The sequence below is a fragment of the Adiantum capillus-veneris genome, chromosome 30 (assembly GCF_014529385.1).
Source record: "Adiantum capillus-veneris isolate H3 chromosome 30, ASM1452938v2, whole genome shotgun sequence".
Lineage (NCBI taxonomy): Eukaryota > Viridiplantae > Streptophyta > Polypodiopsida > Polypodiales > Pteridaceae > Adiantum > Adiantum capillus-veneris.
Window position 1 is genome coordinate 59599073 of NC_140960.1, and position 72089 is coordinate 59671161.

Sequence of the window (72089 nt, forward strand, 5' to 3'; positions counted from 1 at the left end):
GTGAAACCATGACAAGAACTTTCAAAAATATTGAGCCTCTATCATGGTATGTACAAAAAGGTGTGCACTTTCAAATTCAATTTCGAGCCTCTAGATGCACTTGGCTAAAACTTGATTCCGAACCTCTACCATAGCTAGGTACAAAAATGATAGAAGCTAAACCCCTACAAAATAGAAGAAGGCATGGAGGCTCAAACTTAAGTTCTAGCCTCTACCGTTGCTAGATACAAAAATGGTAGACACTAAACCTCTACCCAAATAAAATAATTCATGGAGGCTCGACTAAAGTTTGAGCCTCTTCCTTTGCTAGATACAAATTGGTAGAGACTAAACCCCTACCAAATAGAAGAAGGTTTGAGCCTCTGTCACTAGATATAGAATTAGTAATATGAAATAGATGATTAGTTTCTTGGGTAATTTGCTAAATCAAACAAGGTCTCTCACCCAATATGAGTGTCGGCGTGTGAGAAGCTCAAGACAAGAAGTGGTAGTTGAGATTCTTTCCAATTGTGCATGCTATCTAAGAAGCAAGGCGAGAGCATGTGATACAAACCCTTAGACAAAGGGCATGGAATGCATGACAAGCATTGGAAGCAAAACCAAACCCTTGGTGTGATCATTCACAAAGATTCCATAAAGTGGCCTTCATATTGTGATTGTCTTGAAGCTAGTGTGCCTTAGACCTATGAACAACTTTCGATGCAAGCTCTTGTGTTCTATAATGTGACTGGATTTTAGTATAGTATAGGCTATAATAATAGAAATGGTAGTATACGTAGAAGAAGAATAAGAGAGGAAGATAATTTTTAACGTCTGAGGAAACTATCCCAAGAGACCTTACAGATCTAGCTGATGAGGAGATTTGATTGGATCATAATATGTATAGTGTATAGTATAATAGAAATGGAAGTAGATCATGGTGAGGGGTTGCAGTAGGCTTGCTTTGCATTGAATGTCGTGGAAGACGAGATCAATGGCTCTCACAGGCATCTCGTGTTGCTTTCATGCAAATGCTTGCCAACATGCAAGGCCTTGTCACACCAGTCCTAATATCCTAGTGTGATGCTTTCAAGAACCATGCCAACTACAGCCGCAGACTCCTACGCACGGCTAACTGGCTTGAAATGTCCTCATGCGCCATGTTCAGGTTCCTTTGCATAAGGTTTCACCTTTGTGAGATCTCTCAGCATGGCAGGCTTCTTTGTGACAAGATCTATGAAAGAGCTTGCAGATGATCCAACCTTCACATCCAAGATCTTGTAAGCCCTCTCAACATACTAAGAGGCTTCTCTCAGCATTTGACACAAGGGTGAACGATAAAAAATACCTTCATTCCCAAAGCCAATCAGCAAAGTGGAATAGGTTGTGGCATTGCACACAAGTAGGATCAACTAGTACATAAAAAGGACGAGAAAATTGAGCAGAAAGGAACAAAACAAACGATCAAATGAAGCCTAAGACTAAAACACCATTGGACACAAGGGTAGTGGCTAATACCACAAATGATTCCAAGTCACACAAGTGATGATGCAAATTCCAAAAGTGGATGAGCCGTGGCCACAAGCCTTATGGGAAACAATGCAAAATAGAAAGGATAGTAGTGTAACTTTCAAGTTTGCACTTATCATTGAGATCAATATAGATCACGATCTTTACCCTAGACATATACAATCTCTATATGGTGATGCAAGAACAGAAGTATCTGCTGAGAGTAAGACTGAAACATTGAAGACGTTGGAGAGGGGGAATAGGGAACACACCCAGAACACAAAATGTTTGCCTCTCTATAGTCCAGGGGTTCCACAACACCCCTAACCTCTCTAATAACACCTTCAATTGGCTAATTTGCACTAATAACTCCACTTTAGCATACAGAACAATTGTCTCACACCTTGCAAAAAACACCTTACAACACAAACATACCCACACTGCTCAACCCACCCTTCCAACTCACAAGACACCCCAATTCTACCCTCTTGGTAACACCCTTCACCCTCTGCAAGGACTGGCAAGTACACAAAGAGCAAGAGAAAAGGAGGGGGATGGGGAGAAGCAACACAAGAAATAGGGGCAAAGGTTTGGTAGTGTTGCATAGGGAGATAGTACAATCAAGTATGCAGTTCCAATGGCAAGCTTGCAATACACAGGCTTGAAAACCTCCAATAACTCTCTCTGGCCAAAAAGCCACCTTGGTCCAAAAGACCCCAAAAAATGAATGTCTACCTCCTTTTATAGGGGTGTGTCTAGGAGATCTAAAAAAGAAATAATGGGGAAGCTCCCATCTCGTGCACTTCACTTGCAGCTGCATTTGGAATTTCCTTCCATTGCTTGCACCTGGCATAGTCTATTTTAGCAACCTTTGCATGGCACCTCTATGCTTTGTCTGCTCAATTTGGCGAACCTTGCATTTGGACTTTTGGATACCTCTTGGATAGTCTCTCTCTCTCTCTCTCTCTCTCTCTCTCTCTCTCTCTCTCTCTCTCTCTCTCTCTCTCTCTCTCTCTCTCTCTCTCTCTCTCTCTCTCTCTCTCTCTCTCTCTCTCTTCATTTGCTCCCTTTTGGTCTAGCCTTTGGGCTCTTTCTCTCTCTTTCCTGCTCACTGCCCGTGGGATCCTCCTCTTGACCGGTCTCGAGCTCACCTTCTCTTTCTTCCTCTCACCTCTTGCACTACCGCGGGACCCATCCCCTCCACTAGCAATAGCGACATCGCTATTGGGGGGGGCACCTCGCCCTCAAAAGATCTTGCCTCATTATGCGCGGGCACAAGCCCTTAAGGGCCTCCACATCACTGCCTTGTCGAGCCTCCATCCACTGGCATCGCGCCACTGGTGGCGCAGGGCCCAACGCCCTCATTCTCCAAAAGCCTCCGCCTACAATGCAACACCACCGACGGACCACACACGCAGCGCCCACGGACGAGCGGTCATAGCCAAGGCACCACGGAGCTCACGCTCGCCTCACCACACCCAATATGGGCGCCACATTGCAGCTCATATACCCCCTCATTCCATTTGGCCTGTTGCACGTATGGGATTGCTACCTACCATGTGGCAGCCGCTTGTCAAAAAGCCTACAAGGCCCTTGCAAAATTTCAAAAACACCCTTTGTAAAAACCCCATGCTATTCAACTTTCCCCCCCACTTGTACTGCCTGCCAATTGGCCGCTGGTGATCCATCTATCAAGCCGCAAAGCCTGGCCAAAAAGTCACTGAGCCGACTCCAACTACCGCCAACCTTGCCGCACTTCACAATTCTCCAAGGCCGCAAAAATCGATCAAAACATCTGCAATCAACCCCGAACAAGTGCACCCAATCTTCCGGCTTCTATATCTTTTCGCTCTGGGCTTCGTTTGACGTGCAGTAAATTCCTGCGGCTCCGTTTGACGTGCAGTAAATTCCTGCTAGCTCTGTATGATGCACACCCTGCTGTAGAACCTTGCCGCAACTCAAAAGACGCCAGATTGCATGATTCCCCATGTGGTCAGGTGGGCACCCACGAGCCCCCGGAAAAACTTCAGTTGGCAATAAAATGCAATCCGTAGCTCCTATCTACAACCTGAAAAGACGAGTAGGCCCCATAAATTGAGCACTACACACCTCTACCTTGACTTCCACTTGGACCACCTATCCTCAACTGCCCTGTCCGGGAAGAATCTACAACACACTGAACCTTCATCCTTCCATAACTTGGGCTCCGTAGCTCCATTTGATGAGTCGTCTAGACCTGCACCTTCAGCACTTCAAGCTCTACATTCCTGGACCCAAAAGGTGCACCCTACATCTCCTTCACCTGTTCCCCAAATTAGCCCTGTATGGAGCCTTCCTTGGCCTATAAACCGCATTAGTCATACACCTCCGCTACTGCCTATCAGCCCATGATCTTCCTAGCTGCTCCAACCTTTTGCCAAGCTTCTGCTAACCTGCACATATCTACCCATGCCACCTTCTAGGGTCGACACACTTTGGCTGTACCATCATTGCCCACCCCCTAGTTGAGCATTTATGCTCAACCCCATAAGAGCTTTATTCCACTTTTAACTGCAAAACCTGGCACACACTATGAGAAAACCGAAACCATATGTACATTTTGCCTGTTGTGAAACCTTCAAGTGGTTGTCCCACCCCCTGCATCATATAGCTTCCACCTGAATCAAACACCTGCCTTTGATATCTTCCACCTATCTGTAATTTCTCACCATAGTGCCGTACCGCAGCACCTAGATCACCATGTGTGTACGCTACCTTCAGCACTCCTTGCATCTCTCAGCAAATTGTCTACTCCACACCAAGCATCATCAAGCATATCACCATCCAAAAAACATGTACCTGACACCGAGCTCCAACACATGTCTGACCCTCCCTCCCAACCAAATAAAGTGGAGGCCTTGAGCATAGACCCCTGTACTTAGTGAACCATATTCCACATAGTTGTATCTACCACCATACGCATCAACCATAGCTTACATACCTTCAATGGAAGAAAAGTCACTGTTTGGGATTCTTCTTTCTCCACCATTGGACATGTCTGCTGCATCGGAATCTCCTTGGTCTTCATCAAGAATCTGGGCTTGCTTTGTTCCCTACTCTTCTTGCACACGGGCTACTACCATATCATCAAACACATAAGAGGGCAACTTTACCTTTACCAGTTCAAGTTCCTCATACTCTGTCATAGGATGTGGACTCATCCGCTCCATTCTCCTCGCTTGTCTCCCAGCTACTCGAGCTTGTATCTTCATCATCATCGGCATTATATATCAACTCCGTATCAGCATCTGCATCCACTTGCTACTCCACAAAAGCTTGACCATCATCCTAACTTCACTCACTTTCTTCATCAGCTTTTGAACCCTCGGTATCTGCAACTTGATTGCATGCTGTTATCTTTTCATGCAATCTTTTCACAAGAACAAGCTTTACCTTTTCAAGCTGCACCGGAACCTCCACATCTGCTACCAGTTTCGCATCTCTGTTCACCTCAACATGGAGCTTCTCCTCGTTGACAAGCTCGTCCATCCTCAGCATAGGCACTTCACATGCTGGAAATCTCCAAGGAACGTAACCAATAGTAGGTCTTACCTCAACAGGCTCTACACTTCAAACAATCGTAATCACCTTTGGTTGGACCAAAAGCACTTTGCTATCTCCACATCAGGCGTATAATCTGTTGGTTTCAACATGCCCAGCTCCAACTTCCGCTTTACCTTTTTGCTCTTTATCTTTGCCAGATAGACTATGTCTTCGTATGTATCTACACCGTCTTCGACCTTTTCTCTAAGCCTCGGATGTAAACACTCCAGCAGCTTTGACAGCTTCAAATACTGGTTGCTTTTGACCCCAGTAGCAACCTCTAATTGCTTCCAACAAGCTTCAAAATGGAGAAATATTTACTTACATCCTGGTGTATCGCCTTCCGCCTTGTACCAGCTTCTTCTGCTGTAATCACTTTCCAAAACTGCTCCAAAAACTGACTTTGCAATCTTTGCCAACATTCTCGATCATTGCTCTATAAACCATCGAACCACACCTTGGCTTGTCCTCGCATCAACAGCAGCACCGTCTGCAATCGTTTTGCATCCGTCGATATATGCATTGACAACAGCCATTACTCAAAATCTGCTAACCAATCCTCGGGATCTTCAACACCCATAAATATGGGGCCGAAACCTGGCTCCACCATCTCTCTCAGCTTCAAACTCGACCATCAAACACCTCCACCATCAGCCAACCACTTTGCTGGTTAAAAAACACCACTTTAACCCGCAAATTGGAGCATCAAATAGCTCCTCAGTGGGGGCACCAGAAGATGGAGAGGGGGAATAGGGAACGCACCCAGAACACAAAACGTTTGCCTCTCTGTAGCCCAGGGATTCCACAGCACCCCTAACCTCTCTAATAACACCTTCAAATTGGCTAATTTGCACTAACAACTCCACTTTAACATACAGAACAACTTTCTCACACCTTGCAAAAAACACTTTACAACACAAACGCACCCACACTGCTCAACCCACCCTTCCGACTCACAAGACACCCCGATTCTGCCCTCTTGGTAACACGTTTCAAGCTGCAGGCAAACCCTCTGCACAAGCACTGGCAAGTACACAAAGAGCGAGAGAAAAGGAGGGGGATGGGGAGAAGCAACACAAGAAATAGAGGCAAAGGTTTGGTAGTATTGCATAGGGAGATAGTACAATCAAGTATGCAATTCCAATGGCAAGCTTGCAATACACAGGCTTGAAAACCTCCAATAACTCTCTTTGGCAAAAAAGCCACCTTCGTCCAAAGACCCCAAGAAATGAACGTCTACCTCCTTTTATAGGGGTGTGTCTAGGAGATCTAAAAAAGAAATAATAGGGAAGTTCCCATCTCGTGCACTTCACTTGCAGTTGCATTTGGAATTTCCTTGCATTGCTGGCACCTGGCATAGTCTATTTTGGCAACCTTTGCATGGCATCTCTATGCTTTTTCCGCTCAATTTGGCCAACCTTGCATTTGCACTTTTGGACTTTTGGATACCTCTTGGATAGGCTCTCTCTCTCTCTCTCTCTTCATTTGCTCCCTTTTGGTCCGGCCTTTGGGCTCTTTCTCTCTCTTTCCTGCTCACTGCCCGTGGGATCATCCCCTTGACCAGTCTCAAGCTCACCTTCTCTTTCTTCCTCTCACCTCTTGCACTACCGCAGGACCCCTCCCCTCCATTAGCAATAGCGATATCGCTATTGGGGGGGGTACCTCGCCCTCAAAAGATCTTGCCTCATTAGGCGTGGGCACAAGCCCTTAAGGGCCTCCACATCACTGTCTTGCCGAGCCGCCATCCACTGGCGCAGGGCGCCAATGCTTTCATTCTCCAAAAGTCGTTGCCTACAACACAATGCCACCGACAAACCAGACACGCAGCGCCCACGGGCGAGCGGCCATAGCCAAGGCACCACGGAGCTCACACTCGTCTCACCACACCCAATATGGGCGCCACACTGCAGCTCATATACCCCCTCATTCCATTTGGCCTGTTGCGCGTATGGGATTGCTACATGTCACATGGTAGCCACTTGTCAAAAAGCCTCCGAGGCCTTTGCAAAATTTCAAAAACACCCTTGGTAAAAACCCCATGCTATTCAACTTTTCCCCCCACTTGTACTGCCTGCCAATTGGCCACTGGTGATCCATCTGTCAAGCCGCAAAGCCTGGCCAAAAAGTCACTAAGCTGACTCCGACTACCACCAACCTCGCCGCACTTCACAATTCTCTGAGCCCCCGAACCGAGGTCGCAAAAATCGATCAAAACGTCTGCAATTAATCCCGAACAAGTGCACCCAATCTTCCAGCTTCTATATCTTTTCGCTCCGGGCTCCGTTTGACGTGCAGTAAATTCTTGCTAGCTCCGTATGATGCATACCCTGCTATAGAACCTTGCCGCAACTCAAAAGGCGCCATATTGCATGATTCCCCATGTGGTCAAGTGGGCACCAACCTAACCCCCGGCAAAACTTCAGCCGGCAATAAAATGCAATCCGTAGCTCCTATCTGCAACCTGAAAAGACGCTTAGGCCCCATAAATTGAGCACTACATACCTCTACCTTGACTTCCACTTGGACCACGTGTCCTCAGCTTCCGTGTCCGAGAAGAATCTGCAACACATTGAACCTTCACCCTTCCATAACTTGGGCTACGTAGCTCTGTTTGACGAGCCGTCTAGACCTGCTTCTTCAGCACTTCAAGCTCTACATTCTTGGACCCAAAAGTTGCACCTTACATCTCCTTCACCTGTTCCCCAAATTAGCCCCGTATGGAGCCTTCCTTGGCCTATAAACCGCATTAGTGGTACACCTCCGCTGCTGCCTGTCAGCCCATGATCTTCCTAGCTACTCCGGCCTTTTGCCAAGCTTCTGTTAACCTGCACATATCTACCCATGCCACCTTCTAGGGTCGACACACTTTGGCTGTACCAACGTTGCCATCTTTTATAGAAGAGCATGAGACAAAATCAGAGTTCAAGGTAGTGCCTTCTCAATGGAAGCCAATTCCAAAGATGATGGACACCAAGAGCTTAATGAATTGATGTCAACTCCTATAGAATGTACGATAACTCTTTCAGAGCTGTTACAAATTAGATTGCATCTATGGGGAGAAGTGGGTAGAAACTTGGACAAGATGGGGCTAAAATTTCATCATTAAGACATCCCCTTGGATGACCAAACAGGTAAAACAATTATGAACAAGATGGATGATTATTGTGAAGGGGAAGAAGGGAATTCCACCTTGCCAATGGAGCACAAAGGGGTCAAGATTATTAGTATACTTGATAGCGGGGCCAAGGTTGCCATTGCCACAAAAGAGATATGAAAAAAATGGGGGAGACTAGCTCTCAAAAAAACAAGAATAAGACTATAGCTTGCAGATGGATATGTAGAGAGACCAGTGGATATGTTGGAATAGATCATAGTACCTTCATGTGGAATAGAGTATGAGCATACATTTGTATTAGTGGATTTTTGCAAGAGCGACAACTTTGCTGTCATTTTAGGAAAACCATTCATGTTTCAACTCAAAATGGTACAAGATTAGGGCTACAACCATATCTACTTGTGACACAAGGAGGTTGCGACAAGAATCAACATCAAGGACCATAGCTATAGAGATGTTAGTTGAACTCTTGTAGAGGAGCTTGATTCAACAAAAGTCAACAAGAAGGAAATACCAGCAATGTTATAGACCAAAGCACAACTTGAAATGTGTGGAGCCTCTGAATGTGAGACATTAGAAAGAGGATGGGGTCTAGGAGGGCCTCTTATGCCATGAGCTTATGGAGGTGACTAATATTTTGACAAATAGGTGTACTCCATGTGTGCAAGAATGGTGGGTATGTAAGAGATGTGTAAGAGTGGTCAAAGAATGCACTTTTTCCCTCAAAAAGGAGGTGGCCAATTTTATGATTTTTGGCCTTCCATAACTCCCACATATGATTTCCAATTTGAGTGGAGATCATAGATGTGCAAATTACGCATTGAGATCTTCCCATAGATATGCTACATGATATGGTTTTACCTGTGATTATAAATTCCATTTTGGGGGGGAAATTTGAGTACAAATAAACTAGTTGTTTTGCATGTTTGAATTCAAAAGCTATTTGTTGATTACTTTCTTGATACTTAAGGTTTGATATCCTTAAACATCCAAATAAAGAGGCCCTCCTAGACTCCATTCTCTTCCAAATGGCTTGGCAAGAGAGGATTTCATTTTAGATAGACTAATTGAAGATAAAGATAATATCTCAAAGCCATTTTCTGAAGAATTGTTCAAACCTTTTGGCTAGAATCAAATATTGGCTAATCTAAAGATATGTGTGAGCGAAGTAACACCAACGAGATTTTGTGACAAAGAGGGCTATGATATAGCACCCTTCCAAATTGTGAGTGTTAACTTGGAATCATCGAGGACCTAAATGCCCAAAAAATTATTGAGTGCAAACACATAGTTGACAAGATTTCCATCAAAGATCTGAGCAACAAAAATGCAAAAGAACTCCAAGATTCATGAGATGAGGTTCTTCTTGAGATGGAAGCAAAGGATGAGCTATTGAGTAGCTTTGAAAATGAAACAATACCAAACAAAAAGAAGGTAACCTTCCATGACTTCCCAAACCAAAAAACCAAAGGACAAGAAAGGTATCACACAAAACAGATACAAAAGCATATGATCAACAAAGCTATGCCTCCGATGAAGAATAAAACATAATATTTGTTTCTCATAGGAACAAGTGATTGTGTCAAAGAAAAAATTACATGAAAATACACAAAATTTGCTTCAACCAAGACCAATCCAAAGAAATGAAGCAAGCCAAAAACCAAAGACACAATTGAAATGTCATCTAGGATGACCAAAACTGAGTGCAAACAAGAATAGCAAAAACTAAGTTAAACCTTGAAAGAGGTTTGGATGACTAAAATGGAGAGTGAAGAGGGCTCAGACATGGACGAATTTGACGAACCCTCTCACTACAAAAAATACGCAATCCAAGATTAGAAGATCGTAATTCAAAAACCAATGCAAAAACTTAAACAACCAGAAATATCTTACGATGGACCTGAGAAAGCCAAACACATATACTCAGTCAAACTAGGAGAGTAACCAAAGCCATTATACATTGTTATTGACCTCACGAGGAGATAACCGACCAATTTTTTGGTTACAACCAACTTGTTATATAAAACCAAAGGATCAAGATAAGATAGCTTTTGCTATAGAATGGGGTATATTTGCTTAACCAATGCACCTGCCACATTCTAGAGGCTGATGAGTCATGCTTTTAAGGAGTATCAAAGACAATTCTTATAGATCTACATGGACAACTTATACGTGCATTCTCTCCTGAGAAACGAGCATATAGAACAATTGAAGAATATCTTTGAGAAATGTAGAACTTATTGTGCATGCTTAAATCCAAAAAAATGTGTTTTCATGATAAGACAAGAAAAAATTATAGGACACATAATGTCCAAGAACGGCATTTCCATGGATATTGAGAAGATTCAAGTGATTGCAGCTTTACCACAACCTTCACAAGCCATTGTAGATAATAGTATAGAAGGTTCATCTATATGTATGCAATCATAGCCAAACCTCTCTACGCTCTTATCACAAAATTTGATTGGATCGATGAATATGAAGAAGCCTTCCTGTCATTCAAGGAGAAATTGACTTCTACTCCAATTTTGAAAGCATTTGATTGGATGAATATCTTCCATGTCCACATCGATGCATCCGCTTATGCTATAGGATGAATTTTAGCACAACTTGGATAGAACAACATAGATTACCCTATCTGTTACTCTAGCCAACAATTGAATAGTGCAAAAAATAATTGCACAACCACGGAAAGAAAAGGGCTAGGAATGATGTATGTTGTGAAGAAGTTTAGACACTACCTTCTCATGAACAAGTTTTTGTTTTTTGTGGACGATCAAGCACTATTATATTTGGTGAACTAGCCTTGCAATACATGATGACTTGCCATGCTCTTATCTTTTCAACATTGAGATGGTTCCAAAATGGAGTGAACATCTCATACCTTTGCTCACCATTGGATCACTACAAATTGAAAGGCAATCATCAATCATTGAGGAAACTCAAAAATTTGTGCTAATAGCTGGAAGGCTATACAAGCAAGGAAATGACGGTATATTGAGGCTATGTATAGAGCCAAATGAGAGAAACGTGTATTTGAGCCAAGCTCATGTGCAATGGGGAATTCACAATGGAAAATCGCAAACATATCATAGATTAATGAGACTAGGTATATAATGGCCTAGAATGCAACAAAGTGTTCACTACATTTGTGCAACTAAGGCACCTGTAAAACATGCAACACTGTTCAGAGTCACGATAGCACCTAAGTGGAGCTCATACATTGTGGATTATCTGACAAAAGGAACCTTACCACAAGGGTTCATCAAAGCAAGAATAAAATCCATTTACATTGAAGCAAAGAGTTGATTGAGGATCACCTCTACAAGAGAGTAAAGTAAGGTCGATTGCTGGATGTGTGCCACAGAAGGTGAATACATTTCTTTTCTTGACTAAGCTCATGCTTGAAAAGCAGGTGGACATTTTTCTTGCAAACAAAACCACAAAAGTAATTCTTGTTGTAGGAATTTGGTGGCCTACCTTGTTCATGAACATTAAAGCATATGTAAAGAGATGTGATAAATGCCAACAAACAAAGGTACATATGCAGAGAGACAAAATGTATTTATGACCTATATGGGGGGCAAGAGAATTTTCCAAATAGTACATAGACTTTATAGGACCGATAGCACCTCTCATGTATTGTACACATGCGTAGTATATTATAGTGGCCACAGACTCTATGACCAAATGGGTCGAAGCAAAAGCTACACAAAAGAACGATGCAAAAAAGCAGTGTAATTCTTGTATCAAAATATATTTACAAGATATGGGATACCAATAAAAATATATTTACATGATATGGGAATCCGGATTGGTAGGCCTCCCACATATTTGGTGCCTTAGTCTGGCCCATGAGGCCCGCATAGATGCTAGTGTGGCACGCCACCATGTCGATCTCCTCCAAGATAAGCTCACTGGGGAGAACGAGCTAGTTGATTACCCGCCGAATGACCCTCTTAATGTTGCATCTTAGCTTTTCTAGGGTGGCTCCACCAAAGCCGTTCTTTGGCACGAGTCGCGAGTAATTGGGAAGCTCTGCATATGAGGTGGCAAAGAGGTGTTGCACGTGGCATCTACGGTTGAAATAGGGGTTGTCTTCCTTAGTCATCAAGCATGAAAAGCACCTCAAGCACCTTAGTCATCAAGCACGCACCTTAGTCATCAAGCATGACAAGCACCTTAGTCATCAAGCACGCACCTTAGTCATCAAGCACGACCAGCACCTCAAGCTTAGGTCGGGTTCCCACCTCAAGCTCAGCCCTAGCTTACCTAAGGTCAAAGGACTTTTAACACTAACCATTGGAGGTCTTTAATGAAGCTAACCCTAAGGTCTTTTAAGCTCCATTAGTTAACCTTGCTCTTTGATAGACCATCTCTCATTTGGACCCCTATACCATTGGCCCCGTGTTGAGATAGATCCGTAAGCACATGTCCATATTCTAACCCTTGTTCCCGTTTATTATCCCACATTAAATGATTAGTTTAATATGAGAGAATCATTTGGGTTGGTTAGATATTATATTTAATAACATTTTATGTATATTTGATTATTCAAGTGCTCTTTATGAGCTTTGGCCATTAATGTCTGGCCGGTCATTTTGTACTCAATTTGACCATTCAAGAAATCTATAAATGAAATACGTGCAAGAGGGAAATGGTCACTCTTGCACGGGGGGAGATTGCACCCAGTGTTCCTCTCCTCTCTTCTCTCTCGCCATGTCGGGCGTAGCACTCCGCTCTAGGAGGTGCCCCTACGCATGTTATCTTCCTCTCTCTCGCTCGTTGTCTCTCTCTGTTCGCGTACACGTTCATTATGTGCCATGCAAGGCGTCAGGTACGTAGACTCTTTCATTTACGCTTAGCAGTATGTTGTTTTGGGTATTTTGTAGGGCAGCCACGCATCCGTTTGTAGCAATATATCCACAACACAATCTGGATGAGAACTCTGTTGTTGAAATACTTGTCAACAAGTTATGAAGGTTTGGCTAACAGTGGAACCAATAGTGTCTCAAAAAACTATAGCCCACACGATTCGGAGTCGGAATCATCAATTGAAGGGACAAACCATTCAAGGCCCAATGGTACCTTAGATGACAATCTATCCTAGAGAGGAGAAGACACGAGTAGCAATTCATCTAGCGACTCTGCACTAGAGACCGCCCATATTTGAAAACTAGACAAGAGGAGTAAGCGATATAAGAGGCAACGATATCGAGCGAATGTACGTGCTAGGATAAATAAAAGAAATCTACCATAGAAAATGGCTCAGTTATATGGGGGCATGTGATGCTCATTGAAAATTGGTAGATAATTGGGGTGAATACCTTCAAAGCGTCATGTGGTGCAGCCCACAACCCATTGACATTTGCAGAGTTTGAGGCCGCACAGAAGCCAAAGTTGAGCCATATTGTAAGGAGACACCAAAACTGAGAGATAGCTCAATAGCTAAGGAAAGTGGACGCAAAATCACAGTCCACAACACAACAAGATCCCACAGACTTACACCTTGCACTTGATCATTTCAAATCCTACACCACGGAGGAGTGTAAGGTTGTGTATGCAAAGTCCCAAAGAACACCTACAAATGGAAGTAGTGGAGTCTATGATTAAAGAAATAGAGTTAGCATACCCAGGTGAGGACTTCAAACCTGTTTTCATTGCTCAAGACCTGATAGAGACTGAGGAATATGTACTTAAGGGGCTCCTCAAGGAATTCAAGGATATATTTGCTTGGACATATCATGACATGAAGGGCGTTCCACCTTCCGTAGTACAACATACAGTTCCAATGATTAGCACTGCTATACCAGTCCAACAAAGACCCTACCTAATGAATCCTAAGTATGCAAAGATTATTCAAGAAGAACTCAAAAAAGCTTATCAAATGTGGACTCGTATACCCTATTGAGCACTCAGAATGGGTGTCTCCAATAGTTATTGTGCCAAAAAAGAATGGGAAACTCAGAGGATACTCAGAGTGTGTGTAGATCTCAAGAAGGTTAATGCTGCCACTAGAAGAGACCATTACCCCTTGCCATATTTGGAAAATGTGCTTAAGAGAGTCGTAGGAAAGGAAGCTTATAGCTTTTTAGATGGGTACTCTGGTTACAATCAAATCATGATTGCGCTAAAGGGCCAAGCTAAAACGGTGTTTATAACTGAATTTGGAGTGTTTGCATCTTGTGTTATGGCTTTTGGCTTAACTAATGCCCCTGCTAGCGTTGTTGTATCTAGTAAACAAACCATGTTCCACGGGAAGAATTACACGATGGTTATTAATTCTTCTTGAATTTTATTTTACCGTAGTAGTGAGACATGATAAAAGGCATGTCATGGTTTATCATTTGTCTCACATACCCAATGGTGAAGCTCCTACTGGAGTCGATGATGAATTCCCCGATACTTCCCTATTCCTAGTCAAAACCATGCTTGAATGGAGTGAGAAGATTGTAAAATTTTTGGTTAATGGTTTTCCATCCAAGGAGCTTTGTAAGGATATAGCTCAAAAGCTATTACAGGAATGTGAACCTTATTCTCTAATTGCATGTTCTCTCTACAAGTTAGGGAAGGATGATATTCTTAGATGATATGCTCGTGAGGATGAGTATTTGTACATACTGAAAGAAGCACACATGGGCATAGCTGGAGGAATTTTTTTAGGAGAACTAACTATTGGTGGCCCACCTTGTTCAAGGATGCATCACTTTTTGCAAGGGGATGCATGAATGTCAACGTTACAAGACCACACAATGGAAGGATCGGATGCCCTTACATCCTATTAAAGTAACCCAACCATTTGAAATATGGGGTTTAGACTTTATAGGCCCAATTAATCCGGTAGCCCGTAACACCCAATCCCGATATATTATTGTTGCGACTGACTATGTGACAAAGTGGGCAGAAGCTAAGGCAACACGCAAGACTGATGCAAGGTCAACCGCTAAGTTTCTCTTTGAGAACATTATTACACAATTTGGTTGTCCCTTTGAAATTGTGAATGATAATGGCACTCATTTTATAAATGAAGTGATAAAGGAACTCACAACAAGCTTCATGATGTCCCACCATAAGTCGACACCTTATCCACAAGCAAATGGCCAAGCTGAGAGTAGTAACAAGACTTTAATTTCTATCTTGACCAAGACAGTAGAGGCTCATCGCACAGATTGAGATTTGAAGTTAACATCATCTCTATGGGCTTATCGTACTGCGTACAAAGTGGCTATTAATTGTACACCATTCAAGATGGTATATGGCCAAGAAGCAATTATGCCATGGGAGTTTGTCATTCCTAGTCTTTGAGTAGCTTCATCGGAAGGTTGGGGTGGTAACCCTTTAGTTGAGCGTTTATATATCCTTGAGCGATTAGATGAAGAGAGGCAATTGGCTGTGCAAAATGCACTTATGGAGAAGTATAGGCAAAAGAAATGGTTTGATCGTCACTAAAGAACAAGGAGAAAAATTTTGAGGAGTTAGAATGGCTAATACGTCTATGGACTACTAGTGACCTGTACCCAGTAACAAATGTTTCTCCCATGGCACATGCCTATTCTTTTGCACAAGATGAGTATCCACGCATAGCGAGGTTCTTGATTAACATATGTGCACATGAAGATGATGAAGAATCCGAGGAAGACTATGGCATGGCTGAAAATGATTTTGTTTATCTAGATGATGAGTATAGAGGCCTAGCCTTAGGGATGTCACCCGGTCTATATAATATCCCGTATAATATCCTCTTTCCTTGATTCCATAAGTAATAATAGATAGGTTAGTTAGGGGTCTAGATTTTGTTTCAGCTTGTTTTCCAGGAGTTTTGGTCTTTTCACACCGACATGCCTCCTTGAGGTATAGTGCCTTGTTGCTTGATATTGTTGTGTAGGGATTATATGGATCTCCATCGACATGGTTGAGGACATCTGCTTCGACGAAATGAGAAACTCCATACCTCCAGGTGTACTACTTTCCATGATTCATGTTGGTGGATATTTATACTTGCTGATTGTGGTTTTTCATGGTTTGATTAAGTGCAGTTATGTTTTGTTATCTGCCATTATAGATGTATAAATTTTTCTTTGCTTAGGTTGATGAACTAGAGTTTAGCCTTATGGATGAGCCTTAAGGTTAGGAGGCCGTGAATTTAGGTTAACTCATTTACTTGACCACTAGTCCTAGTTGGTAAAATTATTTGGGTGTTTGAGACCTTAGGAGTGTTTTAGGCATAGAGAAGTTTGCTCACTTTAACAACGAAAGACCCTAGTGAGGATACAAAGGACATGGAAGCAAAAAAAAAAGGTACCACAAATGTAAAATCTTAAGCTGGAAGAGAAATCCCGGGTTGGTTTGGTACCTCACTCACATGTATTGTCTATGGTACTAGAGCCCTCAAGGTTCCTAGTGTCGGCGCTTTTCTTTGAAAAGCAAAAAGCCTTGGACATACAAAATAAGCACACACGATAAATAATTTTAAACAAAAAAAATAAAAAAATTGAGGACATGAAAAAGACTTCCATTAAGCTTAAAATAAAAAATTTAAGCTCTTGTTTGAAGTTGTGAGAGTGAGTTGGCTTATCAAAGCTAAAAGGCACAATTATGGAATCTTGCATATGGATAATCTTCCTAACTTCGCTACTACTAGAGTAGTTGTTTTAACCTTAGCCATATCTACTTAATTGATAGATTCATCTCTAAGCCCAAAACTCTTGATTGATTAATTTCATCAAAGGGCAATTTATTCGTCCTTAATGTCAGTGTAGCATTTCATAATTCTTTGCAATTACTCATGTCATCATGAACTTTATATTTCCCTCATGCTTTATTGCCATATAGTTCCGCTTGCATACTCTCACGATGAATTTGTTGTGCAGACAATCTATCCAAGATGCTCTACCACCTTAATGAAGGAGCTTCATCTCACTAGCTTTCGAGGACAAAATCTACATCAAGAAGGGGGGCATGTTAATCCATGATGCTGCCATTATTCTTTAGTGCATATGTGTAGTCATGGATCACGCTTGTCGGTCCAAGAGGTTTATAGTAAAAGGCTGATGATCACCAATGAAAGACGCACCATACCCATTTTGCACTGACTGGCAAAATATGGGCGCCCGTATGTGAAAAGGACGACAAGCCTAGATAAGGATGTAAACTAGGGTTTTCAAACATTCTCAACGTACAAGCTTTGCTCTTGCTTCACCTCTTCTGAGAAGGATGAGCGGTGACGCAGTGGCTTTTCCTCCTCTGTGCGCACACGGAGTCCCTCAGTGGTAGCACCGTAGGAGGCGAGTGACACACCGCCCTGTAGACATAGAGCTAGTTTGCATTTGTCAAGTTGTGTGCTTGTAGCCCTGCGACTCGCACACGGCGTATAGCGAGTTCCTAAGAGTAGACACAATAGAATCGATGATTTTCCTTGGCTGTGTAAAGCTAGATCTAAGATCTATCTTTGAGAAGCCCTCAACTGCTATGCATAAGCAATAAGAGAAAATCAATTTGTGAAACCACAAATAACATACATCAATAAAACTAGGAATGATTTGACAAGCCACTCTCAAGGTAAGCAAGACCTTGGAGTCGAGGATGCCATTTATGTGCCACAAGAATGCTTAAGCAAACAATAAGGTCACCTAAGGCAGTGTGGCCAGGTGTAGTTGCATGGCTAGTAGTGATGTGGGAATGATAGCCTTGATTTACGAGGGACTAATGGTCACAAATGTTGGGCCAAGAAGAAGCACCTCAGGTGCCATGATGGTGCTATGGCATGACATTGATTAGATAATGTATATGATCATATAAACATGCGATAAAAGTCTATTGCAACTATATGAGGTTGGTGAAAAGTTCTCCTAAAGTCAAGGAATAATTCTAGTGACAACCACACTAGGCACTTGATTTACACCAACCGCAATCATATGCGGTTGGTGAAAAGTACTCCTAAATTAAAGGAGTAATTGCCACTGACAGCCACACTAGGCACTTGATTTGCAAGTCATAGCTCTCACTGCAATTGGGATCTCATGCAGTGACACAAAGTATTTATACTTCCCTAATCAACCTCTCCTCGCTGAACATATCGGGGATCAGGAAAGCTGCATGAAAAAAAGGGATTAGAGAGATATGTGGACTTTCACAGAGAAAGCTAAAGTTACCCAGAGTCAAAATGGATTTATTTAATGCTTAGAAAATGTATGTGCTTGATGAGGTAGTTATACATATGCCAAGAATGGATACCAATTGACAAATTCCAAGACTTCCCACATTCTGGCTGAAGAGGTTTACAAAAGTTATCACCAAAGGGAAATACATAAAGATAACCATAAGTGCCTAGTATACCCTAACACAAAGAGAAGATGGAGCACTCAATATCGATTGGATTTGGTAAGGGAAACTATCCAAATTTCTCTCTAGCTAAATCTGGTGAAGGTGGAACTTGGCTACCTATATGCTGCAAATTCTCGCCTGTAATCAGTCACCTACTTTTAGGGTTGATTAAAAGGAGATACCGTCGTTATCTCTTGATGAAGTGTGAAGAAAATTTGTTTCCTACATCTTGAAGAATCTAACTACCATAGGAATCTATGAGTTTCTCTTAGCCAAAGGATAAACAACTTTATATAAAGATGGCTATGGAGAAATTTTTGACAGACAACTAACTGAGAGGCAAGTGAGAGTAGAGACCACAAAGTGTTATTGAGTGGTATTTACTAGGCAATAGTTTCCTGCACATGTGTATTTACTTGAAAGTTCTCACAAGAACTTTCAAGTAGTTTTCTAGAAACCACTTTAAAAGCACTTTTCAAAGTGCTTCACTAGTGCTGCTTCACACTCTTTGCACATTACACCTCACAAAACTTTACCTTATTAGCTAGAGTCAATACACCTTGCAAAAGTTTACTTAATTAGCCAAAGTGCTTAAACGTGATTTTAAGCACTTTTTGAACATATTTTCAAGTGCTTCAAAACCATTTTCAAGCAGTTTGTAGAAGTGCAAAAAAACATTGTCTGGCAGTTGTTGTAAAGGAGTTTCTATGGTGAATAAAATATCTTACTTCCAATGTCTCTCTTGCATATTGTGTTGGTGTCCTACCTCTCGTTCCTCTCTCCCAATCCCAAAATTTTTGACATGGTATTAGAGAAACAGAGATAAAATCCTCAAGAAATCCCCTTTCATTATATCATCCCCTTGAAGTTGAAGATGGCACCATGTCTACACAACCTATGCTTTGAGTGTCCAACCTCGGGGGGTTCACTATATATAGGTATTGTATAACACGTGCATTCAAGAGGTATTTATAAAACCTCTTATTCTACAGCTTTTGATGTATATAAAGGCCTCTTATGTATCAACTTTCTTAATAAAAAGAACCTTTATGTATCAAAATTTTCACGTGCACAATTTAAAACACCCTTATGTATGTGTATTTTGTGTAAGTTCATAAGAGAAATCAACCCCTTTTGTTGGACTCACATGCTATCGTACATAGTGCCCCCCGAAAGTCCAACCACAACAATAATAATGGTAGGGGAGGTCATTCCTCTAGAGGTAGAGGAAGAGGTGGAGGTAGAAGCTATTATAATTGTATCCAATGTTATTACTATTCAAAGTTTGGATATTTTAAGTGGGATTGCAGGAAGAAGCAAACTGTTTTGAAGGGAAAATAAGCTAACTTCATTGATGGAGAAAGAAGTTCTTAAAGCTTTCAAAATGACAACTGGTTACTCTCTTTGGAAGAGATCACACATGCTAATATTGTGACTATGGGCTCAAGTAGGGTTGCAAATTGGCTACAACAAAACGATCTAGAACACTATATTTGTGCTAGGAGTGCCTTTAGGCATGTAAGAGCATCGTGCCAATCTTTATGCATCTAGCTAGAGTAGATGCATATGTAGGTAGAGAGTGGCTACTTAGCTTGGGTCTCTATTTACATATACGATGGAGTTAGAGCACCAAGGCCGAGTTACCAAATTGCAAGGATACTGCATTACCCCTGCAACCCCATTGATTTTCAGTATGGAGTTATATCGTGCATTTGATAGGGGAGACATTCCCCAAATTTATGCTTCTTATTTTATTAAACATCGCATTGGACAAGAGCATTATTTGAGAATCGTGGTTGCTTAGCGTTGAATTAAACAAGAAACAATCCAACGCAAGAGATAGAGATAAAAAGTAAATGTATGAAACATATTTAAAAGCTTATTAGATGAGTTTCTTGACGTTTGTCAGATGATGCTTTTTTTTAAAAAAGTTTGCGATTTGGAGCTGGGCCCCCCTATGCACGAGTGATATAAAAGAGATTAAATACATGCAACTCAATTATGGTCACCCAACATTCCCACAACTTTAGGAGTATTTAGGGGACAACCAGCTTTTACCCGAGCACGTCCGGGCGGACATCTGTTGACCGCCGGTCATGTGCAACGGGCAGCAGCGGCTACTCCGAATAGAACTTCCTTAAACACGAGGAAAGACCTGCGTTGGGCGGGAGCTGGGCGAGGTGGGAGGGTCGGCCATGAGCAGGGTTGAGCAGCGCAACAGGTGATTGATGGAAAACTGGGGACACAGGCCTAACCACGATAGCTATTGACGCCAGGTTTCTTCAAAGAGTTCAAAATGAAATCGACATGGTAACGGCGGAGGAATAATTCGGCATGGCACAATTGATGGGGGTCACAGCAGCAGGGGCCGTTGCAATGGCTCCATCATCTTTGCCAGCGTTCTGCCACACCTCTACGCAAGAGCATCTGACCAACATGCCATCTGCACTGAACCTGTCGCAGAAGAAGGCTTCCTCTGGAGGTATCCCTTCTGTCCTCAATGCAGATGACATGGAATTTTCTTCAGATGAGGATCAGGGAAAACTGTCTTACAATCGCCTCGTATTTGCCACTGCTCCCTCTGAAGAGAAAGTTGAAGAGGCCACCAAAGAGCCACATGCTGCCCTTCATCTGTAAGAATTATTTTCTAGCTCACGAGTTTTTGGTCTGATTGCATTCTTGTTTAAATGAGATTTTTGAAGTTAGTGGAATCTCCAAATTGGGTGTAAATATGTTGGAAAGGCTTCATTTATTAGAGTAAAAAGTTACGTGTGTCTGTGGATGATCAGCCTGATGAGATTTGAAGAAAGGAAATGAGAGAGAGTTACAACGCTAGTAATTAGCATAGAAATTGGTAGTTTAAAGTAATATCTAGATAGAAAGGTAGATGTATTATAAAGCCCATGCCTACCGTCATATTAATGTTACGTGTATAAGGCCCATAATCGACACATTTAAGTGGATTTAATAGATAGGTAGGTGTACTGATGTTGATATTGATGTAGAATAGTCCCCAAGATTGGCCTATGAGACAAATTGATGTTATGTATGTAATGTCCATGTCTCCAAAGTGGCATGGGTATTTTGTAATATGCTTTCTGTTTTGTGTCCATCTATATGCATCTCTGTTATCTTATGAGTGCAATAGCATGTTAAACTTGTAAATAATTCCCATCACAAGTATTTCTCTGAATGTATGGGTGCGTGCACTGTGATGGAGGTGTAACCTTGCTTTTTCTTGGTGTTACATTGATGTTAGAGGTTTCCCTTACTGCAGCTCCAATTTGGCTCCTAGTGCTCTCGAAGAAGAGAGCCCGACCATGTCCTTGATGGAGAATGACGAGAAAGAATTTGTTCCGGCCATTGTGAATCAAAAGAAGGTGGCTGATAGACAGCTGCCCTCTTTGTCTCCAGGCCTGGGTCTGCTTGTTGCAGGAAGCAGTTCTGTTTATCCAGCATTTCAGTCATTGCAGACTAACTCCAAGGTTCAGGTAGAGATTTACCATATTGCTGCTGATTTCTTTGTCATTTTGGCTTTGTAGCACTTGTTGATGAAGGTTGAAAGAACCGTCTTTTCCTTGTGTTTATAATGATTCTTACAACTACAAACTGATGTTTGGAAAGTTTATTTTTCTGGAAAAAACTGAGTTGAAATAAAATAAAGAAGAGAAAGATATGAACACACCTAAGGAAGGAAAGGGTTCATCCTGGCTGTGAGAGTACAGACCATAAGGGGGTGAAAAATAAGAAGGATACATCAAAAGGAAAGATATCTAATAATTAGAAAAATCCTTGAATCTTCTTGCAGGGAGAAGATGAACTGTCTCCATCTTTGCCATCTAAGTATCTTCTGTAGTTCTTTAGACTTCCATGCTTGTTGCATATGAAACCATACCATAGATATCCTTCATAATACCAATGAAACTAATGGACAAGGGTATTGAAGATGAAGAGTGGGTTTGACCATGAAGAGCTTCATTTCTCTCAATCCAGATCTGCCTCCTTCTCAGGCAAGTCCTCAGAGGAACATTCATGAAGCTACATTCCCCAAGTAGGAGGGATCTCCTTTTTCTGACACCATGAAGAACCAGTTTGCAGATTCCGAGTTTGGTATGCAATGGCTGCAGGCTCTTGCTTCCCAAGGGCCAACAACTATCTCTTTCATTAGGGTCTATTGTATTTTTCTCGCCGTCTATGTGTGTTACCTTCTCTTAGGCAAGCCATATTGCACAATACACTTGATCCACTCACGGGTGGGACAGAGGCATGAATACCACTTTAGAAAAAATAGCAAGATTCTTTTATTGGACTAAAATGCGAAACAATGTGTTTAAGTATGTCACACAGTGTTCTATTTGTCAAAAAGTAAAAGCCCCTAGGGGTAAAAAGCAGCAAGGTTTTTTTATGCCGCTGCCCATTCCCAAAGGCCCATTTCAGGACATTTCCATGCATTTTATGACTAATCTTTCACTTAGTTTGCATTCAAGGAAAATACTCAATGTTTAACCATCATTAATCGTTTGAGCATGTTCTGCATGTTAATTCTTTGTGAGGCCACAATCACATCACAAGATGTAGCATATTTGTTCATTAAGCACTGGTATCCCCTTTGTGGTTTGCCAAAGTCGATTGCGTCAGATAGAGATGTCAAGTTTACATCACATTTTTGGCAAGCTCTCTTTGAAAATTTTGTCAGTAAGTTGAATTTTTCATCCGCATTGCATCCACAGTTAGATGGTCAAACTGAGATCTACAATCAGTTGGCTTTTGATGTCTTAAAGTCATATGTGCATGTTCAACAGTCTCATTGGGAGCAGTTTCTCCTGCTAGTCGAAGCAATTTTGAATGATTCCTATTCCAGTGCCATTGGTAGAACTCATGCAGCATTTGACCGTCTGTTCCATTCTTTGCTGACTAGATCGGCTAGTTAGTTGTTTGATGCCAATGCCGAGAGCCAGTCCTTGGACGAGATTACTGAGAGTGTGAAGCTTCGTGTCACAAACTGGTTACGTGGCAGGCTCCCGGACACACACACCCTGCAGACCTCCTTAAAATGCGTTGACAGGCTGATGTGGCAAACTGTACGGATTGTATGGACGCTCGCAATCTGCGCTGACTGCTGACGTGGTAGATTCTCCGCTGGCCTGCTGACGTGGCAGTACGTACGGATCTCCGCAATTAACATTGGCCAGCTTTTGGGAATAATGCTTTTGAGTTTGAGAAGCTTTTGGTTACAATTGCTTTTGAGTAAAAGATTTTGGGGTTCTGCTTTTGGGCATCCCTTGTAAGAATAAATAAGTCCTTTGGGACTCACTCCTCAGAGCATCTGGACGCAGAGTTTGAGACTGAGTATCCACGGACTCTCTTGTACTTTGCACATAGATTAATATTAAAAGAAATACCTAAAGGAGCGCCAGTCTTTGGGGCCAATATCTCTTGGCACAGAGTGGGCCATGTCGTCTTTTGTGAACTGTTTGAAGTGAATCTTTGCTGTGTCGCGGTAGAATCTTGACTTGGGGTATCCAAGTTTGTATTAGTGGTAACAGAGCGCGGCCGATTTCTCTTCTACGGGGAAATCCGATCCTTTTCTCGCGACACTTACCGATTCCAACAAGAATCGGTCGACTTCTTTTGCATCTGTTGATGCGGGAGGAGATCATGAAGAAGATTTTAATGATTTAACAGAGGAAGAGTACGGGCCACCTCGGCCTACTCAATACGAACTTCAAGAGATGGAAGGTCGACAACAGGTTGACGAGTGTACGAAGTAGATGATTAAATTTGCAAAGGACCCTTAGTTTGCAAAATTTTTGTCTCATTAATTTATCGTGGAAGTGCATATCCAGTGGTAAAAAGCCACCGAACTGCCCATCAAACCGGCACTCAAGAAACCCATTTCTCTGAGGATGTTTACAAAACAAGAACTCCAGGAGGTGGTTCAAACTGTCACAAACGGAAGCGCATAGCAAAATAAAATATACTCGGAGAAATAGAAATTATCACTTAATACTAAAGCCAGAGGATATATAGAGAGAAATAGATAGAGAGAGAGAGAGATATAGTGAGAAGATCGACATAGTACTGGGGACCAAAAGATGGGCTGGTCCCCCTTCTTAATAGTATCTTTATTACTGAAGAGAAGTCTATACAAGCACTTGAACCGGACATATTACTACGCTCGTTATAGAATAAGACCTGCTTGTTCTTGGAAGCCTCGGCTTCCTATTCCTAGGGCAAAACCCCATTCCAAGGAACCTTCGTTTCTTATTCCAAATCCTCGATAACCAAGGTTTTCGCCTCTGGATCTCACCTTCCAGACTCAGGGTATAGCATCCTTGCAACTCTCTCTTCCGACTCGGTTTCCAGAGTCCTCTTCCTGCAGAATAACTCTGCTTTTCTCGGACACGAAGTCCTTCCTTGGGAATCTCAACTTGTGGATCCTCAACTCAAGAGTCTACCACTCTTGGATCCGTGGATCTACGTCCCAAACTTGGGTACAAAACCCTTGGGCTGATCTGGCTTTAGTACCTCAGAGCGCTTTTCTCCTTCAGAGGATCGTGCCTTCCTCTGTTCCTACTCCCTCGTGAAGAGGAAGTACACTTGCAAACACACACAAACACGGGACAACAATTCGTATGGCAAATCCACAATTGATACCTCTCGCTCTTTGAGCGGGAAAAGCGACCTCCGTGCTTTGTAGTCTCGCGATCTCTTGCGTTCGGCGGCATAGTCTTCTCTTGCTGACGCTGGTAACTTCTTTTTTGGGAGAGGTGTGTGATGCTTTTATACCTCCTTGGCCATGGCAAGAATAGCTGAGCGCTGGCTGCCCGCATAGAGATTGCGACGGAATTTTTTTTTTCCCTCTTCTGCCGGAAAAAAGGAAAGAGAAAACGCTGGCTGGTTTTGCTGCTTTATTTTCCAGGTGGCTGCCCACTTATTAAGTGGGCGGCCGGCATATTTTAAAAATAGTTTGAATTTGCCCAATAACTCAATAAAACCTTACAAGTTAAAAACAATGCTTTCACAACACTTCCCAGGCGTCCCTAGATGCAATCACATGCACAGTTGCAATGCAGACAGACTTTCTTGCAGGAAAGCAACTGCTTTTCCGAAAAGCAACCCGCTTTCTCAGAAAGCAACTGTATTTTCTCAAAGTTTCCTGTAACAAACTTGGACACTCCAAGTCGAGAATTTACCGCGACACCACAATAAATCACTTCAAAACAGTTTACAGTTAACAATTGATTAGACATTGGCCCGACAGAGTTCCGTGCTTAGAGATGTTGGCCCCAAAGACTGGCGCCCCTTTCGGTATTTCTTTTCTTATTAATCTGTTGCAAAAGTACAAGCGAGTGGGAGGCTCTCACTCTCAGACTCTGCGTCCAGATGCTGTGAGAAGTGGGAGGTGTGCCCACTTATTTAAAGGCTGTACAAGGGATGCCAAAAGCAGAGCCCAAAAGCTGGTAAATCAAAAAGCCTTTTAAAATAAAGCTTTCTCTCTCACAAGCTTTGCAAAAATAAAGCAGCTTAAAAATTCTCTCTTTTCTGTCACGTGACACATCCAACCCTATCTGTCCGTGGACAAGCTACAACATGACCAGGGTTCAATTCAGTCAAGTTAGTCTAGAATAGGAAGTGATTTGGCATTTTTGTGAGTCTGTTCGCAGACCGTGCATGTCCAAACACTTAGATTGGATGCATATCCTCTAGTTGCACACAGCATGATCATTAACATTACCATCAGAATCCATCAGGAGCATTTTTCAGTACACAGAACTTATTTTCCCTATTTTTGACATTTTTCACTTATTATTTTAAGTGATTTTTGTTGGAAACTAGGTAGGGCAATTTTGCTAAGTTTGTATATATCGAAACCTAGCGCTAGCACTTTCTGGCAGAAGAGGCAGCAGGAACAGTTTGTTCAACATGCAACTTCTCAGCAAGACTCCCCCCCCCCCCCCCCCCCGCGTGCGACAACTCTAGCGTTTTCACTCACTAGAAGGCCTAGCGTTTTTGCAAGATCAGCCAGCATTTTTGCACTTGCAGATCCAGGCGACAATACAACCTCATATCAGCCCTAGCGTTAACAGATTCCCCCACATGACAGCACATCAAACCTAGCGTTAGTAGATCCACAGCGACGGCAGAATTCAGCCCTAGTGTGTTTGGAGCAGCAAGACATTCAACGTTTTGCAATTCCATCGTGACAGATTCAGCCCTAAACTCAGCGTTTTCAGTTTTCAGCAGTCAAACATCACAGAAGGAGTCCTGAACCTCGCAGATCTCACCTTCCCGCAGCAGTTCCTCGCCGCACGGTGGGATCCATAGAAGTTTGCAGTTTCAGCCCAGAAAACGCAGATTTCAGCATCTGCGTTTTCAGCGTGTCGTCATCGTACCGTCGTCATCGACATCGTCACCGACATAGAGTCAGAATTTAGCAGATAAAGATTTGCAGATTTCAGCCCTCAGCATTTTCAAGAACCCAAGACCCACAAGAACCCAAGTTCGTGGTGAACTTAAGAACCAAAGATCACAGTGTATGGTCATCACCTGAAGTGGAATGGATACTTCGCATGGAGGTGATGGGCATAGATACTCACCATGGAGGTTTTCCTGACCCTCCCACAAGAACCCAAGTTCCTCGTGAACTTAAGAACCAAAGATCACAGTGTATGGTCATCACCCAAAGCGGAATGGATACTTCGCATGGAGGTGATGGGCATGGATACTCACTATGGAGGTTTTCCTGACCCTCCCCCTTCGCCATCTACGCCAGGGATTGCACCAAATCCTATGGAGGCTTTGGTCACGTCGATGATGGACATGATGGCACGACAAGAAGCGACTCGCGTTGCCTTGGAACGCGAGCACGATGAACGAGAAGAAAGAAAAGCAGCAAGAAAAGCAGAAAAAAAGGCCAACCTGGAACAAGCGCGCTTGGCGGCCAAAAAGAAAAAGGAAGACTTGGATCGTGAATACAAAGATAGAATGGCAGCCTTGGAGCGCGAGCGAGACACACGAAGAAAGAAGAGTGGCCTTGGAGCGCGAGCACGACGCACGCGACGAAAGAAAAGCCACCTTGAAGTTAGAGCGTGAGACCCAGAGAGAACAACGCATGAACGACTTGGTCCTACACATGCTCACCTCAAAATCCGAGCCAGCCAAAGATGTTGGTAGTTCCTCAAGTGGCGCGAGCCGAGATTCGGACTCCAACAACCCAGTTACAGAGAAGATCCAGTTCAGTAAGTATGATGATAAGATGGATGCTACAATTATTCATTCTTGGTTGCATCAATTTTATGCTTATTTTGCGACAACTAAGAAGACATGCAATAGCAAGGTTTTGACGGCAGCCATGTACCTTGCCGGTGATGCCATCAATTGGTACTACGCATGGCAAGAGGCACAGTTGGGCGCATACCTAGAGGAAGCCGAGGATGGCACGCCCCTTTTTTTCAATTTGGCCGACTTCCAAAACAAGCTCAAGACGCGGTTTATGCCCCCACAGTACCTCGTACGATTGAAAGACGATTGGCGTGGTCTCAAGCTAGTGTTTTGCAGCTCAACACTCAATTACGCCAATCGGATGCGGAGCGCAAGGAGGCCTTCCTTTATAGATTGGACGAGTATATCAAGTTTGATGTGGAGGTACTTGATTCAATCGATCTCAACAAGGCGGTAGCGATTGCTCTCGCACAGGAGATGAAGCACAAGGGAAAGCCTAAGGAAAACAAGGCTTCCACAAGTACCTCTCAGACTTCGCAGAACCCTAAGAACGGTAACTCTTCTAACCGATCTTCCAATAGTCTCTCAGAAAAGAACTCTCCAAATGAACCTAAGGGTAAAGCTAACACAATTGCTAAACCTAAGCTCACTCCATATGAAAAGGCAGAACAAGGAATTTTAGGAGGATACATCACATTGGAAGAGCAAAGCACTTTATTCTAAGGAAGGTCATTGTTTTCATTGTCACATCAAGGGTCACATAAAAAGAACATGTCCTAAGCTTGGATTGAATGAATCTAAAGAACCCACAGAATCCACTTTCTGTGTCAATGCAATAAACAAGAACACGAGTGTGACCCAAGTCTCTCATGATCCTCCCATTGATGAGTCTCTCATTAAGTGTTATGGTCATGTGAATGGTCAGTGTTTTGTGGTATTATGACCCAGGCAATATGCATGATTTGATTAGTGACTCTCTTGTCAAAAGAGCCCGCTTGGAAGTTCGTAAGACATCTCCTTTCGAGGTATCTAGCTTCTCTCCTGGTATGGACTCTCTCATCAATGATCACGCAAGAGTACCTTGATGTTTTGTTTACTGTTCAACAAGTGTCCTTCCGCAGAAAGTTTGTTGTCTCTCCTCTTGCAGGATGTGATATGCTTTTGGGCATTCGATGGTTTCGTGAACATAACTCTCATTGATTGGGTGGAAAATACGTTCATTTTCAATGCCAAAAGTGACTCTCTCCTTGTCATGCAAGTTGTTCATTGTTCATCTCTCATTTCTAATGTGCAAGCGAAGATTTAAAGGATTCCAGAGAAGGAGACTCTCTCAGTCTCGTCTTCTCCAAAGCATGACTCACATGATTTGCACGATAATGACAAGCATGATGATGAGCATAATGATGAGCATGATGATTTGCATGATCAAGATGTGATTTCTCACAAGCATGATGATTTGCAGGAAGATGATGTGATTATTCACGAGCATGATGATGTGATTCTTCACAAGAATGATGGGTTAGTTGATACTTTTTCTAGTGACGCTAACCTCATTGCAGATTCGATTTATCACGAAGAACCGATCTCATCTCTCGAGTCAAGGTACAAAGAATCTCCACAGGAAGTATTATGTGTTCGAGTGATTAGTCAACACGCATTGTTCGAGTGTTTTATTCGTGATCGTTTCCTGTATTTTAGTCAGCGTCTTTATGTGATCCCTTTTCCTAGGCATGCCATATTGTACGTTGAGCACGATTCACTCGTGAATGAGCATTGGATGTATGTAGATTTCTCATGAAAAGCTGAAAAGTATGCATTCAATGAAGTCACATTCCATGTCTCTTCCTTGGCAGGACACAGTATCAGAAAGAGCACAAGAAAGATTGAGCATCAAGCATAGGCATTTCCATTGTGTTTTTCCACAGTTGATTGATTTAGATCAGAAAGTCGAGATTCGACCCCATTGTCTACGTGTGTTTGATGAACCGTTTGGCACTCCGTCACTTTGTTCATCTGCATTGCATGCACAGTTTTTTCGAAGGAATAGAATTTTTCCAGTCACTTTACGTGGAATGGGTATGTTCATGTTTTTGTGTTGGAAGTGGTTTCAGGAATTTTCAACCTCGGAGATTCTTGAAGAAGGTAGACGCATGACTATCGACAAGGTTGAAGCATCGAAGGAGCCACAGATGATTTTGTGTCGCTTTCGGCGCGGCCTAAAGAAGCAAGCGTTGCAGACCTTTATGAAGTTCAAGTATTGCAGACCTTTATGAAGTTCAAGTTCAGAGTGGGCCGGCGAAGAGTCCTTTCCAGGATTCCAAACCCTGTTGGCGATCTCCCTCGACGCCATACAGTTTGGTACCAGTACCTCACTTTGAAAAGGAGGGGATGTCATGTGCACATCTAACCCTATGTGTACGTGGACAAGCTACTTCATGGCAAGGGTTCAGTTCAATTCGGTCAGCCTAGATTAGGAAGTGTTCTGGCACTTTTGTGAGTCTGTTGGTAGACCGTGCATGTCCAGACACTTAGATTAGATGCATATCCTCTAGTTGCACACAACATGATCGTCAGATTCCATTCAGAATCTATCAGGAGCATTTTTACAGTGCATAGACCTAATTTCCCTGTTTTTGATATTTTTTTCACTTATTTATTAAGTGACTTTTGTTGGGAACTGGGTAGGGCAATTTGCATAAGTCAATATATAAGCAATCCCTAGCGCTAGCATTTCTGGCAGAAGAGCAAGGAGAACACAGGCACGGGTTGCAGCAGGTTCCTCCCTCTCTCTCTGAAGCAAGATCCCTAAGGAAGGCTGGCGTTTTCCCTTCAAATCAGGCCAGTGTTTTCAGCACTGCATAGTAGCGTTTTCCAGCTTGCCTTGTAGCGATGCCAGCCCATACACCCTGTTTTCCCAGCACCATAGCCAGCGTTTGTGAAGCTGCAGATTCAACGTTTTTGGACGTGGACAGCCAGCGTTTTTCAGCAATAAGGACCAGCAACTAAAGCCAGCAAAATCAGTGATCTATCCACCATCAGATCCAGCGTTTTCCATGACCAGTAAGCCAGGGTTTCCAGCATTCAGTTTTCAGCCTTAGCTTCGTCATCGTTGTCCGCACCGTCGACCTCGGCATAGCAGCATTTAGACTCATTGCATCAGCCCCTTGTGTCAGATTGTGCAATCAATAGCATAGACCTCTCTCGCCATCGAGAGAGGGGCCCTTGGAGGAGGGTTTGACAACTTTTTGGTGTCGTATTCTTTTCTCTCTATCTCTCAGTCTCAGCACCTTCATTCACAGTGTTCATCCACTCTGTTTGTTTCCATTGCACTCTCTCACTAAAGGAACGGAAGGCTCTCCCTTCGGTAAGTATAAAGAACCCTTGAGCACAGTTCAAAGCACTCATCTTGAGCAAAGTTCAACATTCACTTCCGCTGCACCTTACAACTCGTATGCTCCCGGCAAGGTCCGGAGCGGTGCAAAGGGTGTGGGGAGGGCGGGGAATCAATGTAGCAGCCCAAAATGGGCTGAAAACATAAAAAACAGCAATGGTAGGTGCATGAAATCTGATGATTTGAAGAGGAGGAAGACTGGCAAGGCACCGGATGCCGAGCTAGTGTGGAAAGGCAAGAACGGATTAGGCAGAGCTCTCTGTAACAAACTTGGACACCCAAGTCTAGAATCTGTTGCGATCCCAAAGAGAATCACTTAAAATACTTCACAACTTTAAAATCACAGTTCAATCCGAGACGACACGGCCCGGCGTAGTTCCGTGCACGGAGGTATTGGTCCCAAAGATTGGCACCCGTTTCGATATTTCTTTTATATTAATGCTTGATCAAAGTTACAACTCCTGCAGGGTCCTCCGCTTGCGTCTAGATGCTCTGAAGAGTGAGGCCCTTAGGGCTCTTTTATTTTTACAAGGGATGCCCAAAAGCAAAGCCCCAAAAGCAATTAAACTCAAGAGCAAATTGTTTTAAAAGAAACTGGTCGTGAAAAACTGCCAAAAAGCATCAACGCAAACTGTTGAAATCTGTACAGTCTACACGTCAGCATGTCAGCGCAAAATTCGAAAATCTATACTGTTGCCAGCTTGTCCGTATAGCTCTCTGTCACGTCATCTGCTAGTGCGAATCACAGGGTCTGTACTGCTGTCTGCGTGTGTGTTCGGGAAGAACGGTCATGTCATCAATTTGTGACATACCCTCCTCTTGAAAGAATTGTAATCGCCCTCGATTACGCTTGGAAAACTGACAGAGGCCATAAACCAGTTCAATAGACACTTACTCTAAGTACCGACGCAGTAGACACGACACCTCTAGTACTTGTACAAAGACGACAGTCATATCACTGCATATGACATCACATGACATCAGATGACAATCGATCATAGAAACATTCATTTCAAATCTCAGACCATGACTGCGAGCAACTTGTTTAGTAACAACATCTAGATCCATTCCGGACCTCACTGATGTCAGGTTAACTAATCCCATATTGCGATCATGTCTATAGGGATTTTCGACTCAAGCACTGTCGTGTGCAAGTAGTCATTCCCCTCAAGCACTGTCGTGTGCGAGAATCGCTCGCCTCAAGCTCTGTTGTGTGTGAGAATCATTCGCCTCAAGCATTGTTGTGTGCGAGAAATCTTTTCCAGGGATCCCAATTCATCACTAAGTTCATACCGAACAGAGTGGTCCAGTCATTCATTCCATTGAATCAGTTGTGGTTCATGATTTGTAATCAGGTTTATTCGGGAGCTATCACTGCTCCAATGTTATGGTCTCATTTTTAGTTGTATTCTTTGTCCAGAATTAACAGATTCTTTCATAAAACATTGTTCTATTCAAAATTAAAAATCATCTTCCAAAAAGTCTTATTTCATAAAGCAAAATAATGCTAGTTCATCCATCATTTTCTATCTAAAATTTGTTCTGGAAAGAGTATCCCCTTGTCGTGCTGTCCTTTCAATTTGCTAGTCAGTCTGATTCTTGTGCCTTTTTGGGGCACCGTGAAGCGAGATGTCCTTGTTCTCCTTGCCTATCACCTCCGGAGGGTGATAGAAACTCAGCTCGTTGGTGTTGTAGAGTACGTTCAAAGCATGAATGACCTCTATATAAACCTTCACCTACTCTTGGGCACTGACGACGTGAGTAGGGATGTCATAGCTGTTGTCCAAGCTATGCATGATAAAGGTGATAATCTTATTCTTCCTGTTTGGACAAGCAGCGAAGTTGAGATCACATATTGTCAAGTTTGGTTCTTTGCTCTTCGTAGGTTTGTAGTAGTATTCATTTTTCGATTTTGTATTTAGCTTACCTGAGGACTTAAGAATGTGTTCCGTTAGAAGTTGTTGTGTGAAGTTTGATTTTTAGGATTAAGTTTTTAAGATGTCTCATCCTTTTTTACTTAAAGTTGAGTACCTGTTTTAAGCCAAGTAAGTTGCGTCAACTTATTTTACACATACCTTTTCTAAAAACATTTTTAAGTTAATAATGTTTTGTTTTATCTAGTTTTGTTTCGTAGCAAACAAAGTGATTTAGTTTGTTCTGTTTGTTTGTTTTTGTTTTTCTTTTCTTTTCTTGGTTCCTTGCTTTTATAGTTTTATGAGTGCTTTATTCCCTCTTATAATTCGTGAGTTCATACTATTTTGAACTTATGAAGGTATATTTTTCAGTCATCTTGCGGACATGCAAATCTTTTTGATTTTCGTCCGAGTGGTGACCAGCTGTTGAGCTTCATGAAGATATATTGGGAGGGTGTGTATACCCCAACAGCTATCGATCTTATACTCATGTGTCGATGTGATTTTATGTGTGTATTATTTTTATTCCTTGTTTTAAATAAACCATATTTTTTTTATAATAATAAGAAATGTGTCTTTTTGTAATTTTGGTTGTATCTTGATTTATTGTGTAGAGCTTCTTTTCGTCTTGATTTTTGGTTTGTTTGAGTGTCATGTCTTTTATTTTTTAATTTGTCTTGATTTATGTATTTGTTGTTTTTTGCTTTTGATTGTGTGTATGTGGGTTTGGTTATTGTTGTGAGAAAGTTATAAATCTAACTTTGTAGATTGCATGTTTTTAATAAATAATTCTTTTCTCTTAAAACTCTTAAAAAATAAAAATAACATCTTAATTTGGGTCCCTTGGATCAAGGGTTTCTTGTGTGGTTTCATGAAATATCTCTTGTGAGAGGAGAGGTTGAGTAGTGATTCTAGCAAGGGATCACGGGCACTCGATTGCACGCTATTGTCGATGATCTTTTGAGTGTAGCAAGCAGCCTTATTTAAGGACCTCACTGCTTGGCAGCAGCCTTGCTATACAAATGAGGGGTGTGGCTAGCACCAATCTAGCCTTAGGATCTTTAGCCTTGAGGCGGGCGTTGATCTGAAACACTGACCTTACTACAAAAATGAAAAACATTTTTACTTCTTCTTCAGCTTCAACGAGCAATGTTGATGACTCTCAGGTACGTCTTTTCGAACCTTCTTTCTTTTCAGTAGCTAGAAGTAGTCATAATCTGTATCAAGAAAGATTTAAGTTTTTAGCTAAGTCTAATTTGAAGAATTTGCATGTTTTTGGTGATGGTCCTATTCGTTCGGCTTCTTTTAAGAATGTCTTAGTTAGTACTCATTACACAAGTTCTTCCATAAAAGCCCTCAATCGTTTGAGGCGTTTAAGGAAAAAACATCTTGTGGTAGATCGTCCTCTAAGTCCGGTTCATACCTCTCAAGTTATTTATGTTATTTATAGTATTTACGATAGTTCTATGATGTATGTTGGCCAAACCTTTCGAACAGCTTTTGTCCGTTTTCAAGAACATGTAAGAGAAGCCATAAAAGTTCAAAGTAAGAGCACCGTACGTGAAAGTGTGAAACCCTTGTATGCGGCAATAGCAAAACATGGCTTTGAGTCTTTCCGTTGTTTTCCCATTGAGCACATAGAGGGTAATTTTAGAAACTCTAAAGAGTTCTATAAATCAACATGGCCTCGAGAGTTGTTTTGGATGAGAACTTTGCATACTTTTTTCCCTAAAGGTTTCAACTTGGAAGGAAAGTCTTCTTTACGTAAAAATAAGACAATTTACCATAAGAAACCTATGCTTTGGCGAAGGCATCCCAAACCCGAGTTAGTTCTCCCTTCAAGTCAATTTAAAAGAACTTGGATTCCTGAAGGTTCTTCTTTAGATCCGCCTTCTATCCCTGAAATCAATCCAGTTGTCTTGCACAACACTATTTCTAGTAGAGTACAAGGTCTCCCTAGGGCTTCAATCTCTAGAATTGAGAGTGATGACCCTTCAAACCATAGAATTTTTGCCTATAGAGATTTCAAGCGGAGATTGATTTACCTATCTAGAGCCATGGAATTGGGTTCTTTTTCTTATAAATTATTTGAAAGGTATAATATAAGGATCCTATTTAAGCTCTTGTATACCCTTGAGAACTACTCTATGAAGATTTGGAGTTAAGAGAGTCTCATAGTACTCAACTTCGAGTACTGGTAGGGCAAATTTCTGAAGTCCAAATGTCCTAGTATGAAAAATCCCTTTGTTGGAAAGAAAGATTTGTTGATAACTATCTTTACCTCCCCTGACTTAGACAAGATTGGATTAAGCTCTATTTTGAGATCTCAAGAAGCTTTGGATGCTCTCCCTCCTTGTGTGAGAAAGGTATGGAACCATCCTGTCGTAGCTTTCAAATATGTGAAAACTTTAGGACAAAAAGCTTTCAACTATAGTGACATAGGACGTAATCTTAAAAAGAAAAAAAGGCTAGCAATCTCAAGTATTGATTGCCCTTGTAGTAAAACTGTCTTTTCTTCTTACGTAAATGGAGCTTTGGGTCATGTAGTTACTGCCAATTGTTCTATCCTTCCTTCGGATTCTTTGAAAGACCTTTTCTCAAGAGGTACTAAATACAAGCTCCCTTTCTCAAACGACTCTTGTCTTCTCAAAGCCATAGAAAAAGGAATTTCTAGTTTCGTAGTAAAGTTTGAGGAGTCTTTAGGAGTTCAAGGTATTTTTACCCATTGGAAGTCTGTAGTCCTCAAGAAAGCTTCTTTGAAATTAGCATCTTGCTCTCGGAACGTTTCTTTAGGAAGGAATAGCTTATCTTCTTCTGATCGTGATGCTCTTAGGAAATTTCATCATGATTTTGTAATCTCTTATGTAAATAGGTGCCCTAATAACTTCGTTGTTACGTGCAAAAAGTTCTATTTAGAATGCTTGTTAGGTGAAGTAAACTCTCAGACTTACATTGATTGTGATCTTTCAATGCAAGAGGTTATCTTGAAACATCAAGACTTTTGTAAGTCTTTTGGTTTCAAGTGTCAGCCTAAATTACCTTTTTTATATACCGTTTGGAAGTTCCACAAGAACCCTATAAAGCCTAGATTTATAGCTGCTTCTTGTAACACCTCTTTGACTGAGGTTTCCAAATGGCTTAGTTATTGTTTCAAAGCCATTTTACCTAGCGTAAATGAATTGTGGAAAAATATGCTAAAGGTAGCAGACGTACCTACCGATTCAAGTTGGATTTTAAATGATTCAGTAGGTGTGATTTCTGTTTTAAAGTTTTTGAACTCTTCAAGAAGCCTTAAGGAGAAATCTTATCCTTTATGTCTCCAAACTTTTGACTTTACAACGCTATACACGAAGCTAAATTTGGAGGCATAGTCACATGGGGACGTGGCGGGTCCCGGGGACGGGGGACGCGACAGGGGACGCGCTTTAAAAAACACTAATTCTTTGCAAATTTAATACTGAGACAATAGTGAACACTTAGCACAAGATTGCAAAGAAAAAGTGGTTTTTGCATTCATATTACATAACACCAAAATATAACATAGGGCGTGCGGCGCGCGCGAGTACAAGTCTTCAAGGAAGTGGCCTTGAGCCTTGAGGCTTGGGTATGATAGTAGATACTATGAGGGTATGAGCCTTGAGGCTTGGAAGTGGGTGCTCTTAAGTAGAAAGAGCTCGCCCCAAAATGGGGGTTTGAACTTTGAATTTGAAATTTGAAAGGCCCCCCCCAAAGTGAGATTTTGAAATTTGAAATTCCCCCCAAAAGGGTGCTTTTGAATTTGAAACCCCCCCCCCCCCCCCCCCCCCCCCCCCCCAAAAGTAGGCGCTTAAAATTTTTTGAAATTTGAATGGCTGCAGCCCTGTCCCCTGCCCGCGTCCCATCCGAGATGGTCACCGGGGACCCGCGTCCTGGGACCCGTCTCCTGCCCCGTCCCCTGTGAGGGACATCCCCACGTCCCAAAAACGGGTCCCCGTCTGCGTCCCGACGTCCCCCATCCCGTCCCCGCATAAAAGGGCCGCGTCCCCCCGTCCCCTGTTTCTATGTTTGGAGGACCTTAAATTTAGAGTCAAGTCTCTTATTTCAAAAGTTTTTGTGTACAAGCTTGAGAAGGATAGGTACAAGGCATTGCTAGTAGAAAAGTCAGCCTTGAACTTTGACTTCTTATGGCTGAAAAGTAAGAATGTGGATGTAGACAAAGCAAGAAAGAGATTTACGAGGATTGTAGATGACATTGACATCATATCTTGGTTAGATTTTCTTTTGGACAATTTATATATAACCATCGGCGACTCTCTTTTCAAGCAAACAATTGGTATCCGTATGGGCACCAATTGTGCTGTTTTTCTTGCTAATTTCTATCTTTTTACTTATGAGTTTGATTTTATGGAGCGTCTTGTCCTCGCTAACACTTGCCCAATATTTTTGCACAAGTTATGCAATGTAAGACGCTTTGTAGATGATCTTTTTGTCCCCGACGTTCCTTCTTTTCAAGATTTTATGTACTTGAATTCGAGTTTTGTAGGCGGAGGAATTTATCCCAAGGAGTTTTGTGAACTTAACTGTACCACAAATAGTGATTGTTGTGCCTTTTTAGACCTTAAGATTTTTCAGACTCCCTTGGGATTAGAAGTAGATATCTATGATAAGCGCCTTGAACCAGAATATGCCAACCTAAAAATCATCCGTATGCCTCACATTTCTTCGAACATTTCTCTTTTAGCTAAGTACGGTGTCATTTGCTCTCAACTATTTAGATTTTCTCGTCTTTGTTCTAGTAAATTTGCTTTTGTTGTTCAATCTTGCCATCTTATTTCTTTACTAGTTGAAAAAGGATACTCATTCAAAAGAATCATGAAAAACGTTCGTTCATTTTTGCATCGTAGTAAGTTTATTTTTAATGTTTCTTTCTTTGGAATGTTCAAGATAATTAGTAGTAAATTCAATAGAAGTGGGGAGCTAAAAAGCCCACTTATTGTTTGACTTAATAACACCTTATGTTGTTGTTTTGATCTTTAGCGCTTCTAGTATGTTTACTATAGCTTGACAAATTGCTAGCCTTTATTATGGCTGAGTATGCCCATCACCTTCGGAGGGTGATAGAAACTCAGCTTGTTGGTTTTGTAGAGTACGTTCAAAGCATGAATGACCTCTATATAAACCTGCACCTACTCTTGGGCACTGACGACGTGAGTAGGGATGTCATAGCTGTTGTCCAAGCTATGCATGATAAAGGTGATAATCTTATTCTTCCTGTTTGGACAAGCAGCGAAGTTTAGATCACATATTGTCAAGTTTGGTTCTTTGCTCTTCGTAGGTTTGTAGTAGTATTCATTTTTCGATTTTGTATTTAGCTTACCTGAGGACTTAAGAATGTGTTCGGTTAGAAGTTGTTGTGTGAAGTTTGATTTTTAGGATTAAGTTTTTAAGATATCTCATCCTTTTTTGCTTAAAGTTGAGTACCTGTTTTAAGCCAAGTAAGTTGCGTCAACTTATTTTACACATACCTTTTCTAAAAACATTTTTAAGTTAATAATGTTTTGTTTTATCTAGTTTTGTTTCGTAGCAAACAAAGTGATTTAGTTTGTTCTGTTTGTTTGTTTTTGTTTTTCTTTTCTTTTCTTGGTTCCTTGCTTTTATAGTTTTATGAGTGCTTTATTCCCTCTTATAATTCGTGAGTTCAGACTATTCTGAACTTATGAAGGTATACTTCCCTTTTTTGAAATATTCATCTCTCTAGTCTTCTGTCAGTGAAGGTCGTCTATCTCTTCGTTGATTGTTTCTGCTATGACTTGTTGGAGGTTCATCTGATGGGTAAGTCAAGTTACCCGAATGTATAGCAAATCCTCGCTTTGCATGTCCCATCAATTGTTGTATAGACTCGGACTTCTTTTCAAGATAGTAGTCTCGAATTTCTTTGGAAAGTCCTTAAAACTGATCTTCTTAAAGGATGAAACATGCAGAAAAGTTTCCCAAAATCTTTCATAGTAAGAATCCAAAGATTTTGTTTTGATCATCCGAATATGGTTCCAATCAGTAATCACGTCTGGTTCGTATTCTTGTGTGAGCCATGAAGAATAAAGAGTTTCTTAAATTTCAACCACTTTGTTGGCGCTTGTTTCCTTAAGAAGATGAGCTGCCGAAGATGAGGACGAAGTGGACAATCCTTCAAAGCATACACGCTGCTTCTACTGGCGTTTTCAAAAGTGGATTTTGACCCAAGTAACCGGGGAAATTAGTTCCCTTGTTACGTTTCTTTAGTTGCTTTTCCGACGGCTTCTTCGTGTCCAGAAGCTGATTGATTTGGGCCTGGACCGCATCATGGAGTTCTTCTTTAGTAAGCATTCTCGGAGTAGGAGGCTTCTTGATTGCCGGTTTGCTTGGTGGCTCGGTAGCTTTCTGCCACTGAGTATGCACTTCAGCCATCGACTGCTGGGTCAAAATTTTTGCAAATTGGGGATCCTTAGCAAACTGAAGCATTTGGTTTGTGCACTCGTCAACCTGTTGTCGACGTTGCATCTCCAAGTGTTCATACTGTGTGGGCAGAGGTGGCCTGTACTCGTTCGTTGCTAAGTCGCTTGAATTTTCCATATTGCCTCCTCTCGCCTCAGCGGTGGTAGAAGAGGTCGACCAATTCTTTTCGGAATCCATATGTAATGTGGGATTCTTTATGGCTTTATGCCCTGTAAGATAGAGCGATGAAGACGGGAGCGCCCCCAATGCGCGATGTACAAAGGGTGGGAGTGGCTAATAAGTCCGAGTTGGGGGCCGTGCCCCGGAGATTCTTCAATAGCAGTTTCCAAAAGTGATAGGACCTGTATGCTTTGAGAAAAGCACACGCCTGATGCTCTGATACCACTATAACAAACTTGGACACCTCAAGTCTTGAATAGGTCACGACCCCAAAGAGAATCACTTAAAATAGTTCACAACTTTAAAATCACAGTTCAATTCGAGACGACACGGCCCGTCATAGTTCCGTGCCTAGAGGTATTGGCCCCAAAGACTAGCACCCCTTTCGGTATTTCTTTTATATTAATGCTTGATCAAAGTTACAACTCCCGCAGGGTCCTTCGCTCTTAGATTCTGCTTCCAGATGCTCTGAAGAGTGAGGCCCTTAGGGCTCTTTTATTCTTACAAGGGATGCCCAAAAGCAGAGCCCCAAAATCAATTAAACTCAAAAGCAAATTGTTCCAAAAGCAACTAGTCTTGAAAAACTGCCAAAAAGCATCAACACAAATTGCGGAAATCCGTACAGCCCTGCGCGTGAAAACTTGGCCGATTTACAGGGGAACTGTCCCATTGCGAGCGGGAGCACCTGAGACACGCGTAGGCGTGCTCGCTCCGCTCGAAACAGTCCAAAACAGAGAATTACAGCCTGCAGTGTTTTTCTACAGGTTTAGGGTTTTGCACCTAAACTGCAGGGAATCGCCAGGGGAGCTTCAGAAAGGCCTTGGGATGCGTGTACAGGGCAGTAGGCACCTGAAAGGGGCAAAACAGAAAATTACAGCATGCTGAAATTGACTTGCAGCTCACTGGAAAGCTTCCATACCGCAAGGGAAACTGTCCTTGACGTGTACTTTTTGACCTACAGGGATATTTGCATCGTTATGTTGGTGAAATTGGGTCAAAAATCTGCAATTACAGCCATGGACAGGTTGGTGAGGGCTAGGTGCAAGGGTTCGGATCGTTTATTTGCGAGTGGAGCCTCGGGAAAGCATTGGGTGCTTGTACACGCCATTTTGGAGAGATTTCCCACGAGGAATCTCGTCTAATTCAAGGGGAAAGTGACCCTACAGGTGCGAGAGCTCGAGGGCTACCTAGAAAAGTGATCGGCACGCGGATCGGAGCGCAAAACAGAGAATTCAATGAGCTGCAATTTCTCGCCAGGTTTTGCAATGCGCTCTAAAGTGCGTGGAAAGTCTATGTTTGCTTGGGATTTTGTCCGTGGAGACTTCTACTGTGGTTATGTTGCCGAAATTGGGTTGAAGTAGAGGAATTTCAGCCCGAAAAAAGTGGGACATCTTATGGAAGTTTATAGGTTTTTCTCAAGTATAATAAGAATAAAGAAATACCGAAAGGGGCGCCAGTCTTTGTGGCCAACAGGGTGTCGTTGTCTGCTTGGTAGCGTTCTAGTTGCCAGGCCCTGGTTTGTCTTGAAGTGTTGAATTCCAATCACAGGCTTATTCGTGAAGTTTCTTTGTGTGTCTAAAGTAAAGAAAATAATTTCGGGTGAAAGCCAATGCCTACCGCCCCACGGGCCGGTTTCAAGGTTCCATTGCCAACACCTACCGCTCCACGGGCCGGTTTCAAATGCCGTCACAAGCAGTGTTGCAAACTGTTGTACTCCACCAATGCAAGGTGAAGATACTGCGTGAAGGTCTTGAACTGAGTGTGAAAAAAACTTCTTGTCGTAAAAGAAGTGCCAATATACCTACAAGTGTCTTGCCCAATAGAATCTCTGGTGTTTGTAGTCAAACCGTCTAGAGAAAATGGGGAAGCCCAGGAACCGTCATGAGTGACCAGAAGCCTGTCAATGCATGAACCTGCAACCCAGTGTGGCTAGGTGGCTAAGCTATGTAAAACTCCAGGAAGGCCAGATGTAGCAATCTGTGCCGTAAACGTCCTCCGAATCAAGGAAAGCCAGACTAAACAGTCTGCACTGTATAAGCTACCGTAAGCTGCAGCAGTCACCGATAGACCGCACGGACCACCACCGGATGGTGTCCTGTCAGTAGGTAGGGTAATCTAAGATGAGGGGAAAGCCAGACTCAAAAGTTTGCATTGTGAAGGGCCTCTGAGAAGAGTTATGGTCAGAGCAAGCTGTCTGTGCCGTAATCATCCTGTATGAAGTAGAAAAGCCAGACTGAGCAGTTTGTGCTGTGAAGATCCTCTGAAAAGAGGAAAGTCCAGACCAATCTGTCTGCGTTGTCTTGCCTGTATCTCCTACCTCCAATCCTCCGGTCTCGACGGAAACAAAATCCGCGCCAACAACGCCACCAAACCGCGTCTCGGTGTGGCTCTCCATGTAAATGAGCTGGGAGTGGCCTACTGCCCAGGTCGGGGGATAAGTCTGCTGGAAGGTTACCAAGGGTGAGCGTAAGCAACTTTGAAGGTAGCAATCCAAATGATTAGGAGGGTAGAAGAGCAACTGCACTACCATCCAAGCCAAGCTCCGGGTGACTCCGAATGTAGTTGCGTAATGATGCTTGATCTCCCGCATCTTGCGGGTAAACTCTCCAAAAGAGTCCAAAGCACTGAAGTCCCACTCTAGTCTGTAGATCCAAGCAATGAACCTGTCCAAGAAGAGATCTAGGATCCTCTCCTTAAGTCCATGTAGATGCTCCTGTGTAAGCAAGTGATCTGGCATGTCGAGGTCAAGTGGTAAGTGTCTGTCGACCCAAGATGGTGGTGTCTTCCTGGGAATGTCGGAATCCCATATGCCATGAGCATGGCCATATCTCGTGTGAACTCCTCTGATGAGTGCATAGGTGTGTCCATAACAAACCGCAAGTCACCACCCCCTCTGGAGTGCGCAACCGCTGAAGAAAGGCTGGAATGAATGGATCTCCCAAGGATTGTATGCCCGTAGATGATCAAGCCGATGTCGAAGATACTGTGTACTGCAACAGTCACTGAGAGATTGCATGGACCATCACCGGATGGTGTCCTGGCAGGAGGTAACCTTATCCTTTGTAAAAAACACAAGCCAGGAGGTTGCTGTCCACCCAAAAACGCAACTGCGAGGTGATGAAAACGCTGCTGTCCAGCGATTTTCAGCGTGCTCATATGTTCCCGGCAGGGTCTGGAGCGGTGCAGAGGGTGTGGGGAGGACGGGGAATCAATGTAGCAGCCCAATGGGATGAAAACATAGAAAACAGCAATGGTAGGTGGCTGAAATCTGATGATCTGAAGAGGAAGAGGACCGGCAAGTCACCGGATGCCGAGCCGGTGTGGAAAGGCAAGATCGGAATGGGCAGAGCGCTCTCCCCTCATCTGCTGCAAAAACGCTGCAAGCCTGACAAAAAACACCAGATTTGGTTGAAAAACGCAAATAGAACAGAGGGGTTTTCCGTGACGAAAAGGCCCAAATAGGCCAGCAGTTGCAGCTAGAATGCAAAACGCCAGGTATGAATGCAAAAACGCAGGTGGAGGGGGACCTCCGCATGAAAAACGCCTGTTTCTTCGCGTGCCTGGTCATTGCAAAAACACTGGCGTATTTGTGCTCCTTTTTCAGAAACGCGGTCTGTTGAAGCTTGGGGAGAGAACCTTTGCAGAAGCGCTGGTCCCATGGAGAGCCTGAAGCTGCTGCTACCATGTGAGTGCGCGTGTGCAGAAGAGAGAGAGAGAGAGAGAGAGAGAGAGAGAGAGAGAGAGAGAGAGAGAGAGAGAGAGAGAGAGAGAGAGAGAGAGAACACAAACGCAAGAGATAGTGAAGAGGACCACGAGCAGAAGACCCAATACACAATAACTAGATGATGATGTGGAAGTGGGTACCCCCCTGGCCCCATATATAGGTGCCCAAGGGGAGGTAGGGCAAAGTCTGGAAAAAATCCCCCACGACCCAACAGAAAAATGATATATGAGGGCGCCAGGACAAAGTGTGCGACCGGCCCCAAAGTCGGGCGGCCAGGCCAGGTACAACCTAGACTATGGGTGGCCAGCCCGGAGACATACTAGCCGTACAAGTATGCCCTAGACCTGTGAAACAGCAGAGTGGTGTAAGTCTAACACTTGCTAGGTTATCACTTTTTGTGACACCCTTTATGATTGCACTCTTTTCTCAGTTGTTTTCTGAAACTGCTTGGTGGGTGTGTGTTTGAAGTGTTCATTATAACTGATTCTGTGTGTCCAAATGTGCACCCGTCAAAACTGAAGTCTAACTTTTTTAATTTAGGTATTTTGCACACCCACAGGTTCTAAGAAGTATGCCAATTTATTGCGGGAATGTATCTCTCATGAAGCTCTCAAAGAGGGCATGCAAGCTCACAGTTTCCTGCTACGAGACAATATTGATGATGATCGTTTTCTTGGAAATATCTTAGTTGAGATGTATTATAAATGTGGAGCTCTTGAAGAAGCTCGTTGGATGTTCGACAGACTGGATTCACCAAATGTTTACAGTTGGAATAACATTATTGCAGCATATGCTCATCATAGGTGTGAAGAAGAAGCTTTACACCTATTTCACGAGATGCTAAGCTATGTGGAACCCAATAATTTCACTTTTAATATTGTTTTGGGTGTATGTGCCAATCTAGAAGCTCTTGATGAGGGCAAGTTTGTGCATAATCAGGTTGTATACTATGGACATGATAATGATATTGATATTCAAACAACCTTACTTAATGTATTTGAAAAGTGTGGAAGGACAAATGATGCTTTAAGAGTTTTTAATAAGCTACATACACATACTGTAGTGTCGGCCACAGTCATGATTGCAGCGTATGTGCGAGAGAAGCAATTTAAGGAAGCTCTGATGTTGTTCAGATATATACAGAAAACAGGGATTGAAGTAGATGGGTTCCTCCTCAGCACTACATTAGGGGCATGCTGTGGCCAAGAAGAGTTAGAGGAGGGCAGATGGATTCACTGTTTAGCTATCCAGGGTGGTTATGTATCCGACATTGTCATTGAGACTGCACTTATAATCATGTATGGAAACTGTGGGTGTTCTGATGGTGCAGAGACAGTTTTTCAGAAATCAGTTAGTAGAAGTGTTGTGCTATTTACCTCTTTGATAACAGCATATGTGCAGCTGGAACATTCTGAGAAGGCTCTTCAGATTTTTTGGCAGATGCAGCATCGGGGTATAGATGTCAATGAGGTTACGTTTGTGAGCATTCTGGGTGCCTGTGCAGACGGCCCATATCTGGAGTATGGACAGATGCTTTATCACCTGATTATTAATCATGGGTCTGAGTCAGACTTAGTTGTGGGAAGTGCCATCGTAAACATGTTTGGAAAATGTGGTTGTCCTGAGGATGCACACAATGTGTTTGACAAGTTGTCTAAACGAAATGTTGTCACGTGGAACGCGTTAATCACATCATATGTTCAGCTCGGAGATGGAAACATGGCTCTAAAACTTTATAGGCAGCTTCTGTCCGAAAATCTAAGGCCTTCGGAGATAACTTACGTCTATGCACTTGCTGCTTGTGGAATACTTTCTTATTTAGAGGAGGGAAAATCTATTCATATTAGCATCACTAAAAGTGGGTTAGAGTCCCATGAAAAAGTTGCAAATGCTCTTGTGAGCATGTATGGCAAATCCGGAGGTTTGATGGAGGCCCTTGCAATTTTCAACAAATTGCCTGAGCAGGATGTTGTCTCCTGGAACTCTCTTGTCTCGGCATATACTTACCATGGACGCCACAAAGAGGCGTTAGACTTCTTTGAGCAAATGCAGAAGGGAGGGGTCAAGCCTGATGGGGTTACCTTTATTAGTGTTCTGTCGGCTTGTAGCCATGCCGGATTAATAGTTGAGGGCCTGCAATATCTTTTTGCAATGAGCCAAGATTATCATATTGAGCCAACAATCGAGCACTATGGATGTGTACTTGACCTTCTGAGCCGCGCAGGGCAGCTAGAGAAAGCTGAGGATTTTATCGACAAAATGCCAATTTTGCCTGATTCTGTCGCTTGGAGGAGCTTTTTAACTGCTTGCAAGCTCCATGGCGCCTCAGAGCGAGGTCGGCATACTGCAGAAAATGTCATCGATAGCAATGCGCAGGAGGGCCCTCTGTATGTTCTGCTGGCAAATATGCATGTTGCAGATGAAGTATGAATTATCTTGTAGGGGGTCTGTTAAAGCCACAAACATTTCCCATGAAGGACAAGCTTGTGTTCTCGAGATTGAATGATCTCAAGCAGCCTTATAACATTTGGTACATTAAGGTACAAAAAGGCTTTGGGCAAGGTTTTATAAGAATTTGGCTTCATCTGAAAGGCTCTTGAAGGTATGCTTCGATCCCTTCAATTGTAGAAACCGGCCTTAGAAAAAACACACAAAACTGCGGAAAGGTTCCGACAAATTGTGAGCAGATGTATCCCAATGCAATATTTTTGATATTGCACGCAAGTGAGGAGTTAATTTATTGTTGCAAGGTTTGAGATTGTTGTTATGATATGATCTGTGGTCATGAAACAGTGACGAGCTCAAGAGGGGGAGTGGTGGTGTCGTGCTTAAGAAGGCTCTGAAGATTTGATTCATTTAAAATGGCCTTAGAAAAGACCTGTCGATGGTTTCAGGCTTGATTGCATATGGCAAGAAAAGCTACAAAGGCTTAAGAGAGTTAATGACTGATTGTGGGCAGATATCTATTTGTGCAATGTGGCTGATGCCTCAACAAGCAGTTGACGTAGAAGTTCATGGCTGCATGGTCTGTGATTACCGTTTATCATTCTTGTCGCCAGGAAATAGCTCTTCAAGGGAAGAAGCAAAGGGGTGAATGTCATTGAGCAAAGATTAATCCTAAGGCAAGAAGTAGCAGACTGAGACACAGGAAAAGTGGGATTATGATATCATCATGGAGTATCAAGTGGAGGGGGGCATACAAGCAATGTTGTGGGTTCCATCTCTTTTTGCGCCCCCCCCCCCCCTTCCCCACAAAAAAATAAAAATAAAACTCTGCACCTCCGCGCCACCCCAGCGCGGATAGTGCCGCATGCAAGTGAGGACTTGTTTAATGCTGCAAGCTTTGAGATTGTTGTCATGATATCTCTGGTCAGCAAGGCAAGGGCATGAGCTCAAAAAGGAAGGTGCCATTCTTTAAGAAGGCTCTGCTAAGACATCAGAAGATGCTGGCTTGATCAGAATGCCTTGGAAAAAGATGTCTCTTTGATTTCAAGGAGGCAAGGAAGGATGTACAAGGCTCGACAGTTTTAGGACTGTTTGTGAGGAAATATCTCTTCGAGCAATGTGGCATAATGCTAAAACAAGCGAGCATTTGAAGTATTCAAGGGAACAATCCTAGTAAGGGGTGGTGTTTCATCGAGCGAAGATTAGTCCTAGGCAAGGAATACTAGTCCGAAGTGAGTGGAAATCTGATGCGATCAAGCGAGATTGATCTATTGTTACCTTGTGAATATCTTTTAAAGTTTTGGACTCCAGCTCTTTTCCTTCCTGTGGGATTGGTAGGTAGCTCTTGTTCTGGTCTATAATAGCACTCCACATCACTTTCTCCCCAAGGCCACTGTCATGTCAAGAGCTTTAGCTCAAATGGACCTGGTGCTTTTAAAAGGTGGTAGTGGCCTCTTATGTCAAGAGCTCTAGCTCAAATGGACCTGGTGCTTTTAAAAGGTGATATCCCCTTGTGGTATTCAGGATATCCACATTAGATGTTGAGGGACCAAAAGAAGTTAATGATGATTATATTATGGATCTATGATACTTTCAAACTGAACAAGTTACTTTGGGAAAATAATGGAGCAAGCTTGGAGAGGCGAGTCTTTTTTGGCCAACCTCCTCCCATGCCCCATGACCAATCTTGCACCCCTCCCATGGGGTCTTTCACTTCCCCACTCTTCCCTTCTTGTACATCTTAACTCCTCCATCCCTCTCCCCTTTAACTCTCACCTCACCGCTAGTTTCCTTACAGGTGAGGTGAGCAGAAGTCTTTTCCCAGGGCCCCTTTCTCTTGCTCTTTCTTTTTTTCCTTCACAAACAACCCCCTTTCCTCCCTCTGTATGGCTCCTTTCTCTCCCTCCTGCTTTCTACTCCCCCCCCCCCCCCCCCCCCAAATCGAGTCTGTCTTCGACTTGCATTTTCTTCACTGCCAATATGGTAGGTGATGCCATTGGTAGACTACACATATGTATATCATCTGACCATGATTACTATGATGGTCTGGTTTTACCAAGCCAGATACATTGGCACCTTTGTTGGCGCACACTTGATCAAATAATCCCACCTCGAGCTATCATTAGGGAGGGTCGAACACATGGACGTGAATCCATTGCTGTTTAGTACCTACAACGAGATTAATGGATAGATTGTATACTAAGGGTCTCGAGTGGGATTACATGGGGTATCTTCGCACTTTATGTGACTGAGTAGAGTACTATGCTACAAGTCCTATCAGAGATAGTTCACTTTACAGTTGAAGTAAAGGAGGGGTTTATGCTCTTTCCTATCCTTTTAAGTAACCCAACTGTATTGATAGGGGGAGATAGAGGTTTACAGTTGTCCTTGGATGCCCTTGCTGTTCCATGTGGATGATATTGTTTTTGTTGCTGACTTGCCATAAGGGCTAAGGGGCTGCGGAGATCGGTGGATGCATTGCAGAGCAATACACATGATAGAGATTTGTCAGCAAAGTTTGGCAAGCCCAAGTGGGTAATATTTAACATCAGAGCATAGTGGGTGAGGGCATATATGGTCGGGAATTGGTGGAGTAATGTGAGTCGTTTTTAGAGGACCCTTTTTCTATATGAGAGGCAGTGGCTTTGAGTCACGCTTGGACATGTAGTCCTTCGGGCTTGGAGTGGATGTGCTCATTGATACAATTTCAAGAGCCATATGGTTGGAGTATAGTTGTTTGATACATTGGTCACGTCCGCATTATTGTAGGGGGTATAGATTTGAGGACCTAATCTAAACAATTGTAGTCCGTTGGGCTTGGAGTGGATGTGCTCATTGATAGGGAAGAGTCTAGATGTTGGTACACACAGATGTTTGAGCATTTTCTTTGCATTAGTGACAACGGATTTATTTAACTTTGAGATACATGTATTCACGCCTTTCAATGTGTAATGAAGAGCTTTGTAGCTCTTCCATTAGCTATGCAAATAGAGATAGGCGATAACCCTCTCTTGCATTAGATTCCACCTTATGAGCCATATGCAGTTACCCTAAGTAACCCTTATTAGCCTTGGTTAGAATCCATGTAATTCGTGTAAGCTTCAACTTACGGTGGTGTTTTTTGGGGTAAGGCATTTAGCTTACACTCAATGCACGACCAACCTCTAAAGCCAAGCATGCCAACCATGCACCATTATGTGCATGTATGCATCTCACTTTATAGAGTTCCCTAAACAAATAGTTCTTTATAGTCACATGCTATTTACACATATGATGAACATCACTCTCTAGCAATAAATTCAACCTTCCTCTCTGATCCTATATAAGGCCATATTGCTTAGCTTGTATTTTGCTCTTCATCCAAATTAATCAAGCGAATCTATTCTCATTGAATGCTCTTTCTCTAATTTGGTTTGATCCTAATTATTATGAAGTCCTCACTATCATGAATGCTACTAATCTTTATCCACCTTAATTAATCAAACCTTACAAGTGATATCAAAATTTGTAAGTAACTAGTATCTCCTAATTACGTTAACTAGATCCCTAAGTTAGATTTAGTGCTCTCTCTCCCTAAGCACTAATTTGTTTCATACCTCTTTTAGGATTAGATTAGTATAACTCAATTCTAGTAATCTCCATCATTGAATTTTGAAAAATCTACACGACCACTACCCTTGTCGATGATTAACAATAATTGAATTGAGTGTTAATTGTGTGTTTTTCTCCTCTTTTATTTATTATTTGAATTGCTTTTTAACAATCGGTGCCTATATGTATAAACATGTGCATATGAAGCCCTCATCAAGAGCTTTTGGTTGAATGTACTCATGCTCTATTTAATGCAAGCACCAAGCAATAGCACCTTAATTAATCTTGCGCGCGTGTGTGTGTGTGTGTGTGTGTGTGTGTGTGTGTGTGTGTGTGTGTGTGTACCCTTTTGAAAGGGGTGTTGAAGTCAAAAGAGGCCTTCAAAAGATGTATGGGACTCCACTTTTTGAGGCACATGGCCTAAAGGCCCCCCCCCCCCCCCCCCCCCCCCCCCCCCCCCCCCCCCCCCTTGGCTTCCCGCTAGCTTGGATTGCCCACCGGCCTACTTGGCTTCCCGCACCTGCCCAGCTTTCCCGCGATTGCCCGATTGCTCAAACTTGCCCACGCATGCCCGACCTAGCCACCTTTGCTTGTTTCTCTTTAAAGGCGTGCTCCCACACCTTCCCTTGATTGGCACCATGGCCTTGCCTCCATATCAACAAGAAGCATAACAATTGAGCAACCTCTTGGTGGTTTAAACAAAGCCTAGTGTGTATGCATCATGTGAGCTATCGCGCTTTACCCATTGCACTCAAACTTTGTAAAGGGCTTATGGGTACTACCAAATCACTTTGGTAAGACCGCCTTACACACAATGTCCACCAAATACAACGACAAGTTTAATGGCATCGGATTTCAAACCTTGCAGACAAAGGTCAAAGGAGTGCTCATGAAGAAAATTCTTTGGAGCATCGTAAAATCTCCATCCGGTTTGAGGGAAGTCTTGACACGAACCTTGAACGCTCAACAAAAAGACAAAGATGAGCAAGCACTTGGAATCATCATCACTACGCTTGAAGATGACTTCATCCATCACATAGATGATGCTATATCCGTGCTTCATGCTTGGCAAACCCTAGATCGTATTTTTGGTCGAAATGAGCCTCAAAATTCAAGTTTATGGTCTCATTATGCAAGAGCAAGACGATGTTGCTAGCCTCGCCAACAAACTTAAAAGTGTCTCAACCCAACTTGTCTATGCTGAGGAACAAGTTCCAGATGAGGATAAAATAGCCATCCTTCTCAAAGCCCTACCAAGTAGCTTTGATCACATTGTAACTGTGCTCAAGGAAAAAGATCCCATGCCTATAATTGAAGATGTAATCAATTCACTTCTAGAAGAAGAAAAATGAATTTGCACTTATACGAACATAACACATTTATCATACCGAAAAAGATTGCTCACACTGTGGTTAAAGCAACCACAAATCACAAGATTGCTTCCGCATTAAGGTGTGCCCTCATTGCAACAAGAAAGGACATGCACCCAGTCGGTGTTTCCTCAAAGATAATGCTAGGAACCAAAAGAATCCTAGAGATTTCAAAGGTAAAGTACATATAATAGAAGAAAAAGAAGAAGAAAAAGGAGAAGTCAACACTGTCTATTATGAGGATGTATTGTAATGGGTTCTAGAAACTTCTCCAAACCCAAATTTTGGAGGTAAGACCTACCCTCTCTTGCAATTAGATTCCACCTTATGAGCCATATGCAGTTACCCTAAGTAATCCATATTAGCCTTGGTTAGAATCCATGCAATTCGTGTAAGCTTCAACTTACGGGGCGTTTGTTGGGGTAAGGCATTTAGCTTACACTCAATGCATGACTAACCTCTAAAGCCAAGCATGCCAACCATGCACCATTATGTGCATATATGCATCCCACTTCATAGAGTTCCCTAAACATATGATTCTTTATAGTCACATGCTATTCTCTATAGCCACATGCTATTTACACATGTGATGAACATCACTCTCTAGCAATAAATTCCACTTTCCTCTCTAAACCTATATAAAGCCATATTGCTTAGCTTGTATTTTTCTCTTCATCCAAATCAATCAAGCGAATCTATTCTCATTGAGCGTTCTCTCTCTAATTTGGTTTGATCCTAATTATTATGATGTCCTCACTACCATGATTGCAACTAATATTTATCCACCTTAATTAATCAAACCTTACAAGTGGTATAAGAGCTTGTACATAATTAGTATCTCCTAATTACGTTAACTAGATCCCTAAGCTAGATTTAGTGCTCTCTCTCTCTCTCTAAGCACTAAAATGTTTCATACCTCTTTTATGATTAGATTATTATCACTCAATTATAGTAATCTCCATCATTAATTTTGGGCAAGTCTACACGAACACTACCCTTGTCGATGATTAGCAATAATTGAATTGAGTGCTAATTGTGTGTTTTTCTCTTCTTTTACTTAACATTTGAATTGATTTTGATAACAATTGGTGCCTATATGTATAAACATGTGCATGTGAAGCCCTCATCAAGAGCTTTTGGATGAATGTACTCATGCTCTATTTCATGCAAGCACCAATCAATGGCACCTTGATTAATAGTGCATGATATTATGCTTATTGCCAATTAATCAAGTGTGTGTGTATGTGTGTACCCTTTCGAAAGGGGTGTTGAAGTCAAAAGAGGCCTTCAAAAGATGCATGGGACTCTCCCCTTTTTGAGGCACATGGCCTAAGCCCCCCCCCCCTTGGCTTCCTACTACCCTGGCTTGCCCACCGACCTACTTGGATTCCCGCACCTGCCCAGCTTTCCTGCGATTGCCCGATTGCCCAAACCTGCCCACGCGTGCTTGAAGCTGCCCAACCTAGCCACATTTGCTCATTTCTCTTTAAAGGCATGCTCCCATACCTTCTCTTGATTGGCACCATGGCCTTGCTTCCATATGAGTAAGAAGCACAATAATTGAGCAACCTCTTGGTGGTTTAAACAAAGCCTATTGTGTATGCATCATGTGAGCTATCACACTTTACCCATTGCACTAAAACTTTGTAAAGGGTTTATGGGCACTGCAAAATCAATTTGGTAAGACCGCCCTACACACAATGTCCACGAAAAAACATTGACAAGTTTAATGGCATCGTATTTCACACCTGGCAGACAAAGGTCAAAGGAGTGCTCATGGAGAAAAATCTTTGGAACATCGTAAAATGGCCATCCGATTTGGGGGAAGCATAGACACAAACCTTGAACTCTCAACAACAAGCCAAAGATGAGGAAGCACTTGGAATCATCATCACTGTGCTTGAAGATGACTTCATCCATCACATAGATGATGCTACATCCGTGCTTCATGCTTGGAAAACCATAGAGCGTATTTTTGGTGCTTGAGGTAAGCGTTCCAAAATGAGCCTCAAAATTCAAGTTTATGGTCTCATTATTCAAGAGCAAGATGATGTTGCTAGCCTCGTCAACAAACTGTCAACCCAACTTGTCTATGCTGAGGAAGAAGTTCCATATGAGGATACAATCCCTATCCTTCTCAAAGCCCTGGACAAGTTTGCCACAATAATTGTAGTTTAGAGAGGTGGTGCCTTGTGTACCAATGCTAACAATGGTTGCAAGGATTCTAATATTGATTTTACCTTGAATAAATTTGTTACTTGGAGCTCTACATGTTAAAATGGTGAATTAAATTCTAGTGATTTTTGGGAAATCAATGTTATATGTGATTTCTTAGATTCAAAGATTGGGAATGACAAAGCCCCTATGAATCAATCAACAACTGTAGAATCTATTGATTCTCTCATTTATGAAGTGCCCAAGACGGACGATATTTCTATACCAAAGTCTAGTGATGTGCAGCTTGAGCAAGCTTGTAGTAATGTGGACCAAGAAATCAGTGCTCTAACAATCCAACCTACTTCAAAAGAGGTGGAAACATTTGTTCTTGAGCCATTTTCAATTGCTGCTACTTCATCTAGTATAAACGATCATCCTTCCAATTATATTGAATTTAAATGGTCTATTATTGAAGCAGCGTTCCCTTCAGCCATCCTCACACCACAAGTCAATGCAAATGGATTCAAAATGATATATTATACTTAGGCTAGGTTGCATACAATTCTTGATGACTATATTACATAAATTTAATGTTGCAATCTGGTCAACAGCTACTAGGGACAATGTGCTTCAAATTCTTAGAGCACTAAACAAGTCAGCTTGATACATTACCTTTCTTTGCAGTCTGGTATCAAGAAGGTTGCTACACCGCTCAAAGCCAAAAATTATTTAGACATGACAATCCAAATGTTGAGGCAATGTTCAAGCCTTTGGCCAAAATTTCCATGGGGTTTGAATGTGATCCAAAAAGAACAATGCTTATTGATGACTCTCCTTAGAAGGGATGTATTTCACTTGATGGTGAAAAAATGGTTGACAATGTGCTCTTGGGGGAGCTGCTTCCCTACTTGCTTTAGCTTGATGAGAGAAGGGATGTGCACGATTTGGTTGCTTCTAATCGTTATGGAAAACTTGAAGTAACAAATAGCAGGGAATACAAAGAATCATAGAGTATTGGAAGCATAAAAAATGGTGCCTGGTTAGCTAAGGTGTTCTTTACAAGAAGAATACCACCTGCAAAATATGACAAAAGTGAAACTACCCTTGATGAAAAACTGTACCAAGCAAGTGACACAAGCCACCATAGTGAAATAAGAAGAGTTCAAATACAAGAAATATTGGCAAAGGAAGGTACACCCATTGAAATCATGAAGCCACCATAATTGATCTCTTTAGCCAAGCAATTGGGTTCTAGCACAAAAGGACCATTGAAGGCAACCACTGCAAAGGCGTATATAAATAAGGTGAAAGTTGAGAACAATCTTCTAAAGATAGATAGAAAAAAGCCCTAAGGTATTATTGAAATGTCTTAAATCTTGATACGCATGCTAGATTGAACATTTATATCCATGGTATCTAATCAATCTTTCTTTTTATTCCTACTTGTAGGTTTTCACAAAGGGTATATCTTAATGGAGCTCAATCGATACAAGTTTTGATATGTTTTCTCAAATTAACAAAGCAAACACCCAGATTTTGTTTATCAATTTCTTGAGAGATGTTTTCTCAGTTTGTAACACTAGATATGAAAATGAAAATTATGCTTCTTCTTAAGATTGCCTACTTTTTTGTCTTGTAAATGTTTCAATTATCATTTAAAGTTTCGTTAACATTCGAGTGTACTTGTTTAGTTTTGGGAAAAAAAGTCAAAGATTCATGTATTTTTTCTTTGATTAACTCATCGATTGCCTCAATTTTTGTAGTTTTATTCAATCGAGAAAGTTATAATCTATTATAAACTAGATTAGACAAGTAGTGGATCTTCAAAAACTTATGATTGAGTTAGAGATTAACTTAGACAAGTGAAAAACCTTTAAATCAACACTTGAGTTTCCTACTTAGATCATTTATTTGTACAAATGGAAGCTAAAATTCAAAGGCCCTGTAGGCTAACACATTAGATACCTACTTATAGCCTAACTTGGATGATTAGTGAGTGCTTCTTCCCATTATGTTTGGGTAGGTTCACCACCTACCCAAAACCTAGTCCATTGATGCTTGAAGAGAAGCAAGGTCCACCACTTGTCCAAGCTATGCTTTCTTAAAACACATAGAGAGTAAATTCCATAACTTCTTCAAGCTTGAAGAGAAGTAAGGTTCACCAAACACATAGAAAGTAAATTTCACCACTTCTCCAAGTTTTTTTACTATGAATGACTACAAGATACACCACTTTTCCAAACTATAATCTCTGATAGAATGGCTAAGTGACTAATATACAAGGTCCCCCACTTATTGAATCTTGTCTCCAGTGATCATAGACAGGAGAATGGGGAGTTATTGTATCTTGTTTTCATTAAATCATAGAGAGGAGAAAGGCCCACCACCTATCCAAGAAAATCTTCATTGAAACATAGAGAGAAGTAAAAATCCACCATCTATCTCAACTAGTTTTAAAAAAACCACTCTACAAGGTCCATTACTTTTCTAGTAATCCACTCTTATCTTGTATAATGAAGAGGTCGGTTTCACCACTTGTTCAAGCTATAAGAAAAACCACTTGATATCACACCTATGCTATTTTATAGAATGGATAGTGTCTTTTTCTATCATTTTTTCAACTTATGATATGTTTTAGTAAGGGGGATTCAATTTCAATGTCCATCATTTATCTAAGTTGGGCTCCATTGACACATGGATGGAAGAAAATTCTACCACTTATCCTATCATTAAATGGAAACCGAGAGGATTTCCACCACTTGGGTTTCACATGTGGTGGCATTGTATCAATAGGTTATGCCCAGCTTGGACAAGTGATGCTCATTGATTCTCTTCATGATAAAAGTAAGCCTAGCTTGGATAATTGGTGCACCTTGATTCTCTCCATGCTACAACCATGGAGAAGCAGTGGTCCTTCAGACAAAATTCCCCATGCAACAAACAATCATAAGTTTGCAAAAAAGTGACGGACCTTGAAATCCATAGCTGATTTACCCACATGGGCTCTAGCACGGATAATGGGAGATGTTTTTGTCATCATTGTTTAATGAATCCTAGCTTAGATAATTTGTGAATCTTGAGACTAAATCCCCATTCTATAATTGAGAATAGGGCCATGAACCTTATATTAATGTCCCATGCTTAGGTTGGACAAGTGGTGGACCCTAATTCTATATATGCTAAGATTGAGTAGACATTAGTCAAAATATTGTGTTACATGAATCAAGATTTAAACTTTCTTTGATCACTTTCACAAGTGGTTATGAGTTTCTCTTTACATATCCAAATGGATCTTATATTGGAAAAGTGGTAGACTTGATACCTAAGAACCCATTCTACAGTAGAGAATTTGTTAAAAACTTATGCACTTCGAGCATACCTTTGATAAGTAGTACTTACTAATTGACTTAGATCTAGTTGAAGTTTATGATATTGAGACTAAGAGAGAGTGCAACATAAAAAAGGTTAGGTTTTCAATTTGACTTTCTTTATGGTAATGAGTATATTGGTAGATGGATTTTTCCATCTAATATTACCATATGATATACAATTTAAAACTCACGTCTTTTGTTTCATCGACATTAAATGTTCTTGTTTTTTAATTTTGGATTCATTACAGGAAAATGGATTGGCTATATGCATGAACCATTTGAAGGAAACTATTGAACTACCCAAACAACCTCATCCAATACCTTTTCCAAGTCTTCAACCACCTCCTTATCACTTACCACTTGCTATCAACAAGGACATCAAAAGAGTACTTATCTTGGATCTAGAGGGATTGCTTCTCAAGACAATTGAAACAAAACATGGAGATTCTATGCCAACTTGGGCTCAACAAATGCGACTTGTGGAGGATAAAGATGAAGGTTTTCATGTGGTGCGACTAGATGCATATATTTTTTTGGATTTTTGTAGTGAATACTTTGAGCTATGGATATGGAGTTTATATAACTTAATAAGAGTGCAACACCACACAAAAATGCTTCCCTAAGCATTATACCAAGTTCAAGATGATTATGAGTAACAAGAATTGCTAGAACCCAAACATCATGTTAGGATTAAGAAGGGTTTGTTACAAAAATTGAGTCATATTTGGAAGATATTTGAGGAATTGGATGCAAAAAATACCCTAATTTTGTATGACACTCCATATATGGTGATGTGGAACATGCCGGGGACATATCTTATATTTCCAAAGATGTGGAGGCAAACATCTAGGCAACTTCAAAGCTTCTTGCAAGAAACCATGATGCCATGGTTGGTAGGATGGTTGTTTGCAAGAGACAAGAGAGAATAAACATACAACACAATGTGAATCAGTACTATGATTCTGAGACAAATTTCGTCGTTGGTGTGTACTTGTCGATGTAAAAGCATTGATTAACAATGATCCACAATATGTCTCATTCATTTTTGTAATGGGTATCTTTTAGTATTTGTATAATTACATGATATAAATTTTATCTTGGAGAAAAGATGTGTCAATTTGATGAACACTTTAATAAAGTGCACCTTGCTCTAAGGGGACTTTAATGTATTACTAGAGTGCATCCTATTGTAGGGAGACTCCAATGTATTGTTAGAGTGCACCCTGTTGTAAGGAGACTCCAATGTATTGTTAGAGTGCACCCTGTTTTTTTGGGGACTTCTTTTTTATTCAATTGGGATCTATGTTTGATAATTTATTAAACAATAATTAATTTTTGTTTCTTAAGAAATTTTATGTTCGTCCATCTCAAGGTTTCATCTATTTGTAACTAAGAGAAATTGGTGTTTTGATGTTAAAATAAAACTTGCAAGTGTGAAATGGAGAATTCATGGACTTTGGATGTGTTAGAGAGATCTCTTTTATGGATAGAAATGTTTTCTTCAAGGATTCTATCACTACATCCTTCATGTGAAAGAGGGTTAGAACATAAAAAAACTTTGAAATAAAAACTATGGAATCTAACTGCATGTACTCTTGAGTTGTCCTAGAAGTCAATATATGAATGCATGTCTTCATGACTTCCTCTAGTTTCGGCTAGAGTAACACATTTTTTGACTTTATCAGGGCTAAAAGGTGCTTGAGACTAGGGATACTCAATGAGGACCTCGGGAGCCTTAGTTTAGTAGGATTGATTAGGTAGAGTTCCTTGAGACGAGCTAGTGATCGGTAAGGGCATCACCTAAGTAGAGAGTAGGGATTTCAGACTGAAGGTTGAACTTTTTACCTTTTGTACTATTTTTTCATGTTCATTAGGTTTAGGGTAAGTAGAAAACCATAAGGATTGCATCTGATTTGAGGTGCACTGAGAAAACCAATTGTCAAATATATTTTAGGCACGCCGAATATAGACACATGGGTTTTGAGATTGACATGGTACACTTGCATTTGCAATATGGTAGACCAACTTGATTAGACCACTCCCCTTGATTTTGGAAACATTTGGATCACTAAAACACTAGGTCAAGTCCAAAATTGAAAAAAAGACGCAAAAAGCACAGACTTCAAAAAAAAAAAAAACATGGAAAACCCAAATCATGCTAAAACTTGAAACGAGGGTGTTGTTGAATCCCAAAACTTGTGGGAAAAGTAATTTAGTGAAGAAAAAGATGAAAAATAAATAAATCTGGAAGAGTTGTATCTTAGGTGCACCGAAGATAGGAAACTCTCTAGAGAGGGTATTTTAATAAATTTTCAACCCATAGAGTCTAATCAGACCATAATACAACTCTTGAGCAAGTTTCATCAAATTTAAGGATACAAACACCAAGAAAATAGGAAAACCAAGCCACAAGATCAAAAACAGTAATAAAAACATTGGTGAATTGTCCAAACATTGTGAAACTCATTGTACAAGCTTGAAATCACATGTAGAATTCACTCCAAGTCACACTAGCAAAAAATATGTTGAAATAGAGAAGATTTATCTTAAGCACACCGAACGATAAATCTTCCACCAGGAAAGCAGTTTTGTCATTTTGACACCAGGATGTGGAGACCCCAATTGTGTGATAAAAGTTGAAATAAACCCGATAGATAGGTGTAGCCATCTTAGGCACGGCTACAATAAAACTTAGCATTTTTTGCACATAAGGTCTATTGGACACTAGTGTAAGGTCCCCGTCCTAAAAGATCGGGGCGACTTGGAAGATAGCCTTCTTTATCCTCTAAATCCGTTGACGACACCCTACTCCGATAATGCGAAGCAAGGATACGAGCAACGAAAGAGAAGAAGACTTCCACCTATTGTGTTCGTAGTTGCAAGACCCTACGCCACAAGCCAGGTCGATGAGGTTAAAGGTTCTATGGACTCTAGATCTTACATTATAAGAGAAGAAATCCCTTTCACATATTAGGGATCCAAAAACAACGCCTTTTTTTCCGCGTTTAAGAGGCACGACCGCCATCTTTAAATCCAAAATATGACATGGGATAAATCTCTAACTAACTGAGACAAAGTGAAAATTACTCGACTAATCGAGTCCACCCATCCTTGACTGGCAACCTGAGCCAGTCCCCACTTTCCACCCCACACGCACACTTTTTTCCACACTGTTTTACATATACAAACAGTGTTCCTTAATTAATTCCAAACACAGGTTCTTTAATACATCCCTTCAAACAATACCAAAACAATTCAAATAATTCTAATGAAGGCAACCCTATTATTCAACAAAAACAACTTTTCCAATTTCTCATCATTTTGCCGCTACCCGCGGACTTTCTCTGTCTAACCAACAGAGCCTTTGCAAAGGATTTATTCGCTAGCTGCGAATTGCGTAACCTTCCCATCTCGCTAACCGCGAGGCATCTTGCTAACCGCCAGACATCCCGCTACCCGCGAGGCATCTCGCTAACCGCGAGGCATCTCACTACCCGCGAGGCATCTCGCTAACCGCGAGGAACAAAAGAGAGCCGATAACCTCAGCTTAATCTCCGCTATCCGCGGAATCATCTCGCTACCTGTGAGAACAAAATATATTCTTTCAACAATTCATCTCATTAATGATTCATCAAACATGATCAACCAATTCCTCATATCAATCAGTAACCACTTATCAAACAATAACAGTTTATTAAGTCATAACAATTCAACAAATAGTGACAATTTATCAAAATAGTTCTTTCACTAATCTATGAAAACATATGCTTGTTTCTTGTGATAAGATCACGTTTCTCGGACAGTTTAAGGGGTTCCCTACGCTTAGCTTCCCAAGTCAAACATGAATAGCAATGTATAATTATAAATTTGTCTTACTGGATTTGGAGCGCGTGCGGCTAACTCCTGTGCTGGAGGTTGGACGGCTTCGACTTCTTCTTCGGTTGATGCTTCCGTATAAGATATGTTTGGAGTAGACACCTTTCTTCTCACCTTCCTTGGTGGTGCAACGGCATGGGCGTCCTTAGACTTCGTGTTACACGCTTCGGAGCCATAGCTTCGAAATGGAGAAAAGAAAAGCGCGTTGTTGGAGAGAGAGAGAGTGTGTTCACAAATCGGGTGATGCACGTCGACGATTGGAGATGGAGATGGCTTGAAGGTGAGAGGTTAAGGGAGAGAGGCTTCCTCCTGCGCGTCGTTGCAAGAGAGCTTCCGCTTCTGTAGATGTGTGTGTTCAAAGTGAGAGGAGAAGGGTCCTTTATATAGGCCCTAGGGGGTGTTAAGAATACTGAGAGGTTTCAAGAATAGGAGAAGGAAAAAGCTCGCGCGTCGTCGCGTCTCTAATTTTTTTTTGGTTTTTTTTTGTTTTTTGTTTTTTGTTTTTTTTGGGTACGCGAATTCTATGCGCGATTCTAAAAAGCTCTATATTTACAAGTTTCCATTCTGCTTTGAAAGAGAGAAAGAAAGAAGTATTCCAATTTTGACTCACCTCTCTTTCTTTCTTAAAAATACTATCTCTAAGCTTTTTCTTCACACATAGATTAGGTTCCCACATAAACCTATTGTTACACATAAAGAAAGATCATAAATAAATGGATTCTAAACCCGATTTTCAATCCGATTGCTCTGATAAACTCATGATGACTCACAAAATTGAGAATCTCAATTTCTTTGCAAAATAACTGAAATGACTTATATGGATAAATGTTGGGTACATTACAACTAGAAAAAGAAATTTTTGTATATTTAGTGATTTAGGATTGAAAAATTGTGGAAGCACATACGGATTTAAGTGTTATCGTGCAAGGAATTGCAACTTTGTGAAGGACAAGAAAAGCATAGCGTTTGAAACAAAAGACAACCTTCCAGGTTTGTAGTATCAGTTTTATTAAGTTGTGTAAATCCATATATGAACTTAAGATCTTGTAGAGCTTTGGGAAACTCGATTGACTTAGGAGAGAATAGGAACAAAGTGTCCACAGAAGAGAGTGTGAAACAAGGGAGACCATTATAAACTATTGCGGAAGAAGTGCCAGACACTTACTCTGATTCAAGCTCAGACATGTCTTCTTTTTCAACATAATTAGGAACTGGGACCTCTCTCAAGTCCAAGCACATCTTGACTTTTTTCAAGACCAACAAGTATGAAGCCCATATTTATTTGGACCCAAATGAGAAGTTTGCAATGAGGATACCATACCATTGATTTCAAAGAGAAGGTTCATTTGAATAAGAAATTCTAATAGCAAACTCAAGATCATCAAGATCAAGGTTTAAGCATGCAAAGTCTATGCACTAGGATAACCCAAAGTCTATTTAAGACTTGCCTCTCCCGACGGACGCACCAAAAATGACTATGCCTTCCAACTCTTTCTAATGTAGTCCAACTATATCTAATTTATACTCTAAAACACAATATGCATTCTCAAATTCACTAAAACTAAGTGTAAAACACACAGAAATGCATTGCAAACTCCACTTTTACGAGCATTTCTTTCTAACATACACACTAGCAATAATCACAAATATATTCAATATCTCAATGTTTCATTTCCCAAAACATTTCTTCATCACAACTACGATAGACACCATAATACACTTTCAAACTGACATATGAACTTGACAGTCAATAAAAACTATATTTTTACTTATCACAATCAGAATTCACTCTCACTTGCCCAATACACTTCCACAATAAATTGGTGAATATTGTAATTTTTGTATTCAAATGATTTATTATTTTGGAGATGTTCATTTCTCCTAGTCCCAATGCTTCTATTATGCATTATTTTCTCAATTTAAATCTCTACCAGACACTCATGCTTGTAATTATTTATGTTTCAAAATATAGACCAACCTTTTACTGCTTTAGATTTACTCTTCACAATTTTCTTTCGATCGTTGTCCCGATCGTAGTGCTCCATAGCTTTGCTTCAATGTGCTTGTCTATGCCAGCTCTTTTTCAATCATCCACTCTACTCCTCAGTTATGCATATGTAAACTTTGACACTTCTCTATCTAGTCTCTCTTATTGCTATCGCTTTTCAACTAGGCTTTCTCTCTCTAGAGCCTTATTTCTCTCTCTTATTCTCGATTACCCAGATTCATACATACTGTCTTTCTCTCTCTACTCATTTATGACACACACTGTCTAATGCTTCCCCTTCTCTTCAATCTCTAGCTCTTCTTCTCTTACTAACATTACACCTCTCTCACTCATCTCAAACACTATCATCTCTCTCTACGTTCACATATAACACATACACACGTCTGTTTGCATATTTTCTAACACGTAGATACACATCTCTGGCATGCAAGTACGCACACACAATATAAAAATCTCTCTCCACAACTCAACGTTCTTTTTCTATTCTCCTCTCTCTCTCTCTCTCTCTCTCTCATTTCTCTTGCACAAGGAATTATCGCTTTCTTTTTCTCTCTATATACTCAACAATAGATCCATCCTCCTCATTGGGGGATGCGTGTTCACTTGACAGAGCCCCACCTTGGCTCCTTCTCCATCTCTAAATTCCCCCTCCACTCACTCTCTCTCTCTCTCTGTCTCTCTCTCTGTCTCTCTCTCTCTCTCTCTCTCTCTCTCTCTCTCTCTCTCTCTCTCTCTCTCTCTCTCTCTCTCTCTCTCTCTCTCTCCCCCCCCCCCCTAGCCACCTCTATCGATGCAGGCCACCCTCTCTCTCTATTCAATATTTTGGCTCTCTCTCTCTCTCTCTCTCTCTCTCTCTCTCTCTCTCTCTCTCTCTCTCTCCCCCCCCCCCCCTGGCCACCTCTATCGATGCAGGCCACCCTCTCTCTCTATTCAATATTTTGGCTCTCTCTCTCTCTCTCTCTCTCTCTCTCTCTCTCTCTCTCTCTCTCTCTCTCTCTCTCTCTCTCTCTCTCTCTCTCTCTCTATCCAACACAGAGCTTCCATCCTCATGGGCGGACGTGCTCTCTCTCACAGGGCCCCCTCGGCTCTCAATTGCACTCGGCCCCCTTTGATTCTGGCAACCCCCGGGCTTGCGACCTTATTCAGGCGGCACTGATCTCCTCTGTTGACCTTTCGGATCAACATAACCACCCACAATAAGATACAATTTGAAAATTGTTTATTTAAACCCTCGTTCACACATACACATATAGTGTTACACTTACACAAATGAAATGAATGATCTCCTCTCTCTCTCTCTCTCTAACTCTGCTCGCAGGCACCCTACTGCTTCTATTTCTCTTGCTTTTTATCCTCCTCTGCAAACTCTTCAAAGGCCTCAAGGTTTTCTCTCTTACCCTCTCTAACTCTATACATGGTCAATGATCCTCCTCATGGGGGGATGCATAGCCCTTTTAACTCTGTCGCTTACTCTAACTACCTAGCAACCACCTCTGCTCAAGGTGACCCCTCCAGGCGACTCTTTGGCTCTTTCTCAAATTAGGCTCCCATTTATACCCATTATTACATCATAAATACAGTCCTATGAACCTTAAATACCCATTTTGGCAAAGACCTGCAAGAAAAAATTTTGTTAGCATATTTTAACCCACCCCAAATTACAGAATCAAACTAATGAGTTTACCTCGAAGGGAATCGGTAAAGTTTACGAGTTTTTAGTATAAAAACTTAGCTAAACCCTCAAATTTTTCCCTAAAAAATCAAGTTTTAATATAAGTGCGAGCCTTGCTCGGCTAGTTTCAAACTAGAGGTCTCCTACACTACAAAAATTCTATGTTTATCCCGAGTGTGATAGAGAATGACTAACCCGGTCATAAAATGTCGATAAGCCCTTAAGTCTGTCCTTGAAAGAACTCACAAAGTATTTAAAATTTTAATGTAAATACTAGCAAATGTAAATACTAGCAAATGCTTCAAACATTATCCAATCACTGTCATGCAACATGCATAAAATAATGCTAAGAAACATTATTATGCATTGATTTATATGCATATGCTACAAGTATTTCAATGTTTTAATTATCTCTACTTATGCATGTATGCTTTTTGTTCATCTTATCATGTATCGACATTATGCAGCATGAATCTGAGAATGAAATAACACACATACACACATACATACCCAAGCATAAATTACGTCATATGTGCATGTAGTATAGGCGAATACCTGTAAATCGATGAGTCTATGCAATGAGAGAAGAGGCCAGAGAGCATGGATGATAGATTTGCTATGTGCTTTCTTGTATCTTGGAGAGAAATTACTGTGTCTGAGCATGCAAGAGAAACACACAAAAGTACAGTGAAACAGAGAGGTAGGGAGAAACACACAGAAACACAGAGACAGAGAGGGAGGGACAGAGAGGGAGAGATAGACCCGCTGTTACATGCCTGCCATATGTAAGATGTCGTGGTTTCGTACATGCTGTGTGCGATGTCGCCTCTGCATCTTGGATAGACTTTGATGGGAAAACTGTGCACACAAATGTTATACCTATGTGTGCAATGCCTGCGTATGATATCTATGTGTGCGATACTGCCTATGTGCAATGCTTATGTGCGATGCTGTCTGTGTGCACAATGCTGCCTGTGAGTGTTACTGCATGTGATCGTTCCTACCTGTGTACGATGCTCGCGTGCTTTGTTGCTTTCTCTGTGGCGTGGTGCACGATACGCTTGTGCTCTTTCTGCCTATTAGGTTTAGATAAATGCCATGTAAGCAATTAAGACCACAATTTAGTATGAGACATCAATTCACAGTTGGCCAAAATTAATGCAATTTGGCTACGAAGAGGCCACACCATGTGTAATTCTAATGTAAGAAGTACCTTTTAAAAAAAAGCGCGGGGGCTGTCGTTTCTCGACTCCGCCCGACAATTGCATTGGGAGGTGACAAGAGGCTCCTACCCCTTGACAAATGGTTCTAAATGACCTAAAACACATTCTGAAACACTATGTCCATGCATGTAATTGAGTCAAATTTTTTATTCTTATTTTAAGCAATTTGGCTCCAAACCCCGCGGGGACTGCTGCCCCTCGACCCCGCCCAAGGTGCTGCCCCGGACCCGTGCAACATCGCGTCGGGAGGTGACAAGAGGCTCCCACCCCTTGACCAATGGTTCTAAAAGACCTAAAACACATTCTGAAACACTATGTCCATGCATGTCATTGAGTCAAATTTTTTATTCTTATTTTAGGCACTATATAATTAAAATCTAAAAAATATAATATAATTTAAAATATTTAAATTATTAAATTTAAATTTTATTTAATAATTAAAACTTAAATTAAATATTATTAATAAATATTTAAAAATATTTTAAATAAAGAATATGCATAAAAATCTATTTTTTGAAGAAAAACCCAAAGTGAATTATTTTGAGAAAAAAACCTAAGGTAAATTGAATTGTGAGAAACAAAGAGCCCAATTGGCCTTGGCCTTGATCTTGATCTTAGTCTTTGATAAATGAGACTAACTTATTTTGGCCTAGATGAAAATTGCTTATTTTGGAGGTCAAACATTGTGCTGCAAAGTGTGTCAAGATCCTCCCAAACTATACTTTTTTTTTGAGCTACTACATGCTCTAATTTGAATTGTGACCATAAAATAAGAGAAAAAAATAACAAACAAAAATAAGAAAGAAAATGCACACAAAAAGACAGACACCACCTTGGATATCGGCCATTACAACTAGGTCCACCACTTGTGCAAGCTATGCTCTTGGGTTTTATAGATTCTTCAATATTTAATGATTAACATTGGCCATTACAACTAGGTCCACTTGTCCAAGCTATGCTCTAACATAGCAAGGGGGTTCTTGTATCAAGATCCATCACTTGGTCCGTCGCTTGTCAAGCCTTGCTTTGGAAAATTCCTATAGTAGCTCACCTACTTTACCATTGGCCATTAGATCTAGGTCCACCACTTTTCCAAGCTATGCTCTAGATATCCAACACTTGGTTTATCACTTGTCCAACCCTTGATTTGAGAAGGAAGGTCCTACAATACTTCACCTTGGACATTAGTCATTACAACTAGGTCCACCACTTGTCCAAGATATGCTAATATATAGTAGTCCACCTAACCTTAGAGATTGGCCATTTGAAGTAGGTCCACCACTTATCAAAGTTAAGCTCTATTGAAACATGGAAAAACCATATATCAAGGGGGTTCTTGTATCAAGATCCATCACTTGGTCCGTCGCTTGTCAAGCCTTGATTTGGAAAACTCCTGTAGTAGTTCAACTACTTTTCCATTGGCCATTAGATCTAGGTCCACCATTTGCCCAAGCTATGCTCTAGATATCCAACACTGGTTTATCACTTGTTCAACCCTGGCTTTGAGAAGGAAGGTCCTACAATAGTTTATCTGGGACATTAGTCATTACAACCAGGGATTTAAAATTCAGGTAATCACTCCAAATGACATTAGAGTGAACATCAAGTTGGCAAGGTGAATCTTTTGTTAATGTTGACAAAGTCATGCATTTAAACTATTGGATAAAGGAGGAAGAAACCAATTTTGAAAAAAACCAATTTATATGGTTGTTAACGTTAATTAACATTTTGTGATCACGTAAAGATTTTGACTGATGACGTAAATATTAAATCCTTGATTACAACTAGGTCCACCACTTGTTCAAGCTATGCAATATAGTAGTCCAAATTTGTAGTAGTCCACCTAACCTTGGAGATTGTCCATTTGAACAAGGTACATGACTTGTCCAACCTATGTCTAAAACATCAAGGATCTTTTGGTCTCAAGATCCAACACTTGCTCTAATACATCAAGCGGTTTTTTGTCTCAAGATTCAAAACTTGGTCCATCACTTGTCCAACCTTGCTTTGGGAAGTAAGGTCGTACAATAGTTCACATTAGACATTGGTCATTACACATAGGTCCACCATTTGTCCAAGCTATGCTTTAATACATCAAGGGGGTTTTGGTTCCAAGACCTACAACTTCTCCAACCTTGCTTCCATTGAAAGCCTCAAGGGCTACTTGGACATTGACTAACATGTCCTACAATAGTTTCTTGGTGGTAGTGTTTCAATACTTGTGGTATCGATGCTCTAATATAGCAAGGGGATTCTCTTTTTTGTAAGCACAAGCTCGTCTATCACTTGTCCGTCATTGAATCCATTAAAAGAGCAAGGGCTACCACTTCTTAAAATAAGGTATTGAGCATTGATACAAGATTGCTAGCTTTCAATCCATTGTTGCATCATGGGTTGTTTATCTCAAAGTCCACCACTTGTCCAACCTATGCAAATCCATTGTAGCATGGGGTATTAGTACTTGAGGTCCTCCACCCATCCAAGTCAAGCCCCATCAAATTGAGACGATTGAGGAACAAGAATAAACAATTGCTTAGTGTAGACATGATTGGCACTAATCCCATTGGATATGGTGGAGTTATGTATTCATATCCTTGTGTATTTTGTGTAATGGAGAATGTAAATTTTGATCAAAAGGTAATCTATCTGTGAATGTGGATTTAACAAGGTCATCTTTCTCACTTACAGGATGGACTTTGAATCTGGGGAGAAAGTGCATATGATTCTTGACAACAAAACTTCTAGAGTTGGTTTTGTGTGTAGAACAAATCTAGATTCCACTTGTGGTGGTACAAAAATAGGGCAAGAAAATGTATCCCTAACAACGCTTTTTTCCAATTGATGGTATGCATGCAAGATGTGAGGATGTGTCCAATGAAAATGCTGGGAGAAATCCTGATGGGAGTAATGTTGTCCAGTTGTCAAGGAAGAGACGATATACTTTCATCAATAGGATTTAAAAAACAAGAGCAGCACCAACTTCTACTTTTTTTCTATGAAGTGAATCAATTCAAAGGGTTTCATGCATTGATTGTTGTGCAAACAAATGTTGCCAGCTTGCAAATCGTGATATTGTGACAAGGTTAGGACAATAATTTTGGGGAGAGTCTAAAAAAGCATGCACTAATTATGTTTATGATGTTCTTTCTATATGCTATCAGAAAGATGAGAAGATGCAATACTAGTTCAGGGTATATGGCTCCATTGTTTGCTTTAGAGCATGGTAGGAGCTACATGGAATACTAAAGACATCATTTTACCACTACAAGGAAAAGTTTGAAAATGGTGTATGCCACTATGTGCATGGGAACACATGTACATTGAGAAGATGATTTCAACATACTAGTTTAGCATAAGCATTACTAAATGAGTTTGTGGATAAAAACTCAAAGAAGATACTGCATAGAAGTAGAACACTACTAGATGGCTCAATGGAGACTCAATTAGTGATTCCATCAACGTACAAACAAGTGGATATTTTAAGTGAAATAAACACAACACTCGACCAAATGGGCTATGAGAAGGAGCTATCCTAGTCTTCTTTTGGTAGAGTTTGGAACAAAGAGTACCCACATGTCAGTTTAACATAGACAAGTGAGTTCTCTCAGTGCAATATCTGTAGCTCAATCAAATCAAGGTTAGAAGCTAAAACCTCTCTTGAGGAGAGAGCTCTTCTCTTGAGGGAGAGAGAAGTTCACATGGCACAACAAAAGAGTTCCAGGAGTCTATATTATTCATGGCGCACATATTTTAAAACTCAACCACAAAAATATGTATGCATAATCCATGATAAGATGGATCAAAAGAAGATTTCCATTCTGAGATTACACATTGTTCCCAAGGGTTTGCATTCATGATACAATTTACAGGTGGCATTGATAGGTATTATCACCCATGGACATGGAGAGGTCATTATGACCACTTTGTCTTGAATGGTTTGTGGCTAGAAGATCCAAATCTTACAATTGGCTCACTTGCTACAATTGCTTATTGCTTACAGAACCTAGAGAGGAAAAATGAGCACCCTCTTGGTGATCTAGTAACAAATGGACTTCTGAGGGGCGCTGTTTCACTAAATGATTTGAACTCAAGGGAAGCTTTGGACTACCACAAATTGAGTGATGGAAAAGAATCATTTGAAATTGTAGAGGAGGAATTGGGATCAACATTTTGCAAGCTACCAAAGAACTTGTTGCTACAATTGGATAATTGTGTAGGGGAAAACAAGAATTGATACTTATTTGGCTATTTGTTAATGCTTGTTGCAAGGGGGGTTTTCAAAACCATCCAGTTGGGATTTTTAATGGTTGGGCATACACATGAGGACATAGTTGCTATGTTCAATAGGTTTTCAAAGAAGTTGAGAGTTACAAAAACATATACTTCGCCACATTTGATGGATACATTACGAAACAACTCATCTTCATTGCCAACTCCATTTTTGCTCACAAAGATCCCTGATTTCAAGCAATATTGTGATGGCTATCTTTGTGATGACGACATGCTTGTTGGCCATTCCAAGCCACTTTAATTTAGGTTCTTTATGGAGGATGAGACACCAAGGATGCAATATAAGGCACATGTAGGTGTTTCAAGTTGGAGTGGAAGTATTCACCTTTGGAAAACAGACACATAAGGAAAGCCAATGCTACCGCATGAAGATCCACCTTGTGTACCAATGGAGGAATATGTCAAGGCTCATGAAGAGGCAATTTTAAGGTTGAAGAACTATATAAAGTTCTGGCAAAATTTAGAAAATGGCTCAAGTGTACCGTGGTATTATACATCACCAAACTACAAAAAAATATTGATCCAATATTGGGCACCTTGTGCAAGAAAGAGTGGGATGACATATGCTCAAGCTTACAACAATTTTTGGAAGGGTTTTTGGGTTGTCAACTATAAAGATCCCAAAGTGTGGAAAACTATAGATGCAATTGTTTGGTCTTGGAGATCCAACAAAGAGGACCATTTTCTAGAATTAAGATTCCAAAAAGGCATGCTCAAAAAGCCAAAGAAGGCCTCATGCGTGCACATCAACCACACTTGGATCAAAGTGTAGATGTGGTATCAAACATGGAGTAAATTTATTTGGAGCTTCTATTGTGATACAAGTCAATTTTCTAAACAAGATCTTTATTTGTATCTTCATTTGTTTTATGTAATTTGGAATATCTATAAGACTTCATGTGTAGTGCATCCTCTTGAATTTTGGTATTTGTCAACACCACAATCCATTACGATTTGCACTCTATTTACCAACCCTTAATCAACACGTTTTCCTTGTATTTTCCCACTTTAAGTGGATAGTTCCCAAATTACATGAATGTGGTGAATTTGGAAATTCCCATAATGTGATATTCTTACCAAAATACCTAATATGGTCTTTTCACTCTACACTTGGTATAAGTCCACTTTCACTCATACACATTTAGGGGTAGCACTCGTTTCTAGATACCAAGTTTGGATGCACTCCGGCTCATGGCTTAAACTCCATGCTATGTCAGGCAAGAGAATCCACCTCCCTAGTCGTTTTTTCTGCACTTTGATGTAACATTAAGATATGTATATTGAAGAAAGATAAATTGTGTATTTTTTGCATTGATCCCTGGGGGGTAGATCTCTCAGTTGGTATCAAAGCATAGGTTGTATTAGTATAGCTTAAGGCTTGGTACAAGCTTATGTTAGTTATACATTACAACATGCATTCATGAATGTTTTATGAAAAAGAATATTTGATAATGTCATAAAACCTTACAAAGGATATGAAGTTATGGATGTGTTATAAATTGCTTTAGCTTGATGACTATTTGAGTTGATTACATTCTCTTATTTTGTTTCAAGGACTATGGATTGTACGACGTCGCACGATTGTTTTGACAAGGGATCTCGAGGGGTGAACCTTTAAGAAACTATTCATATAACGTGCATTGAAAGGGTATTAAAAATACCCCTTTGCTTACATGCTTAAGGTAATAAAATGACCCCTTTTTCTTCAAAAACTTATGGGTTTTTCTCTAAAATCAATTAAAAAACCCCTTTTGTTAATATAATCCTATTAAAATTTTGACAATTATAAAACCTATTCATTTGAACTCACGTGGTAACTTACATGTCTAAGAGGTGAAACCCCCGCACAAGGGATATGAATTTCTATCCATAGTTTTGAAAGCATTGCTGATCGACTTCCTAGGAGCCAACGAGAGGCTTATTATTGGGAGATAGTGACCAAGGTGTTTACATGACCAGATTTGGGCCAATGCTGGAATGTTCATGATCGCACGACTCTCGCATTACAAAAGCAACCCTTTTACTAGTTTCACATTCAAATTTCGGATAACCCAAGAGAATCGTTTCCGACCGTTTGATTGCTTCAACTTAGGATGTTGTTGAGACTTAATGATGTATATTATACCCTAGAAACCTCTACTGGAATTTCTAGAATTAAAAAATTCTCCAAAAAGTTAGAGGCAATTGTCAAGATAGTGGGCAAAGAGAACCTAGAGCGAGGTCTTGTACCTATACTTCATAAGATAGCAATGATGACTTCTCATCGCCCCCTTAGAGACAGTTGGCTTTAGTTACAATTTTATTTATTAAATTTGTCTTTTTGAATTGGTGTTTGTTTACAATTATGGATCTATAAATTACATTGAGATGTTACTTTGTTAACACTAGACTTTTAATGAGCCACAAAATTGGTTGAAGCCAAAAATGGCTCACCTCAAGATTCTAGTAGATAAAGTACAACTTTTGTATATGACATCAAAATTTCATGAAACTTTTTAATTATGGGTTCAAGATATGAAAAAGGTTTCTAAATACACAATTTACAAGAAAATCTCAAAAATAAAAAAATCACTTTTCTAAAAGTAGTAAATTTTACGTAAAACTGCACTTCAACACTTAACTTGGAGAAGTAAAAAATGTATGCAATCTTTGTATATGGGTTAAAAAAACTTGTACATATATCACATACCTATTG

At 41.1% G+C, this 72089-nt stretch overlaps 1 protein-coding gene across 1 annotated transcript; it reads left to right on the forward strand.

The window, feature by feature from the left end:
- Positions 1–20632: 20632 nt before the first annotated feature.
- On the forward strand, positions 20633–47378 carry LOC147418043 (pentatricopeptide repeat-containing protein At5g27110-like). Its single transcript, XM_086506607.1, has 3 exons — positions 20633–21141; positions 21786–21999; positions 43932–47378. Exons 1-3 carry the CDS (start codon positions 20843–20845, stop codon positions 45819–45821), a joined length of 2403 nt encoding a protein of 800 aa, XP_086362733.1. The 5' UTR covers positions 20633–20842; the 3' UTR covers positions 45822–47378.
- The last annotated feature ends 24711 nt before the right edge of the window (positions 47379–72089 follow it).

What these genes read in the sequence shown, in the direction of transcription:
- LOC147418043 (XM_086506607.1), top strand. Translation starts at nt 20,843, where the DNA reads ATGGCACAATTGATGGGGGTCACAGCAGCAGGGGCCGTTGCAATGGCT. An exon ending in CCACATGCTGCCCTTCATCT is followed by an intron (nt 21,142 to 21,785) that starts GTAAGAATTATT and finishes CCCTTACTGCAG; the next exon opens with CTCCAATTTGGCTCCTAGTG. An exon ending in AGACTAACTCCAAGGTTCAG is followed by an intron (nt 22,000 to 43,931) that starts GTAGAGATTTAC and finishes TTTTTAATTTAG; the next exon opens with GTATTTTGCACACCCACAGG.